Consider the following 72,089-nt stretch of genomic DNA (forward strand, 5'->3'; position numbering starts at 1 on the left):
AGAGCACCTTCACAGTGTTCCCTAAGGTAGGGCTGGACAGGTATGGGTTTATTGGATTATAACTAAGCACTGATGATCAGAGGCAGCTCAAAATTGCAGTGGGAAATGTCTAATTCAAGATGGAGATGTTGGCTAACCGATCAAAGTGGAGTCAGGCTCTGAACACTGATACAGCATGGACAGGAGGCAGGATGTCAATAATTCTCTAATCATTTGCGGTAGGTGGTGGAAGCCCATTGGGATATGTGGATCATGCAAACGATGCCCCTATTCTGCTATTTTGACTTCTGAGCCCTTTCTTTCTCTGTAAGATTACTGCAAGCCTGTCCATCATAATGCAATCATAACTGAAAGGTGTTCTCAATCAGTATTGTGGATTAAGAGATTATGCTCATGTTCTTGCTGCCCATTATGATAGGCAGCCCAGTGTAATTTGGTGATGGGGGACTGGTCCATTTCCATGGACTATTACCCAGGTCACCCTGAATAGGCTTCTGGCAGGTGTGACCTCTCTAATAACAAAAAGAGCATATTGATATAATTGCTTCCATTTTTGTGATTAATTTCATATTGTAATGCGGCAGGATTTAACAAAGCTTTCTCAACTCCTCACCAGCAGTGCAAAGCTTCTCATTACAGGAAGAATTCAGTCTTCAGGCCTTACTGTTATATGTGTGCAGTTAATACAGGTCATCCTGGTAAATGAGCATATGTTAGATTGCAGTACGCCAGTGTCCTTGGAGATGCCTGCCACCTGAATGACTCAGATTCAATAAAAAGCCTGATGAGTGAGAATAGAAAGTGAAGTCACCACTCATCACTGCATATAGTGTAGTACCACATACACACCATACCAGACATGCATTTGTAGACCTTGGACAGTTTAAACGGGTACTCTCTATCTTCTCTGGACAGACTACTCTTGCTCTGAGGTGCTCTGCAAACACAGACAGCCTTCCAGCCAGGTGCTAAAAGCCTGGTCTAAAGCCTTTGAATTTTACATGTGTGTAATGGTGTTTTAATTTGGAGATATTCAGTTCTGTTCATTTATTCATCAGCCTGTTTAGCGTTACAGATTGAGGCTCTGTTTTGTCAAGGCACTCTATGGAATAGTGGGAAACAGATGAGACTGTGCTGAAGTCTTGACCTCTTGTGAACGGAATAAAGCTAGTCCATTCCTATTTCTACACAGCATGTGAAAGCTTGGAAAATTGTAAACACTGAGAGGGCGTCAGCTGAAATACCCTTTGACAGAGCCATACGGTCATTGCTTGATGTAGATTGTACCTTGTCTGCTTTGCATGCTGTGTTTTGCCCCCTCACTGTTCACCCCTCCATTCAGGCTAGAGCCCTTTGCTCTGCCCAGTCTGTCCCCACCATCTTTTATCTCCTGCAGCCTTCACTGCTTGAGATGGCCCATTCTCCAAACTGGAATTGCACTGGGCCCTGGAGGTAGCGCACCGGCCTTGCAGGTGACCCCAGTTCTTGCTTGTTGCATTGGGCTTACTGTTACTTTCACATACTGTAATGGCCTGCTGCCACAGTGCTGACCTCAATGTGGCAGTCAGCAGTTGTGACCATTTGTCTTTCCAGTGGCATATGGCTTGTTTTTCAGGCAGATTAAACCTAGTCCTGAACAGAAAAAGGTTGTTAATGTGAAGTCCATCTTAGTTCAAGGCACCATTCTGTCACTTTCTTGAGAGCTAGACCTTAATGTTTCAAATATAGCATGCGTAGTGAGAAAATGTAACATGTCCATCCTGTAATTTCATTTGGGGTGCGGCAATCAAATCAAGGCATCTTCTAAATTGGAGTAATCATTGCAAATTGCTTCAACATGGACAATAATGTGCTAAAGTGACATCTGATAAAACAATGAAGCTGTCATACAAAAAGTTCCTTACATTGTTAGTAATGTGCCAATTGCAGCTCATCAAAAAGACTCGGTGAAGACATTACTCACTTATTTTTCTTAAGTGCCTCTTAAGTTTTAAGAGCTGTGCTGTCCATCAAGCTCCTATTATGTCTCTAGGTAGTGCCCTGTGTCTGTTAATCTTATCAGTTTTATAGCAATTTCATAACGGAGTACTTTAATATTCTGTGTGGTTTCAAGCCACTAACTTCTTGAACAGTATCAGTGAAGTATATACAAACATGCACATGTGCATTGAAGCAGGAGAACACTGTTTTCTATTGGAGACAGAAGACCTGTGAGGTCACTCCCTCATATCTCTCTCTCCTTCAATCTGTTAGTCTCTCTCTCTCTCTCTCTCTCTCTCTGATAGTGGAGAGTAGAGGATGAGCAGGTCTCTGTGGAGTGAATAAATGCGTAAATGCAGGCCGTTCTTCTAATCCACAGAGGTGCGAAAGCAGTGAGCCGTTAAATAAGCAGAGTGCTGAGCTGCTTTCCTTTCCTCCTGCATATTGACCAGAGACTTAAGATGATTAATGCAGCACTTTAGCACCGGAGAGAGAGAAGGGAGGGGGAATAAAGATGTTGAGGAGGTTAATTGTTTTGTTTTACTGATAACAGCTGTATAAAGTGAGAGATGTGAGATAGTAACATTGCAATGTGACTGAATGTGGCAACATAAAGCCTTTATGAAAATTCAGCGGTTGTCAGCATATATACAAATACTGAAACGGCCTCAATCTGAAAATTTCCGTTGATCACAAGATGAAAGACGAGGTTAGCAGTGACTAAATTGCACAAGCAAAGCTCTTACACTTCATGAATTCAGGGAACTGTCTTTGACTAGCCAATCTCAGGGGAAGGCCCATAGCATTGAGAGGATTGGTAATTGGGTGCTGACAGGTGAGGTGAAGGGTCAGATGCAATCAGGGCACAGGTAATCTACTGCTGGAAGTGATTTGACCGTTTTGTTTGTTTTTCATATTCACTGCTGCATGAGCAATTGCCTTGGAGAGGAGCACCGCACTGCTGGATGCTGATTGCAAGAAATGTTTGTGCACGCATGTACTATAACGTGGTGTGTCTCTGGCATGTGTGTCTCATTGCATGCATGGACACATTATTACATGTGTATATGTTCATGCACCAGCCTGAAGCTTTTTTTTTTTCCTCTCTGTCACAGGCCTTTGTACTAAAAGACCTTCGTATCATCTTTAACAAATGTTACTTCTCTCTCTAAACCATTGCAGAAAAAGAGAAGGTATTTGGGGACTGAGAACTCTGTCTGGAAAACTAACCTGTACATAACAGCTACACGAATGAAAGAATTTTTTTTTTTCTTTTTTACAAAAGGTTTTGAAAATCAAAAACATTCTGCCCTGGGGGCAAAAGGAGGCCACTGTTTGATGCAGAACTACAGCATTTCATTGCCAGCAATACAAAAATGCATATGGATAAAGATGCAATCAATTCAAAGCAGTTGTATGTCATAGGAGGGCAAAGGGTGAATGCCAGCTGCTTCACAGAGACCCGAATAGGTAAACCCTGCACAATGGAAGTAGGTATTTTGATTGTAATGGAAGGGTCATGTTTATGCCCTGTGGTTAAAGGGGCAGACTGTTGCAACGCCATTAAACGTGGTAAATGGAAAAGCTGTTTTGGCTATGGATCCAGAGCCAAGTGATTCTGGGAGAGAATGGGTGAGAATGTCAGCTGGAGATGGAACATGCGTTGCTGGTGTATTCTCCTGTGATCTTGAAGACAGCTAAGCATTAAACCTGACATCAGGTGAGCCCATTATGGTACAGTGTGACCTCAGTAGAGTTGTTGTTTTTTTCTTGGAGTTTCAGAAAACCTTTTTTTTTTTTTTTTTTTTTTTTTTTAATGTAATGTAGTGTAGCCTTTCTTTTCTTCACAGTTTACCCAACACACATAATGTCTTGCTATAAGCAGAACAAGCCTACAATCCATGATGATGGGGAATACCTTTAGAAAATACAAATCCAATTAAATATGGATTAACAAAAATAACTGACTCAGTAAAACAGAAAAATAAACAACTTCAATTGCCTATGGGTTTTAAGACATTTGAGCATACAGAATTATTAACTACACTCAAATCTACCTTCAGAAGGAGTTCATTGAACACTGATTAGTAAAACAGCATCTCGTTCAGATTCGGACATTAGGCACAGCAGACAGATCTGGATGAGGAAAATGTTTGGTGATGCTTTTAAAAGCCTCAGTCAGTCTTTAGCTATAGTTTGTGTGCCATTTGTCTTCAGTAATTAGGAATAAGGGCAGTAGAAGATTCACAATGTTGGGCCTGTCAGGTGCTAGTGGAGTGGGTCTACGGGGAATGGCAGTGGAGATAAAGCAGTCGAGAGTGAAGTGCTCGGGGCTTCCTGGGAGCCATTTGAGCACTCTCAAAATCATTTCTGCAGATAAAAGTTTTTTTTAAAGCTGTTTTCAGTTACACCCTAATGTTCTCTGTAAGTTCTTTTTAATGTCACATTACGGAAATGGGGTTTATCTTGGATTTATTTATTTATTTGTTTTATGTGTGCATACCACTATTCAGCTTTAGTTCACTATTATCTTCAGCATTGTTGCTGCTTTTCCACAATTGACCAACAAAATATATATTTTTTTAAATTTCCCATTTGTTCACACACCTTGTTTCTGACTGCAGTTTCTCAGTCTGTCAATCCCTATTCTGTTCTACATTCTAGTCTGTTCTTTGCTTACATGGATAAACATGAAGGGCAAAACATCATGGAACAGGTTGTGTATAATTGCCACAGATATGAATAAAAGAGCCAAGTAATGCATGCAGGACACACCGATAGAGTAGATCTAAGAGGTTTAAGTGGACTTTATAGCCTATCAGCTCTTTGTCATACAGACCAATGTGACTGTAAGTTGTTGATAAATTTTTTATTTATCTTGTAGTCTATAGTTTTTTATTGTCTTTAACAAAAGGTAGTGATTATTGCACAATACACCAAGCCAGCAAGTTGTTGGACACATCCTTTGAAGACATGAAGTAGATTATCATCATCAGACTGACAAGGAAACAAGCATTCTTGACTTGGGTGTAAGGTGGTTTTTCAAAAAATAAATAAGTAATAAAATAGGAATTAATGTAAGGGGAGAACAACTTTACTTCTTGTTAGAAAAAAAAATGTTCAGCTGTGAATTGGCTTTTAAGTATGACATTTTCATGAACAATTTTAACAAGAAACTAAATGATTGGTTCACTGAGTGTATAAGTTTTGTGGACATGTATAGCAGATAGAAGTTGTCAAAGGTAGAGAATAAAAAGAAAAGATGTTCTTTCCCAATTGTCCTGCACTGTTGTCAGATGGTAATTGGGGCCAGTAATTATGGTAAGTGGAGGGTTAACAGGCAATTAACCTGAAAGGAAAGAAAGAGAATGGAAGAGACAAATAGAATGGAAGAAGAGACAGGACATGATGAGTTTTACTACTCTAACATATCCCATTTTAATATGCTGAACTTTGCTCCCCTGTCAACAAAGGTCCAGACTTTGTCAAACAAATGGAGAGCTTTAGATCACAAAAGAAGTCAATGGTGCTCAGAATGCCAGGACAAGGTCAGATCAGAGAAGATCAAGAAAGTATTTTCTGTGCCGTTTGAAGAGGTTGGAACAGCTATAACAGTGTATGATTTGTTCAGTTCTTTTCCTTCCTTCTGGCAGCCAGAGAATGTGTACTGTGTGATTCAATAACGCACTCTAAAATGATTCCCCCATTTGACCTTTTAAGAAGATTAGCACTGTTATAAAATGAGTGGTCAAAGAGTGCTGTGCGTGACTCTAACCTGCAGGGCTGAAGAGCTCATTTCAGATTAGAGTCCATTTTGAATCATGAGGCGTGTGAGACAGCCCTGGCTGCCCAGCAGCTGACAGGCAGAGGAGGGCATATGATGGCAGTTAGCCCTAGAGTGGAGCCGTGGAGGGGTACATGCCTGTGGTTAGGTCCCAGAGCTCAAGGCCCCTACATACTCAAAAACACTGCTTTGAAAACTTTGACCTGAGCTGATGTGAATGATCCTCCTGGGTCCCTTGAGGGGACACGCGTGCGAGTGGGGGGGGGGTTAGCTTATCGAAGCTGAAATGATTTTACCCCACCACTGTTTGAGGATGTGCTTTGGCAAGCAGACTGGATGAAGTTTTAAAAGGCTTACCCTCCCCACCTCCAACACCTCTACATTTTTTTTCCTCCCAAACACAAAATTTACATTTTAGCATTACTTATATATATATATATTTTTTTTTTTTACAGCTGACCACCCACTCTTTTTTGTTGTCCTTGATTTGAATGTGTTGTGTGCAAGACAGTGTGTATTGCTCTGCCACAAGGTCATCTATAATCAGAATCACTACAGGCCTCTCAGACCTTTGTGAGTATCCCTGCAGTAGGCGGGGAGTGCTGTAATCACATATGTGCAGTAAAGTGGCCTTCACCTGTTTCCTCTCTCTGCTATCAGAGACTCATCCGCCAGTCACCTGTGCAGTGTTAGAGGGCCTTTAATGTATCTGCCGGAGGTTATTGTGCCTGCGGCTTTACCCCCGAGTCCAGTGGAGTGTGGAGCAATCATAGGCTTCTGTAGAGGAAGGATAGGGGCAGAGCATTGAAAAGCTGGGAGTTTTTCTCGAGAGTTACAGTAGCTTGTGCATGCACATTTCCAGAGTGGCAATCTTCCCTTCCTTTTTCCGCTCTGAATAAAGGTGATGAAATCCCTCTCGCTGCAGCTAATCTTGAGCTGACAGAGAGGGCTGCTATACAAGACAGTCTCTATCTGTTATGAGAGGCAGTGGACGTCCGCTTGTAAGCCGCTTATGATATTGACTGCTTGCCTCCTCTCCTTTTCAGCACAGCTCAGCTGCCCAGAGGTACACAAACCACACACACACACTCTACCCTAAAACCTCCCTCATGAGGCAATCTCTGTTGCCCCCCACCCACCTCCCCATGAGCAGAGTGGAGCACGAAGTGAAGAGGGCTGTCAACGCTTGCTCCCTTCTCCTATGTTGTTTAAGTGGACCACACTGGCTATTGGTTAATGCTATCAGCTGACAGACAGCAGAGTACTGAGGTAATTTGGCCTGTTAAAAAGAGAGAGAATGACTTGTTCTCTGTTTGATATGTTTATCCTTAACAGTTAAATCAAACACACATCTGTCACCTAGCATTTGTTCTAAATGTCTTCTCCAAAATGTTTTGTTCCACAAGGGCTGGTGTTTGCACTGATCTGCTGTAACTGTATTCAGAGGAAAAAATGGAAGGGCAAGAACGTTTGGCGTGGGGGGGGGGTGGCAAATTGGCAGTGGGGGTGGGATGAAGAGAAAAGCTGAGGATGGGCAAGGGTGGAGGGTGCTGAGAGGAAGAGAATAGGTTTATAAAACATAATCAATCCACTCTGGCCTAGGCTCAATTATCCCAATCAAGGTTAATTCTTTTGAACCCTGGCACAGTTAAAGGGCACAAATACAAAGGAAAGTGTACAATGTTGAAGGGATTCACAGAGGATACAGAGACACAAAGGTGGAGGTCTGTAAATCAGTCATTTATATTCAAAGGCACCAGGCAAAACTGTTAGTAAAGTACAGCACAATGGGGGGGGGGTAAAAAGCACAAAATCAAAGCTATTGAGTTATATTTTGCTTGTGACTGTACATTAGGCTCCAATCAATCCCCTGTACACAGACATGGAAAAAGATAGGATGTCAGCTCATTTAAGAGTTAAGATTTATCATAAACAGAAATATTAATCAGGCTGTTTTTAAGGTCAGTTTAGATCAGGACATTATTGGATTTTTAACAATTATACATTTTGTCAATTTATTTAAAATGTGAAAGTCTAACAATATATTGAAGCACCTTTGTGTGATGCATCTCAGATCAGACACATACTCCACCATCAAGGATCCCAGATACCTTCTGTGTCCACGAGGGTCAAAGACTAGGAAATTCCCACTTGGTGGAACGCAGGCCACTTCCTGCTCCTCGGAGGCCGTGCTGTTCCCATCTTTTTAGAGTAGTGCTACTGACGTGTGGGAATCTGCTACACTGACAAATTGATCTTAAATACACTGAAATAAAAAATGGGGAAAATGTGCATATATATAAAACCTAATTGTGATAAAGCAATTGGTGTTCATCCTTTTCCATTTTTGTGCTCTTGCAAGGATCTTCTCATTCAGAACCCCTGATCACTGATGTATACACTAGGATAAGGTGGCCAAGATGGAAAATTGCTGCAGTGCAAAGTTACATGAAGGACATGAGGTAGACAGGCCAAGCAAGCCGATGGCGGAGTGACAGCCCTGCGTGATGGCTCACACTGATAAACGCTAACCTGCAAATGAAAGGCTCTTCAGGCCCCGTCATCCGCTGTCACAATGCAATTACTCTACAGGACGATAGCAAGATAGAGGCTCCCAGGCTACCAGATAATAAAGCTATTGACTGATGTGACTTAATGATTAAATGTAAAAAAAAAAAAAAAAACAGAACAGAAGGGCAGATGAATGGGCAGACTGATTGAGATTTGGGTCTTTTTTGTTACTTTTCCATGCATGTCCAGTCAAACTGGGCAAGTAACTGGACAGTGTCACAATTTTTCGTCTGGTTCTGCATCTCACTTTATGGGGTTAAAGCACTGAATTTTATGATTATAGTTTGTGGAGTGACCCATACAGGAAAAAAAGTGTTTATACACAGCAAATTATTGAACATTTGGCTGTTTGGATGTTCGCTGGCGAGTTATTGTATCATCTGCTGTTGATTCTCAACATATGAACCACTGACTGAAGTGTCAGTACCAGCAAAGCAGATCATTAATATGCTGAAACATGAATTAGAGACATAGCAGCAACACTGGGTCTGTCGAAAGTAATTGTTTGATTAACTATTTGAATGCACTGCTTAGCTTAGCAAAAGCAAATGACTTGGAAGACCACAGAGGAATACACTGGAGGATAACAAAAGAATACTTTTAATCATAAAGAAAATTTGCTGAGCTAAAGCACTGTTATGTATGTACACGCAGTAATTCAGTCAAAGACTGCTTTAAAGCGAAGTGCACATAAGCATAACCTTAGACAATTTTCCCAATGATGTTAACCACTGGTAAGGCTTCAAAAAGGAAAGGCAGAGTTGGTAAAACATAAAGCTTGTCCTCTGACGTATAGTCCTACAGAGACGAGATGAAAAATTAACCCAAGTGGACAAAAACTCCAACTGCTCATGTTGATGGCCACGGAGGTGTACAGTATCATCAAGTTCAACCAAATGAATAAAATCTTGAAGCAAAGGAGAGTTTTTTTCAGGGCCAAAACACACAGATTAACTGCTTCTTTAAGTTGAGTCACCCAGCCCAAACCTCATATTTCATTTACTGAAAACAGAACAGAGCATTACTGTATTAAAGGTGCAATGGATCACCCCCAGCTAATACAGCCAGAAGCTGGATGATGTCTCTGTTGACTGCAATATAACCATGGCAATTTTTTTAATTTGTTAAGTTACTTATATTTCTTGAAATTAAGTTCTTGTGGGTGATAAACATATAACTTCAGACCTTAACTATACCAAAAGATGGACAGCCGATTCTAATTGTACACCTATAACACATGCCAATGATGAAGGTGTTTGTGACTAAGTGTATGTATAAAAGGGCTGTAATTCATACATGCTTCATCCAATATATATGTAAATCTGCTAGAGTACAGTGTCACAATAAGAAAAATTGTGGTGCTGTGCAATTCCTTGTAGATTGCAACGTATTGGTAAGAAGAGCAGGACTTGGACCACTTCAATATGTCCTGCTATACTGAAGTGAATTTATCTGTGAGTGGGCTGTCCAAGTTAGTTTTAGGAATACACTCAAGAATGCATGCATAAGTGTTGCATTGGTCGTCCTTTGGAGTGCTTTTGACTTTGGACTGTTGTACCCCTCGCTCTTCTTTCAGTGCTTCCTCGTCATGTATTTACACTCAGTGATGAGATTGAAGACATAAACGTGTAATTAGCCTTCATTGTTTTCTTTGCAGATTAGGAGCACCTTCTAAGCATGCAGTTTGAAGGGGCTGCGCTCTGGTGCATGATTGGCTAGAAGGGGGTCTGGATGGGGCACCCTGCCGCGGCCAGAAATAGTGTTTCCCCTGGGCGTAATTTTAGTGTAGTGAGTGTGAATAATGAGTGATTATTAATCAGAGCCTGCCAGTGTGAGCACAGCCTCCTCTCTCTGTGATCAGAGGTCCTGCAAAAACTCCCAGCACCCAGGGTGGCGTGCGGCTCCTTAATATACTGGCCATGGAACCTTTGTATGTTAATGTAAAAAAGAAAAAGTGAAAGAAAGCATGCAGACCATAATACTAGTGAACTATAGAGGAGAACTAGAAGTAGCCAGGCCATTTCTTTGGGAAGTGGAACATGTTTCACGGTTGTCACTTTGTTGCTGTGGCACTGTGGCACTGTGCCCATTTTGTTCAACACAGACAGTGAGCAGATGAAGGTAAAGGCCAGGTGAAGTGCCACTCTCCCACTCTGACCTCTGCCACAGGCCCTGGCTGCCAGTGCTCCCTCAGCAGAGACACATAGCAGATGCTCCCTGTCTCACGAATGTTGCATCACATCAGTCCCCCTCTGGCCTGATGCACTGCGTGCTGCTATTCCATTTCTTTTTAACCTCTTTTTATGCTGTTCAGAGGAAATGGAAAAAATGTACGGCAAAATAAGACAAATAATTGGACTCTAAGGAAAGAGGTAGATTAGGAAAGAGCGAGTGAAAAGAAAGTGAGGTAGTGTTGGGGTTATAGGTGGATGTAATAGAGGGTTCATTCTCTGCATACACTCATCTTTTGTGCTCTTCGTGTTTTCAAGGGTTGTGATAACCTGTAGAATGAGTGTCTTGTTTGCAGTAGCTGGCAAGCACTTGTCTGGCATGAAGGACATTTTCAGTCTTGGCTCAACAGAGATACAGTGATTTATTTTTATTTTTTTCCCAAAGGAAAAAAAAATTGCCAGTGACATTTAACTGGTCTGTGATTATTATGCAGATGGAATGCAGAATTTAATTACATTTTCTTTGAAAACTGATAGATTATTATTCTGCTTTCTTCATTCAGTGCATATTTGATATGATACTTCTCTTAAATGTGAGGAAGAGTTAACATGATCACTCTTGTTGAACTGTTAACTGTTAAAGGGATACAGAAAGTGGTAATTGGGTTTTCCATAAAACAAACTTGTCTGTCTGAACTTGTGTTGTGTGTGACCTAATCATTGATATTTTAAGAGTTGTGAGTTGATGATGATAATAATAATAATAATAATAATAATAAGAATAAATAGGATGTGAAACTTTATTGAATGCCTTTTGGTGACTAATAAATATGATGCCTTTCTATTTTGAATTGATGTTTTGTGGGGACATGTTAACATTTCTTTTAGATTACCTAACGCAAGTAATGGTTTTTAGTAAGTGCATATGAACGCTTGTCCTTGACCAAACAAAAATGTACTTTGATGTCTCCTGAAAAGTATAAATTTAAAAGTGTGAATTAAGACTGTCTGAGAGTAAAAATAAGAGATTAAATAAGTGAACGTCATTTGATCTTAACCGTTGTCCATTGTCTATTAAGCACCGTGTGCACTGCACAGTAAACACATCACAATGTAATGTTTAGAAAGTAGAAGTTAAATGATTGAAACAGATTCTGTATTATAGATGAACAAAGAAATAGGTACCCCCACTCCTGTCAACTCAATCAGTTCCACATGGCCAAGCATAAGGATAAACTTTTAATCGCCAATAACAAGTAATAGCATAACTGATTAGAATAAGTACCTCTAAGCAGCACCATATGATTTTAACTGAGTAATTTAGCAAATGTGCTGCTGTTCTATTGTTCCAGGGGATCGCTTGGGTTTCATTGTACAGATGAGGTGACTATGGGAGAGATTAGAGCAGATTATGGGGCGACATGTGGCCAGTGAGGCAGACAGATGACCTGGCAGCTCTGCTCAGTCCTCTCCCCGAGGACACCCAGTACTGCAGGCCTTGGGGCCCTGGACATAGACAGCCTATAGACAAGCCCAGGGCCCAGTGTCAGGACCACCAATCCAGCAATGTGTTCTTGTCATCCATTTCCACATTTTCATTAGGTTGGCTTCGGTGATTGCATACTGTGTGAATTCTCTCTCACATTATATCTGAGCAGAGTATTTTAAGAATATAGATAGAATATCCCATTTTAACTTGTTCTACAATCATAAGCAAGGTGTCTTGACCCTTGAATGGACCTTTGAACTGTCTTACTGAAGGGATTTAGTTGTTCGAGGCTGTTCTTTCTCATGGAAGGTGTCACTTTTCACCATAATTCTTAATCTCTTTTTCAACCACACACAGAGACACAGGACCTTGATGACTGGGATAATTAATGCAACAACCAGATTAATACATATGCTTAAAATATTATAAAATATGTTTTTATATGCAATTTGGATTTATTGTCCTTATCTGGCTGATGCCTTTAGCTAATCTAGGTGGAGACCCTTCGCTCACAGGCAGAGAGATAAGGCAGGGCTGTGCTTATTGTAGGGAAGGGGGAAAACATTACCCACTGAATGAGATTATTGTTTATCTGTGCAGGGTCGGACTATTCACTTTGATAAAGAGACACATTTGACTGAGAAAATAAGAAGCAAATTGAATACTCTTTGGGGGCTGAGTCTCATTTGTAACCTCTTTTGAGTGGCGCTCATCTGCAAGCAGACACATGCACACACTCATAGACAAAAAAGAGGAGGAGTTAGTGCCCTCGTTTACCTAGTCATTTTTTTCCACATGGAAATTAAGTTCACAGATTGAATCTGTGTGTGAATCTGTTCAGGGGAAAAGGCTATGTCCTTCACATTTTTGAACATTCAGTATGTGCATGTTTACATGTAAATCTGTGTAGACTGTATTAAATGGAAATCCAGGCTCCAGTCAAAAGGATATGATTGGTATAACAAAGCCCTATTCTGATGGCCTGGCTTTTGGGGTGAAATGGCTGTGCTGAAACAGTTATGGGCAGCACATTAGCTAGGTGCATATTGTTCTCCTTAGATATTTGTTTGTACCCTGTGCATTATTAGCCTCTAATTAAAAACAATATAAATATTATTATTAAAACATGATCGCAAATTCAAAGTCATTTTTAATCAAACTCTTTTGAGACCAATCTTCTCAGTAGCAGAAATCTGTGTAACTGATTGACTCAGATGTACAATTTTGTTTGTTTGTTTTTAGTCTGTTTAGTCTAATAACATTGAAAACACTGTTTCAGTCTGCTAAACAGAAACGAGAATGCCTGTTAAACACAGTGATTTAAATCTTTTTTGTGTAAAAATCACAAATAGACTTAAACAACATTTCTTATGTCTAACACATTAAATTGTTTAATTAATATATTACATTCAATTTGAATGATCATTACATTTACAAAATAACTGCTGTGTTAAACTAACTGAAGGAGATGCCATGAGCATTGTATTGTGTACCTACACATTTTTACAAAAGAGAACATTTTTCAGAAATTATTCATCTGGAAAATGTGTGTGTGTGTGTGTATATGTATATATGTATGTATATATGTATGTGTGTGTATATAATTGTTGTTGAAACCATAGATGGAGTAATATGGTATAGAATGTAATGTTTTGCTCTAACATCATGTCTTGTTGTTTTTTTTTATTTAGGTCTATAGCTTGTCTCATGTTGACAGCAGGCTCTGAAAGCACTCAAACAGCTCGTATGTTGAACCTCCCCTTACCATGAACCAGTGGGATCAAACACACACACACACACATCCATTATGATTATCTAATCAAACATAAAACAATAGAGGGCTAGAAAAGATTCAAAGCAGAGCAACTTTTCTTGAAATTGAACTAGCCAAGACAACTAAAATACATTACTGTGCCTTACTTTCTCTGTTTAAATCCTGCCTGAATATACATAGCTCACATGCATTCATACTGACTTTAGATGCATGAAATGATGCTTGAATTCTTCTGCTTTCTGTCTGCTGTTTTACATAATATTTCAATGTCATTTTTATGTGTTTATGGAGTCTTCTTTGGGGTTTCTATTCCATTCTGACATAAAAACATGCCTTTGCAGTCTGAGTCAGTTCTCACTGGCTACCTCTCATTCCTGCCCATTCGTCTCTTTTCAAAGTAAGTGGCAGTGCAAGATTTGGTAATACAATGAGTGGGGGGGGGAGTAAAAGCCAGGACATGTAAGAGTGTGAGAGAGTCTGTGGTAAAATCACTGCATCTGAATAGGGTGACACTGAATACCTGCAACCGTGGTGCTGATGGATATTTTTATGACACTTGGCACAGTTTGTGGCACTTAAGTTACATCAGAACTCTAGATTATTTGTCCAGCTAGGGTTACCCTCCAATTAGAATACAGGATCAGTAAGTCAGGTGGAGTTACCCTCCAATTAGCACCCACAACCAAGTATGCAGGTAGAGTTTCACCCCAAATTAAAGTGCAGGATTAAGTGCACAGGTAAGGTTACGTTCTTTCCTCTTCAGATTTGTGGAGCTGTGAAGAGGTCATGCATGGGTCAGCTAGTGGTCATAAACATGCTGCCACACCTCTATCCCTCTTTCACCCACCCGTGCACATATGCATCCATTCATTTATAGAAAGGTGGAAACTAGACCTCTACAAGCAGAGGCTGTGGAGCAGGTCGGTGGTTTGGTATGCAGATGAGTACGGGACCTTCGGGTTGGGCAGGTGAGGATTAGTCCCTGATTGAATCGTTCCTCTTATCTTCCCTGAGACAGTGCAGAATGCAATGCTGAGCCTGTTAAGATGGAGCTGATTCTGTTTGCCCTGGGAATACATGCAGACAGAATGGAGCTGCACTTCTCAGCAGCCTGAGGAGAATTCACCATGAGATACATACTACAATGATGTCTAATATTAGAGGCAAAGAAAACTGCTTATAAGTGTATTCTATTAATGTATATAATAATATCATGTAATATTAATAATAAAATTATGCTAAAATTATTGGTTTATATTGCAGCTGCTGAATACAATGTAAATGCAATTAGTCCTAAGAACTTAATGGTTATATTAATATTAATGTGTATTTATCATAAGTTGACTATAAAGCAGTCTCCAAAAAACACTGACAAAAGTGCACATATTTCATGTCTTTACATATGCACAGGGCAACCCGGCTCCTATACCAGGTCATATGATTTGCTGAGTTTGAATACTACTTACTTAGAGACTGTAAAGCCTTGAGTGGGTATTTCATTAGGTCTAAGCTGGGAGGCCGTGATCGATGGGTCCTCTCCCAGACACGGAGGAACGGCTGAGGGGGGATTGGATATGAGTGGCAGAGCAGCTGGGGCAACCTGGGCTGCACAAGCCTCCTCCATTCAGCTCAGCCAGGGCCTGGTTATCCTCTTATCCCTCCAGACTCAGTGGAGAGAGCAGGCAGCAGAAGTAAGGCTGATAATGCTGCCTCTTGCAACCCCCCACCCCACCCACCATTCCTTCCCAGCCCATCTTAATCTTTTTCTTATACAAATGCTTTCAAAGAGAGTCATGAATTTTAATATTGCCCCCCTCAACCCGCCTCTTTCGCCCTCCCAGCAGAGTTACACACCACTTTCCTCTCAGCTGGGGCGTCGCTCCTGTACACATGGCTCCCACAGCTGTGCTCTTCAACTGCTACACCAGACATTTTGATTTATTTATTTTTATTAGCCTGTTTATACATCCTCAGGTGTCCTTTCACTTTTCCTATGCTAACTGACGACTGGAGTCCCCCGTCCCCCCCCTCGATAATACCATCGTATCATTTCGCTCCCTTGCCTTGATAATTACCAGAAACAGTTGCACAACACAGCTGTCTGTTATCATCTAGGGTCTGTGCAACTCGCCAGGGGTTCCCGTGGCGACGGGTCTGAAGGAGCAGTAGCTCTGCTCGTGCCCCATGGGGCCTGAGAGAGCGCCAAGGCCTCATTAATCACCGCCTCCAACGAGACTGCTAATTGAGCACACTGTGCTCCTTTTTTCATTTTGAAAACAACATTCAGCTCTGCTGTTGGGAGTCACTGGCAATTCAACACAAGTGCTTGCTAAGAGACTGAACCACCAGCAGCCATGCCAGCTTGCTTGCTCCAAGTTTGTCATGCTGGAACCTTCTTTGTGTGGTATGTGTATATATACGGGTCTAACTCTGTGAAAGTGCAAGTTTATTGTAAATTCTGCATTTTATTTTTGCATTATATTTTTGTTGCATGATATATCTGATAGCCATTGTGGGTGCAGTTCATGGATGTGTGCGTGTGTGAGAGAGAGAGAGAGAGAGAGAGAGCGCGCGCAAGGCTGGCATGTCTTTTCTGCTCGCCTCCATCTTGACACAGCACACTCAGCCTAATCACACATAATTGGATGGGAGGAGTAGAGAGCTGCTGAAGCCTTTGTGTGCAAAGGGCAAGTGGTCAAGTTAATGGGGCCCTCACTCTGAGTAGATGGGGATCTCGCTCGCTCGCCTACTCTCTCTTACACTGTCTTAATCTTGCCCCGTTGCATATTTTTCTTCAGTTTTATCTTTTTGTGTATAGTTATGCGATGAGCTTGTCCTCTCCCCAAGTCGGTTCTTTCCTCTTTTTTTTTTTTTTTCTCCAGATCCCTCCTTCCCTCTCACAGGTTCCTTGCTTATGTCTGTGTCAGTATGCCCTGTTGGTACAGAAGCAACCTCATGTTCTCTGGCTCCATAGACTCAGTTCTTGCCTTCTGTGAATTCACCCTCACATTGTTCTGTGTGTCTTAGGGTCACTTCAGCATCAGCGTAAGGCAGACCTGCACAGCCTAACTCTGCCGCTGTGTATTGTAGCTCCTCCCAGCATGCAGTAACTGGAAGAGGATAAACAGAATGATAATGCTGTCAGACATTGTTATTTTCTCTGGCTAATTTCCCCCCGCCTTGGCTTTAATTCAGATGTCAAAATGGAGCCTGTCACATTGTGTCCTCCCGCTCCCTCCGCTTCCACATTCTCTCGTTTTGCTCCCTCTTCCTTTATTTCATCTCTCCATTCATCAGAGGGAGGAAGGGAAAATGTCACTCTCTCAGTGCTGTCCTCCAGAACTTGTCATCTTAACAGCATCGGAGTGACATCTGCCCCCGCCAGGAGAGTTCCCCTGGTGACAAGCACCCGTCACGATGCCACCGTCTGATTGGATAATGAACTGTAAAATTCCCCATCAGTCAATCAGTCCAGCTTTATTGTTGTACCCGTGACACCCACCACAATCGAATTGTCACTGATTGTGTTATGGTTTATACAAAGGCACTTCCCTTTAAATGCCTTAAACAGAGAGGAGAAAAAGGAGACTTAAGGTCTGGCCATGAATAAAGACACAAGGATTTAGATTTGACTGTGTTCAGTATATGTATAAGGTGTGTGTGTGTGTGTGTGTGTGTGTGTGTGTGTGCGCGCGCGCAAGTGTGTTTATTAATTTGCTACCTCTCCACCAAGAAATGTATATAACAGATCATATACTGGACTCGTAGGGTTCTGACTCATGCTGGCTTTCACAATCAGTACCACCTTAAAGGAGATCATGTTGTACAATGTCCCACTCTCCTCCTGCTCATTTCTTCAACAATACCCTGACTGAGCTTTTCACCATGGTCAGGCTTGGCACAAAAGCACAACGGAAATTGGGGTAACTTTTGGGGGGCTGAGTGGGTCACTCTTTACAGACTGGGGCCTCTTGGGTCAGGATGGTGGTTAAATTAAAAGTAGGAAGTCATTGTCCTAAGAGGAAAAAGAGCTGCGTAGGAGGTTTCTTCATTTCTGAAAAGGATGGCTTCTCTTTGACATTGTTTGTATTCTCTGCATCTCTGTCTTTCTCTTTGGATTTCTTCTTTTTTGTTTTGTTTTTAAAAATGTGAGGTATGTTTAGTCCTCCACTGTTTGATTAACTGCAACACACTGACCTGTCAAAGCAGATTCAGTTCAGGGTTTCCACATCATACTTTTATTAATGGTTTTGCTCTGCACATTTCCTCCTCAGTTCTTTAACTCTGAGCAAAACAGTACCTCCTGCTTTAGGACTCTCCTTATTGTTACCTTTCAGTGTTCTACTTCTCTTTTGCTTGTGTATGTCTAGTCCACTCTCTCTTTTGATATCCAAAAGATGTATTATGACATTTTTGTGGTAATCTCATACCAGCATTTCTTTGTGTTTTCGGTTTTAGCTTATGCTACTTGTCACCTTTTGTTTGAATGGCACAAATATTTAGGGGCACCTCAGTGTGTCTGAATTGGGGCTGAATTGTTGCAGATGGGCTCAGAGCAGAGCTGCGAGATTGGGACTGTAAACAGAGAGTGGTTGGGGCCACCATGTTTGCCTGGCAGGTGAGAGAGGTGCTCTTGTGTTAAGTGGTTCATTGCAATGAGGGGCCCGCACACTGCTGGAGAATGCCTTTAAATTCTGCTCTCAAGCCTCTTGCTTTGTCAAGCCTGCCTTTCTCAGGGCCCCAGAATCAGGACTCCCCTTTTTCCCTGAAATACGTGCCCGCCGCCCTCCAACACCCGCGCCCACACCACCACCCCTCACCCCGCGCACTTGCAAGCGCACATGTGGAGTGGTTCATTACCGATGGCCTCCTATCTCCAGATTCTGGCCCCATTGGATTCCCAGCACTCTAGATCTGTAACGGGAGGTCTGCCAGAGAAAGAAAAGAGGGAGCACTGAAAGGAAAACGTGGCACAGAAAGGTCCTGTCGGCACTTCCTCCAGCAAATTAGCAGCTCTCCGAGGAGACAAGTACAACTTCATTGACCCAGGCGATTCTGGAAAATGTCCCACGCTCCCCCCACCTGCAGCTTCTCTCCACCAGCACACTCATCACTGCTCTTCGGATGACATACCCAAGTTACTTCCCCAATTACAGAGCGAGACAGAGCTGTTGTGAGAGCCTGCAGCCTTGTGCTACCCGTTGTTTTAATACAGCCACTGCCACATGCAGGTACTGGGTTTTGGTAGAAGACTGTATTCTACTTTGTGTGAAATTGTTGTTTGCTTGTGATCCTGTAATTGAGGTTCCTGTTCTTGTTTTGATAGCCTCCCCATAATGCCCTCATTCTCCTATTGAAATCATCATTTGAGCTCAGTAAGTACCCATGAATCAGGAGCATGTCCATTTCTGGCCTTAGAAACTGCTCTAGTATAATGAGAACCAAGTTACACTCCTCATACCAGTATGTTATAGTTGGTCTGATAAAGTTGTTTCTGATTTCAGAAATCACACTATTAAGCCCTTACTTTTATAGAATAGCTCAATTCTCTATAATTCATTATACATTTATTACACCACATACCAGGGGTGGGTTTTTTTGTGAGTTTTTTTTAATCCTCCATTTGACCTTGTCAAACTTACTCTGAGAAGCTTCTTTTAAAAAAAGAAAAGAAAAAATGTGAATTATACTTGGCTCTCCAGTATTCAGTTTGAAGTAGCTCTTCCTGTTGTGAGTGATAATGGAGTAATCTCTTGTCTTTTACTTATGCAGAATGCTTCCATCCTCAGTGTAGAGCTTTGGTCTGGAGGAGAGGAGGGTAGCTTTCACCTTAGCAGTGACACCAGAACATGCTGAATGAAAGCGTACTGCATGTAAGTCACTGCTTATCCTGAGGGGGGGCTTGGAAGGATTTGCATGTACCAGAAAATGGGATTTTACACCACATCAAGATACAATTGTTGACAAGCTTCCTGTGGGTGTGCACGCTTGCGCGTGCATGAGAGAGAGAGACAGAGGGAAAAGGTTAGAGAAAAAGGGATTATGGCCTATTTAGCGCCTATGGACTGTCAATTATGCTTACACAGTCACCCTCAGAATCACATGCTAATTTCTGTGCTAATGTCAACTGGAGAGACAGAGATATTATTGGGATAATTTGTCTGGCTGCATTTACGCTGGGAGTCTCCTCATAAGTGTGTGACAACACCTGATAGATCCCACCACCAGGCTGATCCACATTACCAGCAAACTGCCAGAGTATTTATCTTTTAATGCCTTTGCCTGATCTTCCAATTAGCCATGCAACCTAATAACCTAGTTTTGGAAGTGTGTATGTGTGTGTGCGTATGTTTGGGTGGTGGGATGGAGGGTTAAATGGCCCCAGTGGATGCTAAGCCTTAGGTTGTGGGATGGAGAGCATACAGGGATGTAGGCTGATGGGGGGGGGGGGGGCATTTTTGGGGGGTCAGGCTGTAGTGATAGTTCTGCTTGAGAGGATGGCTAAGGATTTTTTGTGCATCAGGCAGGGGATATGCTGTTGCCAGGTTGTCCTGTCTCAGGGTTTGCCGATAACACAGCCTCAGCCCTTGAGCCTCCATTCTGCTGTGTATATTAACACTGCTTATCTGCACTTGGATAGAGCCGTGTGCCATTTGCCTTTCAGAGGAATTAGCTTGTCTTCCCTGGCTAACCAGGCAGTGGTGATTAACCTTTCCACTGGCCAATATCTGCTACGCTGCTTCTGCGCTAAGATTAGGCTAGACATCATTACTATAGGTATGACTGCAGAAATGAGCAGCTTGCTCTCTCTTTCCCCATCTCCCTCACTGTCTCATTCTCTTCCTCTCTTCCTCTCTCTGCTTCTCACTGACACTCTGTAGGTAGAAATGTGTGCACATTTGAACACACACACACATCTGCGATATTTTTAAGAGTATGAATAGCCACGATTTCTGTGTATTTCTGTATGTATTGAAGCTTTATTCCACATCAGCAGAACAAGCAATCAAACTCACCCAATTTAAGAACTGTCAATCACTGGCAGTTGTATTCTGTTGAGACATCTCTCTCTAATAGCCATTTAATCCATTAAGGAGCCCCCCTCCCAACAGCAAGCCATTATTCAACAAATATCATAATACGTTTCTCCACACACCCTGAGGCACATACACAAATCAATTATTTCTTCACAAAGACATGAAAGTGCTTAGCAAGATGCCTGAAGGAAAAGCTGTGGGTTATATCAAATTGAACCTCTCATTTGTTTCTTGCACACACACACACACACACACACACACACACACACACACACACACACACACACACACACATTCTCTGAGCACAATTAGCCAGCGCTCAGTGTGCTTGTTTGTCCCGCTTTAATTCCGCCTGGCGTATCTGTGTTATTACAGAATAAACCGTCATGCAAATACCATTGTTGAGGGTTTTAGGGGCGTCAATAGGACAGAGGCAGTGAGTAGAGTGGGTGGGCTGGCTCACTCTGCTGTGGGCACGAGATAAAGACCTGGGTTCAAATATAACACACGCACCCGCTTCCATCATTAGCAACACGCAAATAAAGGAAAAGAACACAGAGCTCACATTTGATGTGTGTAGCTAATCGTTAATATTATTATTGTCACATTGTTCTTTAGCTCTCATTAGAAAGTATTTCACACTACTTGTGCTGTCTGGCTGTTTGGCTGGTCCTGACATGCAGAAATCTTCCTCAGCAAGCAAATGGAAGGAAAGAATGATATGACCAGTGCTTTTGCTATCTCAGCCACATCTTTGCCTGTGTCCTTTACAGTTCTCTGACTAAATTAAAATTTCATAGATGCTATGTCAAAGACCCCTGGATAACTATCTATTTAAAACCACATCCCTGTAGTTGAAGCTGGGTATATGCAACGTGAGAGGACAGTTGGGGAATCTGATGTATGTGGAGAATGTTATATTAGAAAACTTTTACAAAAAAAAAATTTGTTCAAGCTGGAATGATTGGAAAATTCTAGCGTGTTTTTAAATGAGTTTTTTTTTTTCTTCTTCATCATTTGTGTGGCAGAATTTGTCCAGCCATCTCAATGACACTGCGCCTGTGGCATTCATGGCAACTGAACTCATTCCCACGAACACTCCTTCATTCTCTCTCACAACAAGAGTCTGCCTGAACTTGCCTGCTCCTCCCATATGATCGTCTGATTGAAGGTACGCAGAAGCTCCATTAGACTGTAGGGCACTGAGCCTATCAGATGCATCACGTGCTGTTAATGCAGCTAGATTAATATTGCACTCCATTTCTGTATATTACAGGGATGAGATTAGTGTGAGCTGCAGTACAGTACTGTACAATGGCGAAACAACTGTACCTATGAGACAGATTTTGCAGAAATATGTATATATATATTCCCCTCAGATCCTCAAATGTTTCCATGTAAAAGACCAAGAGTGAGGGATGTCACTAAATATAAAGATTGACCTGGGCCATATACTGAAGGGGACCCATAAGATATGTCCTTATAATTTATTATATTCTTACCCAGAAATGCTAATCATTGCACGTCGTCTTGAAATGTTGTGCTTAGTTCTGTAATTCCTTTGGTAGGACAGTGAGAAAAATGTATAAATATCCAGTTGTCATGATACTTTATCACAAGGTTAACAGGATTAAGTTCACATCCATACTTTAGGACATTTCGAGATTGGTGAAAGTGTGAGAGTCAAAACCAGGCTTTGAGCAGTTATGTGGTTTGCTGTGGTATCCTGTGCAGGTGAACAGTAAGTGCTGATGGATTTGCAGTCTCCTGCATTTATTTTTGCTCCTTGTGTCAGGATAAAACCTGTATCTCAAGTGCCTGTGACAAAAGCACTTTCGATTGTCCATCACAAAGCAAATCACCCACCATAAAGCCCAGCAGGCTTGGCCAGCAGGGCATGATGGGCTGGTGTCTGGGAACTCGGTCTTACTCCGTTTGGGAAGGATTTCCTGAAGAGCACTCAGAGAGTGCTCAGCCACATCGAGGAGGAAAACAAACATGCACTCATCCACAGAAGCTCAGCCTGCCTCTCAGGCTGTCCACCCCGGCTGCTAGGCATGTCACACAGTGGCCTTAAAAATGCCCGTGTGCGTGGTATGGACAGTGTGTCCTTGTGTTTTCTCAACTCCACGGGCACCTGCTGGCTGCAGTCTCAGCTCTGCCCTCCAGCAGGACAGATAACACTATGGTTAGTGAGCACGACATTAGCATTAGTAAAGGGGCCTCATTCAAGACTAATTGATTCAGGGGCTTATTTGCTTCAGCTGCAAGGCATTAAGTGCTGATATGTTTACGCTGGATGGATAAGAACTCGCTTCACACAGACATGGATTACAGCTTGGCCCAAAAGAAAGGAGCAGCGATAAATACTTATTGTGTCCTTGCGCGCGTGCATCAGTATGTGTGTGTGCGCGTACTGTGTGTTTTGTGTGTTGTATTTTTTGTTTGCATGCGTGTTTTGATTTTTTTTTTTGGCTGTTTTTTTAATTGTTTTTATTTCTTAAGGAAGTGTTTCCACATACTCACACACTGGATTTCAAGTCAGGGTTCAGTTCTCTCTGACGTATTCAATAAATAATATTTAGCATTTTGTATAGGTGAATAATTCCTGGCTATGTGTAATGCCTGGCAGGTCGACATATCAATAGAGTAGTCTCAGTGGTATAGCGCTCACACCTCCTCACACCTCCAAGTGAACTCAGCAGTCAGCCTACAGGGCAGGGCTGAGCAGTTCAGCCCTAGACGGGTGTTGTAGGAACGCAGCCGCTGTCCATACCCCAGTGACCTCAACTTAAGCTGAGAAGATAACCTTCAGCTCTCTTCTTTGATGTCCAAAACAAATTTTGCATATGCTCACCAACACACCATCACTTCCACCTAGTCAGTTTCCATGTGAACTCCTCTCGGAGAGCAACCCCCTGCTAACACTTTGAGAGGTTTGTGGGAGTACTCTGATTCACTGACTCTCTACTCTCCCCCTTTCTGACCAGCTGGGGGATACAGAGGCGGCAGTGGACTGTGAATAGCGAGAGAAGACAGCTCCCCAGTGAATCACCTGTTATCGTCTCTTTGTCCTGGAATAGTCAGACATGATTCAATCCCTGACACTTCTTACTCAATTTTGTTATGCTGCCCCATGCATAACGAAAAGTTTTACCGACTCTGTTGGATGTTCAGCCAGCCTGATTTGGCCCAGTGAGCCTGTATGGTGATCAGAAATAACATAGGTTTTCAAATTACAGAAATAGTTGGTGAATTATTTGCTGTACAGAAATTTTACTGAATATTTTTACTATACTACTGCAAATTTACTGTCTGGATATTTTACTGTAGACTGATACTGTATACTATATTTACTGTATAGATATTTTACTGTAGACTGATACTGTATACTATATTTACTGTATAGAATGCACACATTAGACACACATTAGAAGTGTCCTATGTGGAAGATAAAGTACACACACAGAGATGCTAATGAGATGTCTCTTTCCCTGGACTTTACTACATATGTTAATTTTTGATCAGTCTGTGCTACCCTGACAAATGTGACTGTTCTGTACCATTTCTCCTATGCATATGTCCACTTGTACATAAGTGCACAGATGTGGCCGGGTGGCAGTGCAACTCTGTGTAGCATGTGCCTGTGAAGGTCATGAAACACAACTCCCTGTATTTTATAGTTATCCTGGCCAACACTGTGTTATGGTCACAGTACAACAGCAAGGTCACTCTTTGACTTTTATATCTTGTTGTAGTTAAGTTTTAAATTTAGAACACCGCTGATATCAAATGAAAATATAAATATGGAATCAACTAAGCAACATTCAAGTTCATTTTACACTTCTTGGTTGACATTTACAATTACACTTCAATTCTAAACCCCTCCTTGGTCTTCCTGTTGGCTCATAAATAACTTAATCAAGCCACTCTGCTTGGCTTTCACACCAGGAGCCTGCAAGGGGGTGAAATTGTCATCAGGTAAAAAGAAGAAGAAGAAGGAAAAAAAGGTTATGCAAAATCCCACTGTTAAAGATGTGAAGGGTCTTTCGCTTCATGCGGTAATGATTTTCAAATGTGTTCCTCACTTCAGGAGCGAGAGGCTGGAGTGATGGCCTTACAGCTGTTTTCTGGAGATAATTGATTTTGGAATAGGCCAGAGATGAGAGCTGGCGGGCGGGGGTGACGGCGCACTGCAACGGGGTCCGAGCCAATTTCCGCGGCCCTCATCCTGTTAATTACTGCAGTGCTGGAGCGCGGGACGCGCCCTCTCGCCTGCCCAGCCAAATTAAAACCCCTTACTTGCTCCCCCCCGCCAAGCCATGCGCAGGCCTGATGAATTTTTCATGGGCCAGCCCCTCTCCCTCACGGCTCTTCCGCTGCTGGTGCCATTTCCTGTGCCCTCTCACAGCCGCTCAGTCGATGGCGCATGAGAGAAAGCTGCACAAACACAGATAAGTCAGCGGAGAGGTTTTGCTCCTCGTTCAGCCTGCGCATCCGCAGTCACGAGTCTCGGTGAGAACTCACCATGTTTGGATTCTCAGCACCGGCCTACACATCTCACAGAAAGGAGAACATCCATATGCAGGAACCGAAACGGACACTGAACTTCCCTAACCAGAAAGCACTTTTTGTTGAGGGAGGTTTCATATTTAAATTTACTGGAGCGCAGACTTTGTTTTGGAGTTTTGGGACCCCCTCCTCTATTAGGAGTGCACCTCTCACCTCTTCAACTCAGCACACAATAGGAGCGGAGCGGTGTCTCTCTTGGGAAGTGAGCAGCGGCATTATGTTCTACTTGATGAATCCCACTGCGTGGGGAAGATGACAGGATCTCTGTGGCTTTGAGAATGTGTCGCACTGCCACAAGTCATATTTCAGCTCAGCTTCTCACAGACGTTGTGCTATAAGGGGTCCTGGCAGCAAAGCAGCCTTTAGGCTCCTATTATGATAGGCTACCAGTGGCGGTACATCACTAGCTGTATCTTAAGCATCGGTAGTTTCGCAAGAATTTCTTTGCCCTGACATCTATATTGTTTGCACTGATTTGACCTTCAGGAGTTATGATGAGTCCATTCTTCAGCTTTAATGGACAATAGAGCTGACGATTCTGACAAAGGTTTTGAAAGAGAAAGATAAGAGCAGAAATGCATAGAGATGTCGATTGATGGGCGTGTGTATAAATCATTGTGTTGCTTTTCGTCATAGTTTTGTTAGCCTGCCATGTTCCATACCTATTCCTCCAACCTGCGTGGACCTGAAGATGAAGGGCTCACCTGCAGATCTCCACCCCAGGCCATGTGCATCACAGGCCCCTTTTGTCCTTCTCTGTGCTCCAGTGTTCACTCTTCCTTGCCTCTGTGAGTTCTCCCAGAGGGAACCAGCCAGATTAGCAATATACCACCACTGCGACAACACCTAATAAAGACACTATCAAGTTCAATGCTAAAACTTTTCATAGGTCATAAAGGCAGTTATTTTGATATTCACTTATCATGTTCAGTCACCTTTAAATATGGTTTTTGCATTGTGGCTTCCGACACGAGATGTTCCTGTAATTCATATTATGTGTGGTCACTTCTGTCTGTGCTCCCAATCATAGAGACAGACTGACACAGAGGTCATTGCCGTTTCATGAGGCCTGGTTGTGGATTCAGGTTGTACATGTCCTCAGCTCTCCAACAGCAGTTTGACTGATTGAGTGCATTTCCATGTAGATCCAGTCTGTGGAGTCTGACCCACATCATTCACAGTATCTCCAGTCCTAAGCCATCATAAATGTTCCAAAAACTCAGACAATGTTATAATACTAAGAGGTGAATGAGCTGTCCAGGTGGATATTTTACATACATGACTTAATGAAGAAACACAATGGAGTTAAGAATAAAATCCAAATAACATGGTAGCCTTTCATCTTCTAGCCTGAATCCCAACTGGAGCTTGACTACAAACATGAGACAGAAAGGAGAATCAAACATCTGGCAATGCATTCATCTATGATGGTGATTTATAGAATAATAAAGTGCTATTTTTGTTAAAAACTGAACAAACCAAGCATGTTTCATTACATTGCAAGGGAAGGTCCAGTGCCATGCTGAAGCGGCGACCAGAACGCTCCAAGAAATCACCCAGGCCGTAGGGCCAGTGCAGCTGCCTGTTGAGCAGGAATTGAATGTTTTTAACATTTAGTGACTGTTTAGCATTTAATTTCGTAGGCCTCACTTAATGAGCTCAGCCATGCTTGGAGCGCTCTGTGTTTTGCTGAATTGAGACTTAATTACATTCCTCCGTCGTCTTCTGTGACCTGACGCCCCCCCCCCCCCCCCCCCCCTTCTGTCAGGACTGGAATGAGGGGAGAACAGAACAGCACAGACTGCACAGTTAGCGAAAGAGGAAGGTGGCCTTCAGCCAAGACACACTTGTTCTTGAAACCTGCAGTCTAGTCTAGTCACCCTACCTGTCAGAGAAATCTTCCTGAATTAAACACTTCCAATGCATGTTGAAGGCCATAGCATTGTTTTACCTGATGTCTAATCACATACACCCAGCACTACATCCATTTTCTGAGAAAATCTGAGCTCACTTCATTAATAAGCAAGCACATTTTGGTTGCATTTAATGGATTTGAATGAAAATATAATCACACAGTGTTCAAGCTCAGATAAATGTTAAAGCACTGGATACAGTGCTAAACAATCTAAAACTGAAAACATTCAACATGATTGCTTTCTTAAGTTTTAAGTGACAGTTCATGGGTCTTTTTCCGCCTGCTTTGTAGCAGAGAAATGGTACTCTCAGACTGCACCAGAACATCACATCTTTAATCACCTTATTTGTGGATTTATTACTTTTCATAACATAACATCTGCCCCAGCACCTAATTGGCATTGAGCATTTAATCTCAGCTTGGCTCTACTGCCCAGGAGGTCTTCCAGCCATTTTATTCTTACAACCATGTTACTTATTTTTTCCCCATTGTGGGCTATGGTGGTTTGGGGTGTTATGTGTGTTTTTTGTGTTTAATGACTTGCAGCTTCTCTCTCGCTGCAAAGCTGTTTTAATTTGTCACCTCGATCTCCTGCTCTGTGTTGTAGGCCTGTGGCTGAGGTCATTCAAAACGCTCAATTAGCCCCTGAGCTAGCATTCCACGCGCACAGCACAATTGTTCTGCAGTGCTGTATTGAATGGATGTGCCAATTCACTCCTCTCTCCGTTTCTTTCTGTGGCTGAGGCCGGTGTGTTTTCTGCCTTTTCTCTTTTTAGAAATGCTTGGTCCCATCTGCATTATAAAAGGAGAGAAGGTTGACAATCACAGTTCATCACTCCCAGAAATCCAAGGAATGACTGACAATTTCCGTAGCGAGGCAAATTACATTGGATATTTGTGTTTAGAAATAGACCTTGGATATTGCTTTAGATGACCTTGAGGAAACATATACTGCTTGGAAAAAAGGTGTTTGATTTTCAGCCCCTGCATAGGAGTAAAGTTCCAGGCAGTGCTAGAGGCAAACAATCCACAGCGTTCTCAGTCAGGAAGCCACATTTTAACAACGGTGAGGTGAGGAAAGATTGAAAATAGCAAGGAAGATGATGCCTTAAAATCGAAGCGGCCCAACTGTGTGCTTTAGAGCATTTGGACAAATAGAGGTGACATTGTTTCATTACATTTTATCCTTTACATAATGCCAAGTTATGAATGTGGAGCTCATACAGCAGCAGGCGACATATGATGTAGTCTGTTAGCTGAGGAAGAGGAAATGAGTGAAGCTCCCCAGTTAAGAAAGTCACAGTTGCCTTTACTTCATTCAAAGAAAATAATATAACACCACCTACAGTCACCTGGCCATTAAAGTTATTAAAGAAACCGTTTACATCCAGGCACATGCCTACTATGCAGATGTCTTAAGCAGCTTGACCCAATATCACTAATGTTATATACAGTCTGGAAACCACTGTGTTGGAAAACCTCACCTCAGAGAAATTCATCTTGTGTTTTTAAATGGGCAGGACCATGACCTTTCTTTCACAGCACCCTGGTTGGGCAGGGTTAGTCTTAGATGTGTGACAAAATGATATTATTGTCAAGATTATCATATAAATGGACTTTACTTATATTTTTATGCTACTCTTACAAAAAGTGCTTTAATGATTGTGTCACGCATGATGTGGACTTGTTTTATGTACGGTTCAGTTCAAGTTTAGAAAGTTTAATCTTTTACTCACACGATCATGTCTAAAGTGAGGTTGCTAAGAAAAAGGTTTGCTTATAGTACATATAATTAAATAAATAACATTTATAAGATGTGTTATAAGCCATGTGAAATGTTTTGAATTATTCATGTTTTTATGGTATGGTAATATGATTTAAACTTCGAATATTTCAGTGATATGATTGCCATTAACATCATTAAAACAGACAAAGGATTACAGTAATACGAAAACATTGCTTTGCCTTTTATAAATCAATTTGCTCAGTTGTCTGCCTTAGACATCAAATTAAATTTTAACCAATGAGAGAAGTGACTCATTGGGTGCATAGCTGATGAGGGAATTTTAAATACATGCAATAAATATTTTAGAACTGGAACGATAAGTGAGGGTTGGTGGCTTTAGGTAGCAATCACCTATAAATATTTAATTCAGTGGCCAGGTAATATCTCTACATGGTGCTTAACTAGTCACTAATAAATATCATTCAGACATTCCAAACAATATCAAAACCCTCCACTGCCAAGTTGCCACTTTTTGGCCACTGAACAAGGCCCTTAACCCTTAATTGCTCAAGTTGTATTCAGTTGTAATTATAAGTCCCTTTGGATAAAAAGCATCAGCTAAATGCTGTAAATGTATATATAAGACATCTCCATATCTGCTACGGTGACTATTAATATTCTGTATAACATTTTAAAAGTGGAATATAGTTCACAATTTGTTTTTAAATAAATTCCAATCTAACACTTCTCTTTCAATGTTTTTAAATAATAATAATAAATTATTATGCAACGTTTTAATAATATCTGGAATATCTGCTCTACCAAAAAAGAATAGGCCTATATATTTTAGAATGTATTGAATAAAGTGCTAAATATATAAATCACAATATTTATCTATCTGAATGGCTCTATAGTGTAGATTATCTCGTACTTGTTTGTATAACAATTATATAGCATAAACACTTTTTAACAATGTTAGACATGCTTTAGGTTGGCGTTATGTTCTCAGGTTTGTTATCCTGAGTGCGTGCACGTATCTCTCTCAAACGCAGAGAGCTGGTAAACTTGGTGCAGAGCGTGAGGAGAGCAACCTGTTGAATGCAGAGATTTTGCAGAGCCTTTGTCCTCCAGCAGGTCACGGGGCGACACATGGGTCTGTATCTGTCACAACGATGAGGCTCGCCGGATTGACCCTTTCCAGACATCCTTTATTGATCTAGAAAGGCAAAACCGCGCTACGAATGAAAATCGTTTTCGACAGTTGCACCTCATTCATGCCTTACATTCTCCGTTCGCACGAAAACTTTAGAGTTTTATTGCCCAGCGATGAGTTAAGAAATAGCGATTTTCTTTTGTGTGGCGAAGATTACGATGACTTTCGTGTGTTAACTCCCGACAAAAAGATAACAACACTACAGAATAATTAATATATATTATGTCCTAACGATGTGTGTTCTTTTAACCATTAGATTTTCTCTCAGTGATTGTTTGTTATATTATAATTCTAGTGATATGTTACATTCAAATTAATCGATTAACCATTTTTGTTCTTCATGATGGTGTCTTGCAAAATCATTGATTTCAGAATGAATATTGCTCATAAACGTTAATTGTGCTATTTAATAGTGGTAACCTAATCTTACTAATCGCTGGTTATAATTTAATAATTTGAAATACTAGTCCCTAATTTATAATAACACTGACTGAAAAGGGCCTTTTTGCGCTTTTTAAGCCCGAGTTTTATGATCAAACTTTCCATGCATTACCCGATCTGAAGACATGGTCCTAACATTATAGTCTACGGCCTAAAATATGTGGAACAATTGTCTCCATGCAGTACAATTTAATTGCTATAAAAGAATATATCATATAATTTTCTAGTACCTGCCCTATAAAGCCAAAATAATTAGTATAAGTACGTCAAAAGCACTGATGTGGCACCAAGAAAATTACATAATGTGTGTGCATACGTACAGCTAATACTCTGAGTGCAACCTCGTAGACATGCATCTTAAATAACAGAATGTCATATTAAGCACACAGATAAAACTTCACTGTTTATAAATACTTATCATACAGGAAAAGAAGAGAACCACGTGGAGAATTTGTGTCAGCTGAGGTTCTGGGTCAAATATTTGATCACTTTCAAAATGCATTCTCCCTACCTAAACAGAGGTTCATATCTGCAATAAACACGACATTCATCCAGTTAACTAATGCTGATAAAAGAAGGCCCGTTACTTATCTACGGGGTGCAAGACTGCTGCTTTTGTTTATAGCAAAGTCATCATCTGTGCATATTAAAACGCTTTAAACCTTGCATTGGAAGCCCGATGTTGATTTAAACAACTCTTTTACTCATTTGATTTATTTAACTTGAAAAAATGAATAAATTAAGTAAAAACAAACATTACCACCGTGCAAATGTGTTCATTTTTATCATGACAGCAAGTGTTATTCTTTAATCTCCTATAGCAAGACTGACCTAGGAACAGTGCTGGCTTTCTGGTCGTAAAGGCGTCTCCCATTGGAGAGAAGCCCATTAAGCCCTAAGCCTCAGGATAAACAGACCATTAGGCCAAGTGAATTAACTTGTTTGTGGCATTAATTACATGCTTTGTGCAAACAGAAAGGCATGTAAAAGAATGTTATTTGTCGCAGAATTGACAAACATCATGCTTCCTTGTCACTGACATATTAATGTTTTTTGTTTAAACGGATATTAGAAAGTTAAATTTAAGGTAAAGCATTAGACTACGTTAAGGGTAAAATTCACACAATTAAAGTGTCATCGACAATTTAAAAAATAGCCATTTGATGTTTTAATTTCGTTCTAGTCTCTTAAACAAATACAGCATATGTTTGGTGAAAGGTACATTTCTGGAAACGTGAAAATAATAAACTTTTTAAAAGTCGATATGGTAATACGCAAGGTCGTGGTTTTCTGAACATGATGACAGATCTGGTAATATTTATATAATTTGTTAATAGCCTATTCTAAAGGTATACATGTGTTCTTTATGAAGCAATATATTCTGCCTAAGCTATAGATCTAGTTTGTTTCGAACAAAGTTTCACTTGTACAGACGCAATGGAGAACACCCGTTCGCATTTTTCAGCAGTTCCGAACTCCCAGTAATACTAAAATAATATTCAACCTACTAATCCTCCTACCGTTGAACGAACTGGGGTACCATACGCCTGCTTGAAACATCCCGCAGAGAGAGGCTAGTTCTGATTGGAGTGACGATAAAACCCGAAGCGCAAGGCAAATGTGGGGAAGGCTTTTGCGCACTGGCTAATGACTGGCATGCTTGACAGTGATTGGCAGGGCTGCCATGACAACTACAGTACGACACCAGGAAGACCAATAGAAAAGCGAAACAAAATGTTTCAACGTTACAGTCGAAGCTGATTAAGGGTAGATATTACCCGGCCTTGTGGCATTACAGCTATAGCTGCAGAAACATCAAGCTGTTACCTTTACTGTGTTTTTTTTCCTTTCTTATTCGTCGACCTACGGCAAATCCATGGTTTTCAGATCTCCTTTAGAACTATATCCCTCTCATCTCTTCCTGCCGAACTTTGCGGATCGCCCTCTTCTTTTGGCGGGCAGCCTTCCCAGGGCGAGATCCCCGGAGGACTTACCCATGTTTCAGCTACCCACGCTCAACTTCACGGCAGAACAGGTAGCCAGCGTGTGCGAGACGCTGGAGGAGACAGGGGACATCGAGAGACTAGGTCGTTTCCTCTGGTCTCTGCCTGTAGCACCCGGAGCCTGCGATGCCATCAACAAACACGAATCAATACAGCGAGCCCGAGCAGTGGTCGCCTATCACACTGGAAGTTTCCGAGAATTATACCACATTCTGGAGAACCACAAGTTTACCAAGGACTCCCACGGAAAGCTCCAGGCGATGTGGTTAGAAGCACACTATCAAGAAGCAGAGAAGCTGCGAGGTCGTCCCCTCGGACCCGTTGATAAGTACAGAGTGCGTAAGAAGTTTCCTTTGCCACGGACCATCTGGGACGGTGAACAGAAGACCCACTGTTTCAAAGAACGAACTCGCGGCTTGCTCAGGGAGTGGTACCTTCAGGACCCCTACCCAAACCCCAGCAAGAAAAGGGAACTGGCGCAAGCCACTGGACTGACCCCCACGCAAGTGGGAAATTGGTTTAAAAACCGAAGGCAAAGAGACAGAGCAGCTGCGGCAAAAAACAGGTATTTTGCACGCTATTAAAAATATGTATTTAATGTGTATTTAAATGTGACTTATATTTAACCGATGGGTCTATTTGACAGTTTGTTGTATATTAGGACAAATGATTTCAAATATGTAAACATTTTGGAAGCTTACCAAAATTTGAAATGTGCATTTGAAATGTGCAACAAACAATACCGTGTTTATCATCAACTGGATAGTGTTTGTGATTACATTTATTCATTTACAATAACAGGTCCTTTATATGAAGATTGGTAACATTGCGATGTCCTTATGTAACCCAACATCAAATAATAGTAAAAAATAGAAGGTTTATTTTCACGGTTTTTCAATAAATTATTTTCAACAATAATAATTCAGTGAAGATGCTCAGGCTTCCTGACAAGTATAAAGAAAATGGGTAGCAGTAGGTTAAAAAAGGTTTGATTATTACCATGCCATATATTATAATTATTTCTTGTTCTTCTTCTATTAATAATTGTATCATTATCATTATTTGTATGCAACATCCGTAGTTGCATAGGTTATATTTGAACAATATTCAAATATTACTTCTCGATAAACCTATTTATATTTATATAGCCTCTCAGTATAAAGATGAAAAAAAATTCCCATTAACCATTTGAAATAACTGAATAACATCACCCATATTCATAACCGCAAAACAGTTATACCCGAGTTGAGTTTCCTTATGTGTATTTCCAGTATAGGAAATTGATTGTTTTACTATTTAATTGTCCGTATCTTGATTCGTGTACTTGTCAATGATTTTTTGTTTGTTTGAAGATAGAAATAACTGATTTTCATTTTGGGTAAAATGTGAATCCTGTATTTATTCTTTTACCGTGCAGAGCAGAATACGGATTTGTTAGTAACGAAATAATTTAATATAGTGTTTAACATACATAAATAACAAGTAACTGTATTGTCAACATTTCATTTCCTTCTAGGCTCCAGCATCACGGTCTCGGGCAAAGCGGCCTCCGTTCTATTTCAGATTCGGGCTGTACCCCTCACAGCTCCGCTGAGCCTCCTTCCGCGGCCGCAAGCCCCACCACCAGCGTGTCTAGCATGATTGAGCGGGTTGACGCTGGCACCATTCTCTCCGTTACGGACAGTGATTCAGACTTCGACGTATGATGTAGCATCGTTTAAATACGGGAAATCTGGACCTGAAAATTAAACTGAAAATGGACAACATGGGTAGCGACCATTTTGGCTTTCACTGTTGTTCATCAAATGGAGAAAAGCATGCTATTTTCCAAGCGCTTCAATGGACCGACGCTTTCTCATCTCTCTCATTTTGCATGGTCATTTGTGAATATTTTGGACGGTTTTGAAGCGGCACTATGAGGAGGAAGACTTGGGCTTTTCGCCATTTTACGTCTTTTCTGCTTCTGCTCCCCCCAAGCGATCAAGCCGCCAAGCGGACAATTTTATTTTCTGTGTTTATCAGACAATCGTGGAAAGTCAAAAGCACCTTTACCCGTCTTCTTTGACTTGACAGCAATGTTCAAAGTTTGCATTTATCTCGAGATTTTATATTGAATTATCAGTGTCTGATGCGTTTTCCCTTCTTAGATCTAGAACGTACTGAATATGCTTGTATAATATTGCAATTACGCCATCCTGCAGCAACTTTCGTTATTTTGTGTCCATAAGATGTCCAAGTGTCTGTAAAGTGCTTTGAGATTTTTAATGTATGTTCATTCGTTCGTTTTTATACTGTAAATGGGTTTATGGCGCTGAACACAGTGTTATGGGTCACTTTTATGCAAATAAATATAATTTAATATTATGAAGCTATTCATGTCTTTTTTGGGTATATTGAATGGTAAGCTTTTCTGAAAGCAGAAAGTGCTGGAGTGTTCCTCGAGCGTTCGCTTAGAACGCTTTAAAGAAATAAGCCTGGTGTCATATGGTGCGTGAAAAATTAAAAATAGGCTACTGTTTATTTGTAATGGGTTATTCTGTCCCTAATTGTCACTTTCATAGCTGTCTTTATTATTGACAAATTTGAATGTATATAAATTCTTAAGTTGCTTGCTTTATATTATATAAAAATAATATCTGCGGTTAGTTAAGAAGCATGCATCGTTTTAAATGAAGTTTAAATGTTTGTTATTATTATTATTATTATTATTATTATTATTATTATTATTATTGAAACGAGAAGAACGGGGATATGCTTTTATTACAAGCCTTGATAAATGACAAGGAGTAACGAGGAATCTCTTTTGGAATTGGCCTAGAAATTATAGAACATCAAGGAAAATAAAAATACGACCATAATATATTCTCTCAATACGTAATATTTATGCAGTAGGAGAGCGCGTTGGCGCTCGTTGTAGTGCTTTTTATTACGCGCAGGGTTTTTCTGGCCTGTTTTCGATTTGGCTTTCATCGCTTAACTGAGCAGTTTTGTATTCGTGTTTATTCACGCGGCAGTCCCCCTGACCTGGATTCACGAGACTGCGTGGAGTCCTGCTATAGAACATAAAACGTTACTCACCTTTTAGCAAATTCAAGTAGATTTTTTTTTACTTACAGATAACTTTTCAAACACAGTAACTTGCACTAAATAAGCAGCACCCTATACCTTATTGCTCAGCATTGAAATGCTTCCGAACATGTTCAGTTTATCTTTTATAATAATTTGTATATATGTTGCACAACACTTAGGTTTTTTTTCCATTTCAAACCATAAAAATGTAGTATCATCCGAATATTGTAATATTCAAACAGACTTCTTAAAGTCACATGAATGATGACAGGATAAATAGCTGTATGGGACGGATGTTTTAACTTTAACTCATAACCGCAAGCGCGTGTTCTCATGGCCTCCGCGCACTGTACCAGCTGGTAAACGCAAGCGCACTTTGACTTCGATGCAAACTTACTCGGCTTACTTCAAGCAAATGGTAATTGCTTTAACCTATTCACCTTCACGCGCAACTGCTGAGAAGGGTCGAGACCCATCACCTGCGATTTCACCATGTGAGTTTTATCCGAGAATTATACGTGGAGTAGCCTACACTGTGGCGTGTTCTTTGAAACAGCTAACTGACCCCCACAAATGCGCACATGTACTAGATGTGCACATGTACTAGATTAGACGATACCAGCAAGTCACTCTTAATAAACAACAATGAAGTAATGTCTTACATCTGAATGAATTTATTTCCATTTGTTCCTGTCCACGTGACACAGCGCTCATCTTTCCTCCTGGTGTTCAATTCAACTTAAATCGAAATCAGATGATGAAGATTAAGCAGTGCTTTTGAAGATGGTGATTAGTTTAATCGGGGTTAGAATGCTGATGTTCAAGAGAACAAAGGTATCAATGCAAAATTTAACATGAAACGAAGCTTCAGCGATGGATAAAACCTCAATGGACAGCTTATATGGTCTCTGAATTCTGTGCTTTTCACGCCATCATGTGGTTGATTTTACACCCTACAGATCGTGTTAGTACTGTTTGGTCCGACTTTTACGTTGGTTCCGCTAATACAGCCCACGAAGGCTATATATTTTTGAACAAAACAGCAATGCTTGTGAAATACATTATAAGCTCAATTCTAAGGCATAGGTAATATCCTTACTAAACACTTCAGTAATTTAAACAACCAAGGGATATACCTATATTATGGGTCTAGTATATATGTCTGTTTTAAATATTACAGAAATCCTGCTCAGGTATAACTCTAATTGTTCCCACCTAATGAGTTACCAGTTTTGTATTAGGCAGATACGTTTCTGTTTTTGATTTTTGTTGTGAGAGATGAGTTTGAGGGTATAAACATGTGTAATTCAACAACAGCCATAAATGTAGTTCGTATTTGTACATTTGTAAGCGCAGCTCCTGAGACAGTGGTCAATTTATCGTCGCTAAGGACTAAAAAAGATTTTTAGAAAAATGAAAAAGAATAAGAATTCTTCTTACCGACAACAAGACCGTCCTGTTAATAATAAGCTAATTATTACGATCGTAATTGTTTTATTAAACTATGTTAAACAATATTATTCAAACACAATGCCGGGAAAAACAGCAGAGTCGATGCTATCACTGTTACTTTTCGTGGTTGATGCAGCGCTAAACAGAAAGGTCAGGTAAACAGTTACAGCCTTTCGTAGTCGCTTTTTAAAGGAGCAACATATATGTTAATCAGTATGAAGGTATGGGTAAAAACCACGGCCTTGGTACTGAGAGTACCTTGCTTTTCCTGCTGTACCAGGTAAGCTACAGCGTCAGGCAGACGTAGAGCCCGTGTAATTTTGAAGGGTCACAATGAAGCATTTTCTGCACTAGGCGGCAGTATGATCCCAATTTTGATTTTGACCAATATAATCCTTCCAATAGAGCTAATCATGGGAATTAGATAATGGGTGGAAAAGACTTCACGGTGTAGTTTCCCCTGTTCTACATCTGATTCAATCTAGGCTATCAGTTTTCTTTTAGATAATACTTTCAGTTTCTAGACACAACCACGTCTGAAACGCTTTATTCCCACCGTGAGACAAACATTGCCTATTTATACCTTAAATTTATTTACACTTGCAAACAAGCTGTGCAAATATAGGCTGATTGCTTGCGTTCAGAATTCGGCAATTTTAGAGTAGAACATGCAACTTTTCTTCCAACGAAGAAAACCCAGTGCCGAAGCCTATATTTCACAGTTTGGAAATCACTGGCTTTGGCTACTAAATAAAACTTGTATAGCCAAAATAGTTATCTGTTGTGAGACCTGTTTATCCTTGCAGTCTTTGTTAACCTCTATAATATTGATTTGGTATGATTGTAGAGCGAATCCTAGTATGAACCCTAACTTGACTTATTACAACCGTCCTTAACGGCTACGTAGGCCTAAGGATTAGAGTTAGTTTCCCAATATGGACACATTTTAAATATTTACAAAACACTTCATAGTGGATGTGAGGAAAATAATTTACAAGTTAATTTTGTGAGTGTAATTGCTGAAATTTAGCGCGATTTTAAAATTCTGTTAAAACCCTGTTACTCCATTCTCCATTCACGAATAGCCCACGAATAGGCTATGGCCTATCATTAATAAAAAATTGAGTAATAAATCTGCATCCTACGAATTTCGGTCAATCAGGAGCCTGGTTTGTTATCAGACACTCGTGATAACAATGATGAAGATATCAGTTCCATTTTAATTCATTTAATTGAATTTTATAATGAGAACAGTAAAAAGACCCTTTATAAATTTAAACCTATCAGACACCAAGTCTAAAAATGATTGTGTTTACACTTACTTAAGTGGAATCTGTACTACAGTTCATAGGTTCTGATGGATTGTTCTTCATATAGACTGTGTTAAATACAAATTACCTACAAACGGCACATTCTTGAATGTATTGTTTCGTGCATCTATTAGCTTTTTCTTGAGAAGACAATCATAACCATTGAGGTAACCAAACTGCCTACAGACTAGACCAATTCACGGTCATAACAAACCAGACATCTTTCTTTCACGAAGTGTAGATCTCCATGATTAAAGACTGTATGTACTAGATCGTAAAATAACTGAATAGATGAAATAATATTATATGTACAAAGGTTTTTATGAGCTTTATAATCGTACTACAGAGTTTTCGATACACATAGAACTATGATGCTTTCGAGAAATTTTTCTAATGTCACATTTACCGCTAATCTTGAATAAATTCCAGCTCAAAAAGCGTCCATCCAACAGAGACGAACGAGGCTGAAATAATCTCAACAATATAAAAACTCGACAATATGTCAAGCTCTAAAATTACTTAACCTAACTCCCAATAAAGATATCTAATTAACCTACAGTGGAGAAGGGGAAACTGAATTTAACTGCCCGCTCAGTTCGCTTACCTGTTGTAGATTTGTACATTGACCTAATGTAGGCTACATACTGCACTTGGGTATTGCACACCTTTGCCAACTGCCCCATTATTTTTAAATTGTTTAGTCTTATACTGACATTCTCAGTGGGAAATGTCTTTATTTATGAGTGCCATATTAGCTGTAATTATATTAATCTCAATTGCCTATCTGATGAATACAATCGAAATTGTGACAGGTTCTTTTTCATTTTATTAATGCTAATAATTGTCACTGAACGATAATGCAAGAATAATAAGACAAAAAAACAGTTGTGTGTCTCTACTTGAGAAACTAACAAGAAATTGTTATTGTAATTATGACAGATTGATTTTTGTTTCTTTTTACGAATGTGGCCTTAACTTTATATAGTAATATTTATCTTTATCTTTGATATTAACTCTTATAAGGGGGCAAATAAGCCAAAGTCGATTATCCTCAAAAAAGAGGAAAAAAACGACTATAGTCAATATTGTCTTGTCAATATATATTTTATTAGTTTATGTATAGCAAGATATATCAAAAAACTATCAGCTGATTTATAATGATTCATTATACAATGGAAAGTTCCTTATCTTTCGCGTATAGTGCATAACGTGGATGATACCTTCCTTTTGTTGGTCTTTGTTTGAAATCGGCTATTGGTTTATAAGACTACAAGTCGTCCAAATACATACATTTCGTCAAAGCTGGTTATGCAACAAATGTTATTTGATGTATAACAATTGGGAAATTAATACATGTTTGTCTTCATCATCTTTGGTTTAATAGCAAGTGGTCTTTAAGCGCAGTACGTATGCCCTCGTTGCGCACGGGTTTTAAACCTCCGAGTTCTTACGAGCCTAGATCCACCAGGCTGGCCGCCATGGGGTTGAGAAGGCTGTCGTGCATGGAAAGGTGGTGGTGGTGATTGCGCTGCTGATGGAGGTGGTGGGTGTCCGTGCCACTGACAGGTATTGCACTGGGGCCCGGCGGAGGGGCAAAGCTGTGGAGGGGTGGCAGGCCCGAGCTGGAGGGCATGAGCATAGCAGGGCTCATGGACGTGTGATCCGGGGTCCCGACTGGAGATTTGTCGTCGTCCGAACTTTCACACTGAGATTTGTTTTCGTTCATTTGAGACGTCAGTAGGTTGTGCCCGTTTTGATTTGTGCCTTCATTTTCCCTGAGGAGGAGATAAGTGACAGACATTAGCCTAGCAATTCAGCAAAAGCACACAACCCAGGCCTTCGCTTATGTTCCATACAGTCGCCTCTACCTTGTTTTAGGAGATGCCGTTTAACAGAAACGTGTTCTAACTGGCCAAATGTTATCAAGTTATTTAAATTAAAATATAAGCACAACTCAACAACAACAGTAAAACAAAATATATTGCATCATTAAATTTTAGATTTACCCCTTTTAGAACTTAAAAACGAAAATGATAATCGATAATAACAATAACAATGATAATAATAATTATAACTTTTCGAGGAAAATCCTTTCTATTCATTATCGTGTTCAACTGTTGATAATTTAATTAGTAATATTTAGCCAATTTCATCGATGAAGAATATCCTAAAAGTGGATAAGGAATGTGACTATATAATTTGTGGGGATTTTGCACCTGAGAATCTCTGGCCCAGAATGCGGGTTAAAAGGTGATTTAGCAGATTGCGCACTATAAACAAGGTGGTTCGAGGAGATCACTGAACCTCTTGAAGGCCTACAGCAAATTAAATGACAGGTCTACATTTCTGCAGTAGCCTTTACAGGTGGATATCTCTTAAATGCTAGAGTGCCATTTGTGAAATAACTAGTAATATAATATTTGTTCAAATCTAAGGTTTTCACCTTTGGTGTCTCATTTGTCACTTTATTCCCTGATTCAGAGCCCATAATGTTGCTTTATACACTGTAGCACTGGTCGTGTACCAAGAAAACAATAATCGTATTGTGTAATTTACATACTACTTTAGCGAAGTTTCAGTGAAACAAAAAGAACAACCCGAGCAAGATAAACATTATATATCTCGAATAAAACGTTTGAACAGCTTTACCTTTCCTTTGCCTCTGCAGCGCGGTCTCTCTGTCTTCGGTTCTTGAACCAGTTGCTAACCTGCGTGGTTGTAAGACCTGTAGCCTCGGCCAATTCTCTTTTTTCCCTTGGGGAAGGGTACGGGTTGTGAGAGTACCACTCTTTGAGTACGCAGCGGCTCTTCTCTTTAAAGCAGTAACTTGTCTCCTCTCCATCCCATATGGTACGAGGCAGAGGAAACTTTCTGCGGACGCGATACTTTCCAACCGCGCCGAGAGGGCGACCGCGGAGCTTTTCTGCCTCGATGTAGTGCGCTTTCAGCCAGAGCTGTTGCAGCTTGGGATGGTTGTGCGGAGAAAACTGGTGACTTTCTAGTACTTTATAAAGCTCCCTGAAGTTGCCTCGATGAAAAGCGACCACTGCTTTTGCTTTGAGCACACTCTCGTTCTTGTGAAGGTGTTCGCAAGCAGGCAAGGACCACAGAAAACGTCCCAGGCGTTCAATACTCCCTCCTTGTTGCAGGACTTCACAGACACAGGCAACTTGCTCTTGCGTGAAACCAAAGGTTGGTGGCATAGACATTACTGCAAGAAAAACTATTCCAGCGTTCCCGGTGTTTTCTTAACTCCACTTGCTTCCTATTGCTTTCCCCAAATTCACACAGGTGACTCAAGGGGTTTGAGGTGTTCCCACGGACGAAACTCAATTCTTGCTAAGCATATCAAAAATGCATGATATAAAAACAACCCAACAGCAACAGTGAAACGTTATTCTTTACATATATAGATATGAATCGTAGTTAATTTTCTTCATCTGATAATTAGATTACCTAGCCTATTAAGAAACGGAAATGATCTTATTCTTGACTCTCGCGTTCAAGTTATGCGCAATACATTATTTCCTCGATTGTCTTCAGCTATTAGCCCGCCCTCCGGTAAGCGTATCTCTTTACAGGTTTGCCTCTGTGCCTGGCGCGAGCGCATCCTCTTGGGGAGCCATTCAGGGAAGTGTGCAGAAAAGTTGTGTAGCCGAAACTGACCCCACTACATGGCGATAGAATGGCACTGTCATGCAGCACAGGGGAAGAAGAGCAACCCTCTCCGGTGCGGCGCAAACAGCGGAGACAGACATGAAAACTCACAACATGCAATTCTGTAGCACATACAGTAAATAACGACGAATTCCATGAAATTAGAGATAAATAATACAACTCATACTCGTATTTGGCCTAATCTTTACTGCAGTCAAGACTTGTCTAGTTGACATATCGATGTCTGCGTATTCTAGAACCACTAAATTTTACTTATGCCTGCTTACAATATTAAACGATTTCACTCCATAATCGGTCTAGCTACTTTACTATCCAATATTCGAAATAAAGGAATGTCACATGAATGTTACGAGTGATTAGGTAATCATCGGTACGTTTGGTAATATCGAAAGGAGAAAAATAGTAACATAGGAGCCACTGGGTTCGTCGCTTTGGACAAGACAGCCACCAGAAGTGTGTTAGATTGATAGTTGTGACGAGAAGTCGCTGGTATCATGTATCTGTTGAGTTATTTTGGAATGTAACATGAGGCCATCTTACTTTTTCATATGGACATTGTAACTGCAGCATTTGGTTCCAAGTGGACACTGAGATGTTTACTAATTTGGCCTTATTGATTTTTAAGGCTGTGTTTATTAGATTATTAACTATATGTTGTAGATACATCATAACATATGGATATATTGAAATATTTTGCTTGTTATTAAGGTGGAGCTTTATTTTTGATCCATTGTTTTAAAGAGTACACTCAAATTAAAAGCAACTCAAAAGAAATTGGTAGTTTTATATTTCTCTTGATTAATCTATGTTCTAACCTTATTTGAATGAGAGTGAGTTTGTAGTTGCACCTAACAAATAGAGGATAAATAACACAGGGAAGTTTCTTTCATATCTGTCATATCCGTCATACACAGAGTGGTAGTCATGGATTAGTTAAAAAAAAATTTATAGCAATGCATATGGTGCTAAAAGTTCCCAGAGTTCATCATTCATTCAAATATTCACAAGAGTTCGACATTCCATCCAGTAAAGTATTCAATCCCAATAGCGTCCAATGCACATGCACTATCCAGCACAGGGCTGAGTTTGCAGTAAAAGGGCCTGATTGATTGTACATGGCCAGTATCAGTTTCCCTGCAGAAGGGGAGGAGGTGTGTAGGCAGTGGCTGGCCTGTCTGCAAGCACTTCCAGCCGGCAGCAGTCGTGGTCCAGCTCCAGGGGCATGATGGCAGAGCAGGGGTGGTGCAGGAGCTGCTGGAAGTTTATAGAGTGCACAAGAAGTCGGAGAGAGCTGGTATACTCTAAGCACTGAGGGCTGGGCTGGCACTAAGTATGCTGTGTCATTCTAAAGCCAGCTGGAGAATCAGAGAGCCAGGCCTGGCTACTGTGTGGTGCTCCTGCATCTGAGCTTGCTGATGGAGCAGAGAAGTCTGAGAAATGCTGACATAAATCTTCTTAATCTTCCTAATCAAGTATAAAACCTACGTTGTGTAGTGAGATGCAAAAGCCTAAGCCCTCTACTAAAATCTATTACAAAATTTTACTCAATTGTTACTTTATTGAAACCAAGACCTTGAATAAATATATTGCAATATCCACACCAATTGCTTCATTTTAATTTAAATTATAAATCTTTAAATCAATCGGTAAAACGCACAGTATATACTCCTAACACAGTGTTAAAAATGTTGTCTCTTAAGGTTTAAACCTTGATTTTGATTCCGTTAGTATTGCTCTTATCCTTGCTTTTGATAGTTAACCAAGACATTTGACATGTATTGAATGCTATCTACATTCTTCATCCCTTTTTCCTCTGAAAAGTTCCCTGCCTTTTAGTTCTTAATATGCAAATCTGTGTATTCTACAGCAAACTTCATCTACTGTTTAACTGTCCACACCAGACTTCTTCCTAATCAAGCAGCAAGACACTATTTTTTGTCTCTCTAATGTAGGCTTTGGCAGAGTGAGCTGTGAGGTTGGGAGGTTGGGAGGTTGGGAGGTTGGGAGGTTGGGAGGTTGCGAGGTTGTGTGTATGACTGGGCAGTCCATCCTGGGCTCTGCCACCATCTGCACCTGTCTCCTGTTTCACCGAGTCGGGTGTGAGGGGGAGCGGTGCTCACCCAGACGGCTGGGCTGTGCTCTGCCTCACTACAGGCCCTGGTGCTGACCATGCCATGGCCTAACCCTTCCACTTTTTTTTCTTCTATTCAAATCAAGGCAGTTGTGTGGGGGCCATGGACAGAGACACCCTACACTGAGCAGTCACACTGACCTCCACTCACAGCGCACACTCTAAATGATTCATGAAGCGGGCTCACCTTCCCTCTCGGGAGGGACGCGATACCCGATAGCACTGGGAGAGGCTGCCGCTAAACTGTGTGTGTGTCTGTGTGTGTGTGTGTTGAATGGTGGGGGATGATGGTGGCCCACAGGTTCCTAAGTTCCTCCTACCTAGTTATATCTAAAAGTCAGAAACAATTTGTTCACTAAAAATATAATAATAGCAATCACAGATGCTTAATTGTTATAAGACCATTCAGTTTTCCCAACTACTTTTACTATTTCTGTGTTGCATGCAATGGTGATAACAGCAAAAATATCACTGTGCCATTAGCTAACTTATGAATCTTGTTAGTGCTTGTTGTCTCTCTCTCTATGGCTCTCTCTCTCTCTTTCTCTGGCTCTGTCTTATTCTCCTTCTCTTGTCCTCCTGTCTGCTGGCCCCCTGGGGGATCAGGTTTCCCCTCTCCATCCTCCTGGCAGGCAGAGGGATTAAATGTGCATGCACAGGGAAGTGACACCACCAGCGTCTGGGCAGGAACATGCTTCTCAGACTGTAATCAAAGCAGTATCTTTCATCCCCCCCCCCCCATCTCTCTCTCTCTCTCTCTCTCTCTCTCTCTCTCTCTCTCTCTCACACACACACACACACACACACACACACACACACACACACACACATATATATACGCACACTGGCTTTGCTGCTCAATCTCTGAAAGTCCCATACTCCATCTCTTAATCACTCCAATTTCTATATCATTTTACAATAATTTTTTTTTTTCCTGTGGAAACAAAGTTTTTTCCCCTTCAAAGAAAATTTAACATAATATTGCAGTCCTTTTTTGTCACTTCATATGTTGTGATAAATGGCACCTGTTGTGTATTAATCAAACATTTCCACAGTTGTTAAGAGCAGCTGATCTTCTGCATTCCTCTGAGTTTTTACTGAGAAGGGAAAGCTGTTTTCCAGCAGATGGGCACCCTGGTCTCCCTTGTCTGTACATTATGCATGTAAAGAATGTACTCATCTGTTCTCAGTACTGGGCAGATATTACTACTGATATTGAATCTTACAGGAGACCTAATAAACTTACGTCTCATTTAAAATGTAAAAATTATCAGGTTAAAAGTTTAGAAGCATTAGAATGTTAAATGTTTTTAAAAAAAATAATTTAATGAAGTAAATAACCTTTAATGGCATTAATTAATTTGTTTGTCTATTCATTCTCCATTTGAAGTAAAATGAAACCCCCTGCCCTGTGCCTAATGTGGGTCAACATGTTTAACATTATGTGAGCAGTTTGAGGAACAAGGATAACGTGGTTTTGGGGGGACTCAGAGAAGCCTGCACATGACACACTAAGCTGCCTGACCTTTCCACTGCCACACATTTACTGCCAATTCAGATTCCAGTTGTGTTCACAAACCCAATCAACATCTACTCTAACCAATTTGCCAATTCCACCAGACGTCATCACACAGGTTTAGAAATTAATAGAAGGCAGGCACGTTTGATGACCCTCTGTGAGTTTGGCTTATCTATAAGGAAGAGGAGGCCCGTGTGTATGGAAGTGTCCCCATGCTTAATGGAGGTTGTCAGACTAGTGCTGACAGAAGTAAAAGCATGCTAATGAGGAGCTGTTAATGGAGGCTTGGGTTACCATGACACTCATACCTTGTGCAGGTCATAGAGGACCAAGAACAGACTTTGACACTCTATTTAAGCTCATGTGTGAGCATACACATGCTTGTTTGTGGTTGGGTGTCCCAGGATGTCACCATACCCATTCCATAGTCATGCTTTCATAACTGTGGGAGATAACACTGTTTTCTACTCAGACAAGTGCTCACATAACTTTGATCATTTAAAATATCAACACACACTTCCCTTATGAAAATTGAGTTATGGAATGTAGTATTATAAGTAATAAGAGCATCATTCACCCTGGTACAACTGAGTGCTTTTTCCCCTAGTCAGGGCTGCACATCCTGGGCCTTTCCTGATTTGATCCTTATGTTCCGGTTTCTAATTTGACAAATCATGATAATGATACAGTATATTATCTTTCAAAAGAAATAGAGTACTGTACACAGACTAAAGTACTCAGTTACTAAAGAGGTATTCATGTACTTTAGGAGTAAACATATTTCTAAGAAACTACTAGAAAAAAGATAAATTTACAAACTATGGAGTTAAAATTACTATCATTGTTGTTGTTTTGATGGATGGTTTTTCATCACTACAGGATACTGACAAAATCCAGAGTTAATTTTGAAGCAGGCTTTGGTGTGTTTAATATGAGCTGAGCTGGCTGCACATAATTCACACTATGCTCTGTGAATGTCCAGTAAAACATAACTGTAACAGGACACAATTTAAAGAAATGTGGTACAGTAAAATATATAAAATGCTAATATTTAATTGAAATAATGATTAGATAAAATGCTACCAATAAAATCTAAACTAAAAAGTATAGATTGTCAAGTTTGTTTGTTTGTTTGTTTGTTTTTTGTATTACACTTTTTTACAATGAATACAAAGCAGCTTTACACAAACCTGGGTCCAGGTCCTTGATTAGTTAGGTCAGACAGATTCCTCAAGAGGGCAAATAATTTCTGAGGGGATCCAAGGTTCCAAACGACAGCCCACCCATCTCAGAGTGGCACCAAACAGAGGGACAATAATTGCAGATGATTTTGGATCATACAAAAAGAAAGATTTGTGAAAAACCATCAGAGATCATTATGACAAACTTATCAAAAATTTGGGATCACTACTGACTGTACTGGATATAGGATATTAAAGATAGAGTTGCAGTCAAAATTATTCAAAATCCATTGCAAATTAGCTTTATTAGCAACATTTACAAATTTTTAGCTGTTTGCAATAAACCAGTCAAACGAGAACAATTTGAATAGCACAACACAAAACAAGTGGTTTCTCCAAATTCAACACAAAATACGTTTAATGACTACTGCAGTGTCAGATTTATTCAGCCCCCTGAATAGAATCCCGCATAAGAGCACACACTTGCAGATCAGGTGTTTTGTCAAGCACACCTAATGCAACGAATGAAGCCCTTGATTAACTGCATTAGGTGTGCTTGAGATAAAACACATCAAATATCTTGATTGATTAGGGTTTTGATGAATGTGACATTTGGTTACATGTTAGAAATATCAAGAGAGTCAAGAGAGTTGTCCAAAAATTTAAGAGAAGAGATCATTGCCTTGCACAAATAAGGAATAGTATACAAAAAGATAGCAAAGGCACTGAATGTTCCTAGAGGAATAGTTGGAAGCATAGTTTGCAAGTTCAAAGTTAAAGGAACACTGACTTCAATATCTGGATGTGGCAGGAAGAGGAAGCTATCATGAGCTGCCACTAGATTCCTGAGGAGGCAGGTTGTCAAAAAACCCCGAGTGCAGCAAGCATTGAGGTTACAGTTTGCACAGTAATGTGCATACTAAATGCTGGAGGTCTCCATGCCCAAATTCCAAGATGTACACCACTACTGACCCAAAAGCACAAGAAAAGACAGCTCCAATATGCTCAAAACCATATAAATAAGGTACAGACATTTTGGGATTCTGTTATGTGGAGCAATGAAACAAATTTGGAACTTTATGGGCCTATAGATCAGCAGCATGTCTGGTGAAGCATGTGTGGTTCAGTGATGCTCTGGGGATGCTTTGGTTTTAGAAGACGTCCTGGAAGATCCTGGATTGGCCATCACTGTCACCTGATTTGAACCCCAAAGAAAATCTTTGGTGGGATTTGAAGAAGGTTGATACAGCATGCAAATCCAAAAATATTAGTGAACTGGAGGCCATTGCGCATGAGCAATGCCAGAATGCTTAAAAACTGCCAGACGTTGGTGTCTGGCTATGCATCACCTTTGCAGCAGGTCATAGCAGCAAAAAGGCACTCTACAAAGTACTAAAGACACTTGTTATGGAGGGGTTGAATAATTCTGAGACTGCAGTACTCGTAGTGTTTTTGTGTTGAATTTGTTATATTAGTTGTGTTGAGCTATTTAAATTGTTCTTGTTTGATTGGTTTATTGCAAACAGCTAAAAGTTTGTAAATTTTGCTAATGACCCTGGTTCACAATGGGGGTTGGATAGTTTTGACTGAAGTTCTATGGGAAAATATCTCTAACATCAGCATGAACACACATGGCAGGGTTATAACTTTACAATATAGTGATTAGTCACTTTGTACATTGTTCATAGATCATTTGTACCTGCTGCTGTATGTTCTGTTTATTCCCTGGTCTCTGACACATACTGCCCCGTTGTGGTTATACCGTTTCCACCAGTATTGAAACCCAATGCCCCAGACCCAGGCAAACTTTGTGGAGGCTACATATGAATCATAAAAACACAGGTAGGGTTCTGGAGATGTGTCTGTGTGTCATACAAAAACATAAAGAGTTAAAACACACAGAACCAATAACAGACATACAAAAGGTTGATTCTAAAGTTTGCATATGTGTAATAAAAGTAGGCTTCATGCTGGCAGGAGAGTATTTATCAGTTCTGTCTTCATTTTGCCCTCTTTCAGGGTTAGCAGTATTCACAGTGATGCGTGCACATGCACACACAGACAGAGGGGTATTTTTGGGCCCAGTCAGTTGGGTTGAAATCAGTCTGCTATGATTCATTCTTTGGGAGTTTTAGGTGGATATGTTTACAGTTTATGCCGCAGGCACATCCTCTCGCTAATGTTACAATGCAATGTTATACCTCCATTGTTCGCATCCAGAAGATGACACTTCCCCTAAGGACATGCACATCAACTTACATCCCCACCACTCCCTCCTTGACCAACTTAGAGTAAGCTGAAAAATACATCATTCAGAAACCAATTCACATTCAAAGAAAACCAGAGATGAGTAGCAACATGTTAAATATACAGTCACAAATACACGCTGGTATAATTTCCTAAGAAGACTTTTTTATTGTTACGAATTTCTTAATAAATATATTTACTAAATTATTGTCATATTTTATTACTATTTCTTTTTCATGCTGAATTTCATCTGGTTTTGTTGCTGAGAGTACCACCATGCTTGGTTATGGGTCATAATGTTCATCACTTTCAAGCATAGTAACTTTTTCTGTGAACAAACTGGGGTGCAGAATGAAGTCCTTCTTCTGAACGCTTCTCCTCAAATCACTGTTTTAGTAAAGTAACAACAATCTTGTTTGATATGTTTTACTACACCCGTGTTTAGATAAAATACCTCTTCTACTTCAACATGCCAGAGTAAAACCTCTTGCTAGATCAGTTATTCCAATATAGACTTATACGTTAAACCAATTATCCAAATAGGACCTGTCACCCATCAACTCTTTCCTGTTTTAGTATTCTCACTCCAACTGCCATAGACTTTAAACCCCGATCATTCTCTCTTTTTACAACATATTTAACTAATTTCAGCACTGGTATTCCTGTTTCACTGCAAATGGTCCTTCTTTTATTTTGAATGAGATCATCGTTTCTATCTATTCATTATAGAGTAACTTGCCCTTAGTAACTTGCCTAGTGCACACCTGTGTGAGCTCACCTAGGGAATGGCAGGTGAGTGCACTCTGCCCTGATGGCTGAAAAAAACCCAAAAAAACACACATTTTGCAAAGCTACACCTAAGAGCTCAACCTCATCCTGCTATGACTGGTGTCCACTTGAAGAAATCAAGTCAATAAACCTTTGTGCTTCTCAAGCAGAGAGGAACTAATTCGAGCCAGGACTGAGAACCTAGACTTTATTTGAAAACTTCACAGAGCAGTCTCTCTCACCTTTTAATAAACCACTCTACATTCTGACTACATGAAAACCAGAAGCTTGATTTCTGGTAGTCTTTTAGTTCCAGTGCTGTGCTAATCAGAACACACATTCTGTTACATTACTGAACAACTTTTCATTTGTTTGTTTCTTCTTCTTCTTCTTCTTCTTCTTCTTCTTCTTCTTCTTCTTCTTCTTTTTTCTTCTCTCTCTCTCTCTCTCTCTCTCTCTCTTTCTCTGTCTCTCTCTTGTGTGTGCATGTTTGTTTAAGTGAGCACACCGTAAGGCTGTGCAATATAGGAAAAATACTGAAGTATAGTCGTTTTGCTGCATTATATAGTTGAGATATGCTTTGTAATATATTATATTAAGCACGGGTGATGAATCTTTTATGTGTCATGGTTAAAGACTGGCCTGCATTATTTTGACCAAGATTATTTACATTTGTTATGTCAAGTGATTACTGTGATTTGCATATTGCAGCATTTCACAATATCAAGACTACAAACGCCAATATTACTATAACAGTTACAAACTGTACACTGGGTATCCCATATGTGTGAGTGTGAGATGTGTGATGTTTGTGTGGGTAGGCAAAAATGAAAGACATCTGTTTTGTTGTTTCAATCAGAGCTCAATTCACAAAAAATATTTGTTTTTCATTTGGCCAGATACTGCATAAAGAGTGTATGTGACCCCTTTTAAGGGCAAGAAGAAGAGTAACAGAGAAAGCACATAACACACACACACACACACACACACACACACACACACACACACACACATCCCTACTGGTCATCTTCTTGGTAAGCATGATTAGAATTACGATGGATGTATGATTCCATAGGCCTTGGTCCTCTCTGTCCCTCTTTGTATTTCAGGACAGTGTTGCTCCAGCTGCACAATGTTCCTCCCACATCTCAGTCCAGAAGACAAAGTCTTGTTGGGATATTTCCAGAAATGCATCTTCATATATTTTCTTATATATGTATCCATGATCACACAATTGTTTCATATTTAAATAAATGGACAAATAATGAATAAATAAATAATCAATCAATTAGTATAGAATAACTTACTTATAACAGTTCATGCTTTACCTGGCTTTGACCTTTTGGATTTCCTAGTTAAATACAACAGTATGAAGAAGCTTGGGCACGAGCTCTGTTTTAGGCAAAGTGCAGATCAGTTTCCCAGCAAGTCTGGATTTGTGTGGAGGGCAACAGACAAGCAAGCACTGTTGTATACGTGGGATTGATTTCATTGTGGAAGAACTGAAATACATATATGAACACACACACACAGTTGTTTTCTCTTTATAGGCAAATCAAATGGTAAATTCAGTTTCATAACCACTAAAATGCAGCTGTCTTTAATTCCTTTCCACAGTCTATTTATATTTTGCTGAGTGACAGAAGAGAGTACTCATCAAAACTGATTTCACCTCCATGTTGCCCCTCAAATTATACCCAACACTTCCCCCTTCAGGACAAGAATGGTACTGTTGAAACAAAAAGACCTTGTACATTTCTGCACATTCTTCCTCATGTTTCATGGTGGACATCTGTTAAGTCTAACTAGACCAGTCAATCATCTCATTGGGTATGTGGACCTGTTATTAATGCAGTGTCAATAATAAGAAAGAAAGACATTTCGACGCAGAAGTTTACTGTGGTAAGCATAGAAGCTCTCTTCTTTCACCCACTGTTAACCACTGAGCTCCGTGTATTACATCTTTCCATTTAAATAGTACGGTTGTCAGTGCCACCCACTGGAATAATGCAACCACTACATTAATAATATTAACTACTTGCTTTATTGAAATTATTTTTATACTATTATATGATTTTATAATATTTTCGGCTAGTATAACAAAACCTGAATGCTCTCTTATTAATTCCCAATCGCTCCACCCCAACCGCATCCCTTCTTCTGTCCCACACCTCAGCATACCCCACCTTACTCATTCCCCTGTCCCACCAACTCCGTCAATTTTCTTTTTTATCCTAGCGGTATAAAGATCGTTTTAGCCACTAGAGACCAGTAATGTACCAAAGAAAAACATAATAGCTGTCATAATAGCTGTATGTGAGCGTTTCTGGATTCATAACGCTAATGCTACCTGCTATTGCATCACTTCACTCCTACTCATTCTCTACCGCTGAGTGCGGCTGCTGTACAGCCAAACCCGTGAGCCATATCGCACAGCAGCGGGGAAGTGAAGAATTCCCCTCCCAAAGAGAGCAGCCCTTTTGGCGTCCTCTGGGACCTCCTGCCTCCAACGATGCTTGGCTCCGCCGAAAACTGAGCCAGTATCCCAGCTCTTAACTGTTAAGATGAGCTTTTAGCGGGCGCCAAGTTGGGCTCCACTCGTTCCATAGACTCCTGCAGTGCAAATTTCAAGACTATTCTATTTGAATCATTTCAAATCACAATCACATACGTTAACTGATGCTTTAATAAAAAATGGATTCACAGCAATTGTAAATATTACGTACAATATGGAACCAATGAAAATGTGTTCATTGTCACGTCAGAAATCTTTCTAGTGCTCAAACGGGCGTCGAATGAGCATAATGGGGGAATACTTATCTTGGTCTTTCAGTCTGTGCGTTGTTAACATGAATATCATCACTGAAACAGCAGTACTGACACCGAACGTAATGCTTGTCAAAGGGCCTAAAACATGTGACACTTTGGAAATGCCTGTGCGTTCTGACACACGCATGCGCATCTCTGCTCCGTGCCCTCGGGTGCATTTCTGTATCCCCCATCCTCTGAACTGCTCTTCGCCTGTCTGTGTACACACGCTCCCCCATCCGGCACAGAGTGGACGCGGCGCGGCTTAAGTCAACTGACGTGTTTTGCGCATTTCCTGCACTGGCGATCAGGCGCAGAGAGGGAGAGGGAAAAGGGAGGAAGACTGCAGGAAACGAGTTGAGCTCTAGCCACTTAACGGACGAGCAGCTCAAATGCTGCGGAGGATTCCTCAAGTCAGTAAAAGACAATCTAGACAAGTGGATGGCAGTTGTCCTCTAGCAGCGAGGGATAGAGGAAGATTCCCAAATGCCCAGACGCCGTGGCTCGGTTCGCTCTCTCTCTCACCGCCCATTGGAAGACAAATAGTTGGAAGACAACGCTACTCAGGACCTTCACGTTTTGGGGTATTTCCTCAGCACTGAAAGCTTGGCGAACGGGGAGAGATCGCCTTTACGTTGGCATCGTTTCCCTTCTTAACTGCCAAACTGTTTTCCAGTTACTGTCCATTGTCGAATAAATCTCCACCTGAATGTTATTCCAGACAGAGGGGATTTGTTTGTTTACGTGTGTTCACAGTCGTAGAACGGACCATCAACAAAACCAGGAGAATCGAACTCCTTGCTTTTGCTGAGTGTTGTTTTGCACTCTGAGAGCGCATATTCATTTTCATTAAAGTAGATTGAGGTGTTATTTTTCGTTTCATGAAGAGACCTGTAGCCTAGGTTATTGGACGTCGTAAAAGCAAACTGGAATTTTATCAGAGCAGCATCCACCTAAATGCGTTGATGCATATTGATGACGTGATGGTAACTGCATGCAAAACGCATCCCCTGGAATAAATCCCGTAACTGCAACCTATTTGATACTGTAAGGTAAGCAGTTCCATACACTAGCACAATCATGGTCGTCTTCAACGGGCTACTGAAGATAAAGGTTTGCGAGGCTTTGGACCTGAAGCCCACCCCATGGTCGCTACGACACGCCGTCGGACCAAAGACTCAAACCTTTTTGTTGGACACATACATCGCACTCAATGTTGATGACTCGCGCGTGGGGCAGACCTCTACAAAACAGAAGACTAATAGCCCGGCATGGAATGATGAGTTCGTTACAGAGGTTTATGATGGGAAGAAAATTGAACTGTCAGTCTTTCACGACGCACCCATTGGCTATGATGATTTTGTGGCCAACTGCACCATTCAGTTTGAAGACCTGCTGCAGAATGGCAGTAGACACTTCGAAGACTGGGTATGTTTCTAAGCCATAAACCCAACACTGAACGCCATGGAATTGGCGTAGGCCTTTGATGGAGAGATTAGTCCGACTATCCTATCGCAACCAAGCCTGCATTTCTCAGCCCGCGCTTTAGGGGTTTTCCCCACTTGTCAACAGGCGCGTTATAGTCATTGCATCCAACAACATAATTCACAATTTTAGCTGTTTTCAAACTCAAGTAATGAAAGGTGGCATGCTTTTCAGTGTTTATATAAATAATTTACTTTTTTTGCAGGATTTTAATGGGCAAAACTAGTTTTAGTTTTCATTCGTAGAATTGTAATCTTTTAGATTGCGTATCCAGTGAATATTTAGATCCAAGCAGTCGGAGGCTAGAGCAGATTATTATATGAATGATGGGGTGAGAGATTACGCATACATTTGATAGAAAATAAATCGGAACATTTAATCTCTCACATCTTGCATCAGCATTTCACCGAATCATCGACGCATTGTTGATACAACTGCAAAAATCGCATCTCGCCAGTTAGTCACTCAACAGTGAGCGTTCATGCAGAAATACGGGTTAGGACTTGAGCATACAATGAACACGGGAAAAGAGATTCGATCATACAATTTACAAGACGATATAAAGCTTTATATTATGAACCCAATTTGAGGCCTACAACTAGTTTTAAACCAAGTTTCCAAGTTTCAGTTACCTGTCTCTTAGGAATAAAGGTTGATAGTTTAAAGGTAAAACGTCGCATTTACTTGTTATAGCATGGTATGTTTTTACAACACCCTGTGTGGTTATGAAGAAACTTTTTGCACAGTGACAAGACTGCACTAAATTGTGATCTGTTATTGAGTCTCATAGAAAAGTGCAGTTGGCGTGCTTGTTAAAGTGCCTCGGGTTACGAGGCATTTGTAGGCATGTTGACCACATTTGCATTATCCTCATGCTGTGTTGTGAATGATGAGATGTTCTAGAATCCTAGTCCAGCAGAGGGGTGGCAGTGATGAGAGCTGGCCTGTTTTCACATTAGGCATCCACAGAAAAGGTCAACTTGTATCAGTCATGCTCCGGTATTAGTAAGGCTTCCCCCTTCTCATTGGTAGTTTGCTTTGCCTATGTGTCAAGTGAGAGTGCGAGGGGAGGGAATCAGTTTTATCTCTGCACTCTCCAACCGTGTGTCTGCTGATCTGTTGCTCTGCGATGCACCTTTGAGATGCAGCTAACCCAGAGTCTGTCCCGCTCCCTGCTGGTTTTGCTATATGTGCTTGAGGCGGGTTCTCTAAAAGTCCGCTGGAGTTGAGTGGTTTCATATGTCTGCATGCATACACCAGCAGCTGTCTATTCAAAGACACTTGGCACACCTGGAATCATGCGAGTATGAATTCTCCAGTGCAGAGTAGAGAACGATCCCTTGCTTCCAGAAAAATTAATTAGTTGGATAACTTTGCAGTATGCTTGTGTAGACATACTGAAGAGAGTGACAGTGAAGCCCACTAAGGTAAGGAGACAAGCTTTATCAGCATTAGTCAACTAACATAGCTCAGGGCATGTTTCTCTAGAGCCAGAATAAACAGTGTAGGTGCTTTTGGGCCTGGACACCCATACATTTGGCCATCCGAATGCATGCCAAGATGTCTAGAGGTAGAACCCACAGTGTCCAACAAATGGAGAGCCAGCCGGTGAGTTTCTCTTAGGAGTGTGTGTAGATACATACATGCATGCACACATAGGAAAAGCTTAGTTCTTTTTGAACCATAGAAGTGTGATTTGTTTTTCCTATATATGCCCACCTCTGCCTCACGAATGCATCAGCATGCTGACCATGCTGTATGCAGGGGCCTATCAATGAAGATGTTATCTGCGATAAAGTTACATGCTCAAAAACAAACGCAGTAAAGGTAGATGCATGGATAATTTGTATCATGCTGAGGTTTCAGAGGGGAGGCTACTAAGAAATGAGAAGTAGTCTGTTATGTCATATCTGTTGCATTCCTAACTTCTCTGTTGTTTTCTAAATCCATCAGTTAAGCATGGCTGCACTTGACAGCGAACGATGCCAAACCGCAGTGTTTCCATCACACATTTCCTTCCATCACTCGTACACTAGTGCATGATGGATTCCTTTTAGGATGTGCATTCCTCCCTGGACGCATGTGAGAAGGTACTATGCTTTATGTCACTCAGGTCTAATGCCCAGTGTATTATGAGTAGCAAGTGTGTGTCTGTGTGTGTGTCTGTGTGTGTGTGTGTGTGTGTGTGTGTGGGACCAGGAGGCCGGGTGTGCAGGTGGCGTAGAGTGTGGTGTGGTAATTGGAGCCGGGTGCCATGTCTTTGTGGATGTGTCTTGGCTGCCAATGACACTTGGCCTCCTGTCTTTGTCGTGTGAGGCAGGAAGGACTTAAATAATTCACAGGCCTTCTATCAGGCTCTGTGTGGAGCACGGACTCTCAGTCCACAGGGATATCGCTTAGCTTCTGCTGGGCTCCCATCCTCTTGTTTTATCAGCCCAGAGATGTCTCATCCTATTCACTCTCTCTTTACTGGGGGGTTTAAAGAGGGGGGAATGCTCGCACCAGAAGAGGGTGAGTGCTAGCCAGGGATCACCTGTCTTTCAGCACTGCCACCCACTCCCTTCATTTCTTTGAGTGGTTCACTAGGCTCCTGCCTACTATTGTCCTCAATTTGTTGTCAAATCCCTCTCTCCTGAGCTTCCATCCCATGGCTTTCCATTTTTTTCGAATAACTACTATTACCTTTTTTTAATTCTCAAGATTGTCATCCTTATATTGCCCTTTGTAATCAGCCCCAGGAATTTTCAACAGTCATGCACATCTGAGCAGCCAGTATACTGAGCTCTAAGTCTCCACTGGAATCCTTACGGAGCATTTCACACTAGATGTTGCTTTAGTTACAGGTAATAGCCTTCGATATAATGACCTGCTGTTTGTCTAATGTCTTTCCATTACCTAACAAGGCTTACATTACACTGATCGATTGCACTTGGCACTGTAACATGTTTCTGTCAAGTGGTGGTGTCTGTGCCTCCTGGTTACTTCACCATGACCTCATGTGCAATCGGGGCACTCTGAGCCTCAGTCTTCACTGCCCCGCCCCCCTTCCCTTGGCACACGGTTGCCATGGAAACTCATGTCACCCTCTTGCCAAGCCAGATCTTGTCAGAGCTGGGTGTTAATAAGAGTCTTCACCTGCTAGTGAAGGGGAGGAATCTGTCACATCAGTGTACACACACGTCCCACCTCCAGCTTCGCCTTTTTAGCCTGCATAAGTCTGTTTGAAAGTGCATGGTGTTCCCAGCACAGAGTGGGGAACGCTTGTCCAGGCACCACGCCGACGATTGCAGCTTCGGCCCAGCTCACCCGGAGCGGGTGGGGTGGAGAATGCAGTTGTTTCCTGTCACCCTGGGCTCCCAGGCATGCTGTCTGGCAGCAGCAGTCGGCCACATCACCTCAGCTGTTGGGTCGCTTCAGTGCGCTAGTTCCTCTGCTTATTTCCATGCTGTGTTTTTAAAAAAATATCCCTTCTCTGGCAATATCCCCATCTGTATGGCTCTACTGTGGCTGAGAATATTCACAGATACTGAAGGCCATCAGACTCCATTATATTGGCCTCATCAGTGGTGCGCTGCTGGATGGGGCTGCAGCTGTAATGGGGGCCTCACAGGTATGCTTGCAGTGAAAGGGAACAATAGCAAATGAGTGCTTGCACGAGCTGTTAAAAACACTTGAATCATGCAGCTGTTTACATCACCCTGCTACATTCACGTATACAACTGCAAACATACACAGTCAGAGCTGAGACAAATGTAATATTTGCAATTCAAGCCAGCTCTCTAACATGGACCTATACATTCAACCTCCTGATTGAACATACACTACAAATAAGATGAACATTTTTCCCTCTATGTGCAATGGGAACACTGGTACACGTTGTAGGGCTGAGGGGGCCCCCGGTACACGAAAGCACTCGTGTGGAGTTGCATTCTGACCAGGCAAATGAGCCAGGCCCTCCCACCATCTTTATCACTGCCATCATCATCTCTGTAGGAGTCTTAAACGTGCCCAATGCCTCTCAGCACCCCATTCTCACACACACTCTCATACACACACACACAGACAGAGCACATTCACACGTCCTCCATGCCACAACCACCAGAGTGTGTGTGTGGTTGTATGAAGAGACTAAATGGCAGTTATTGACACACCTCCATGATATTTTACAGGCCTGTTTCTTCTTGTCTTGGTAGATTTGCACCCCAGCATTGTGTCTATCTCTCAACCACTGTTTTTATGTTATTTTGTTAATTATTTATTTATTAAAAGTATTTATTCAAACACAATTCCAATCAGAACTTCAAAGGATCCCATTATTGCACTGTGTCATGAATTATGTAAAATTATCCCTGTTGTGTTTGAAGATTAAGAATTCATAGAGCTCAGTCTCACTCAGTGTGTTTGAGCCCTGTGTACATGTGAGTGTACAGAAGTGTTCTGAATGCCTATCTCTCTTTCATGTGTGCACACACACAAATATGTGTATTTGTGTGCATGTGTATGAGAGAGAGAGAGAGAGAGAGAGAGCGAGGGAGGGAGAGTGTGTGTGTGTGAATGGGTTCCAGGCATGCTGCCTGTCTTCTTACTGAGAGTGTGCTGTTGACAGATGGACGTGGGAGGGCTGTTACTGAGCTCACACTGTCCTAGAGACGGAGAGAAAGCGAGATGGAGAGAGAGTTGTAATGAGAGGGAGAGAGAAAGAGAGAGATAGATGGGCAGAGAGAGAGAAGGACTGAGAGAGATGGACAAAGGGATGGAGAAAAGAGTTGCAAAGGAGGGGAGCTATGAGGAGGAGGAGAGAGAGGAAGGATCCGTACATTCGGAAGGAGAGTGTTCCTTAGTCTCCTACACTATGGCATAGTGGAGGAGGCATGTTTTATGAGGAACTGAGCAGTACATGTGTTTAAAGCTGCCTGCTTCGCCGGGAGCTATTTTTGATTTCCCACATGCACAGGGGAAGGGAGTGCGTTTGCAATCACATCACTGTAATTCTCCGGAGCCCTCTCCCACTCATCAATGCACAGTTCTAATTCTGCTAACAGTTTAATGAAGTGAATGTGTTTATTAATATCGTCCTCATTGCTCACGTATTCCACTTGTATGCCATGTAAACCACGGTGTTCTCATATCACTTATATATCCTGTTTATACTCGTGCGATTTATAGGTGTGATTTTATGTAGGGTGGGACAGAGGGTGCGATGCATTGGATGAATTGCTGCTGTGTGTTACCTTTGTATAAGAGCTATATTTTGTGTGTTATTAGCCTGACAGTTTTAGATTAGTCTTATGTGGTCTGAGTAGTGTTTTTAAGTTTGGTGCTCAGAAGATTTTAATTTGTGTCTGAAACTTGGGGACCGGCAGGGGTCGTATATGCTTAGTTGGCTGTCTGTCATGAGCTGCCTCTGCAAGGGACCAGTTACTCCAGAATAATTAAGTCATAATATAAGACTATAACAGTAGTGCAATAAATGTCATTAAACATGCCAGCAATGGGATTCATCTCCTGGATTTACCATGATAAGTTAAAGTATTATAATTGAATTTATAATCAGTGCTTTTAAAGATGACTAAGCAGTTGTTCTCTCTCACAAAACACCCACAAAAGACATTATTAGAATGAATTTTTTAATCAGGTTGTAGTGTCACTAAGGAAATTCACTGAATGCAATTTTGTGTGTGTGTGTCTGTGTGTGTCCTTTTTCCCCTTGGTTTTGTAGATGTGTGTTTGCACAGTAGTGATTACAGCTAATAATCAAGGAGGAGCTCTCTAGTTGAACCCCGTACAAACTTTTACACACACACACGCACACACACACAATCACCACTGTAAGCAGGCACGCAGCGGTTAATTTAAAACGACGGCATCAAGACGTTTGAGAGAGGCAGTGGTGTGTAAGTGTACAGGCGTGCGTGAGTGTGTGTGTTTTTCCTCTATGAGAGAGGGACAGGTTTGGGGCTGGAGCCTGTGCTGGTGAGCAGATTGGGGGTGTTGCATAAGGGGATCTGCTGCGGTCCCTGTCAGTCTCCACTTTTTCTTGCACACCCTCCCCCTCTCTCCCTCTGTCTTTCCCTCACGCTCTCTCACCCTCTGTCTCGCTCTGCTCATCCCATTAGTTCTCTCTCCCTCTCTCATCCACTCTTTCTGTTACTCTCTTGCTCACAGGCAGTCTCTAATTCTGCTCTCTCTGTTTTGTGTATGGACATACTTCTTGCTCTCATTCTCTCACACACATACATGCAAAAACATACACTTTTAATCTCTCTCTCACACACACACACACACACACACACACACACACACACATGCACATAAATAAACTCTTAATATGCATATCCACTCACACACGTACACACAGATACACGCTTACACTCAAACATGCACATACATACACTCTCACTCTCTTAGACACACATGCAGATACACTCTCATACATACTCTCTCGCACATGCAGACACTTACACTCTCACACATGCATACATACATACACTTTCTCACTTTCTGACACATGTACATTGTCTCACTTCCTCTAACACACATGCACATACATATAATCTCAGTCTAACAAATACATTACATGCAGGCATGCATACGTACACTTTGTCCTTCTCCCCCCTCCCCTCTCTTATCCCTTATTTGTTCTTTTCTATCGTGTGTGTGTGTCTGTCACTGTGCTCTGTTCCATCACTCCTTTAGCTCACTCCGGCTATGCTTCTTCAGCATCTGTCTGCTCCTAGCCTTGTGCAGGCTGTGTCTCAACCTCAGAGCTGAATGGAGCCACACCACTCTGACTGGCCCTACTACTGAAACAGAGAAACTTTTCTTGGCCTCGGTTCTCAAAAGCTTCTTAGTGCTAAGAGCAAGAGCAAGTACTCACTCTACCATTTTAACGATGGTCTTCGTGTTACAATGCTTTTGGGACACCCAGCCCTGAATGTTAACCTCTCAGAGTATTAAGTCAATCTGATATCAAGGGTATTATTATTTTAATCTCTCTGCTGTCTACTGACTTCATACAAAGTGCTTGTGTAAGGATGCTGATTTGTGTGGATCGGCTTTTAGTTTATGATGTGTAGTTAGTGGCTTTAGCATGCCAGCTGGTGGAACTCATTGTGAGGGGGTGAATGTATTGCATCTGAAGCCATCTGAGAGAGCCTGGTGATCTTCCATAAGCTTTGTTCCTATCAGTAATGGAAGACAGTTTTGCTGGCTCTGCTGATTGTGTGTGTGTGTGTGTGTGTGTGTGCGTGTGTGTGTGCGCTCTTCAGGGTGAGTGGTTGAAGTGTTATTCGGCATGGGTTTGAGCGCACTCTGTATAAATGTCTGTGTGAACTGTAGTGAGGCCATCATTGGGGTATGACACTACTGCCTGTGTGTGTGTGTGTGTTTATAGGTATGTGTTTGAACGACTGAATGTTTATCTTTGTGTCTGTACATTCATGCATATGAGTGAATATATGTGTGAGTGTGTTTGTGTGAGTGCATGAGCTGTACATTTTCTGCAATCTGCCAAAGCTATCTTGAGAGAGTGAGAGAGAAACAATACTTCCCCTAGTGTCTGGATGTTTACTGCAGTGGTCAAAGAGGGCACACTCTTACAATATGCACTGAAAGACAGAAATGCATGCGCGTGCACACCACACACATACAGTCAGAGAATGTCAACTCTCTTTTGCCAACATTGTTTAGCTGCAAAGTGTTTACATCTTTTATACAGACAGTATCATCAGGGAAAATTGCAGCCGGGTTAGCACATATATAATACACACACACACACACACAAACACAAACACTGAGGCTTTTCCTTCCTCAGCTATATTTAGTAGCACCTCCGAGACAACTGTGCTTGAAGAGGCAGCAGTTGAATGGAATCTGATGACATCACAGGAAGGGAATGGGAGGAGGGTCTGTGTGGAAGGATAATAGACATGTCATCATTTGCTCGCATTCTAGATGACATCATCAGCTGCTCATGTGCAGCTTTCATTTCATCTATGATTTTGCTCTAAGGTAAATTTGTCTCAGAAGAGGAGTAAGAAGAGGCTTGTACATTTACACGGTTCTATGACTTCAAAGAGTGGTACAGTTTGCACTTGCCCAATGTCCTCATTTGAAATAATTTCTTGTCTTTTGTCAGCGAACACAAGTGTAAAGTAAGGTGTGTTTGTGTGTGTGTGTGTGTGTGTGTGTGTGTGCGTGTGCGCGCGTGCATGCCTGCTTGAGAGTTTGCCACTAGAGAGGGCAGGCGAGCTTCTTGGTAATGCAGCTGAAATGCTGGGCGCAGGGCTGTGGGTGTGGGTGAGCAGCATGGCCAGAAGCACATCCAGCTAATTTCAGGCCTCGTCTCCTCCTCCCGCACCCTGTGCACAGTGCATGTGCTCCTTTGAATCCAAGCTTTTATATGTCCTAAATCACATGGCTGGCTGATTCCCCCATGCTCTTTCAGCAATGGGACACATTGCCGCATTCACTCTCTCCACCCCCCTCTTTCTCCCTCTCCTTCCCTTTCTCTATCATTCCGTCTATTTCTCTCCCTTGTGCTCTCTCTCTCTTTCTCTCTCTATCTCTCTCTATCTCTTTCTCTTTCTCTCTCTCTCTCTCTCTCTCTCTCTCTCTCTCTCTCTCTCTCTCTCTGACTCCCACTCTCCCTCTTTTCTCTGGATAATGAAATGAAGTGGTGTGTTCCTGACAGTGTGAAGCTTTGCTCCCCCTTGCTGGGTTAGGCTGGTGGGTGTCGAGGTCCAGCCAGGCACAGGCCCCCGTGTGGGTTGCTCACACGCCACTAACTATTTGAGGTGGAAATGGAGACGAGGCGAATTCCAACATCCCAACAGGACAGCTTGTCCACAGAGGCTCAGAAAAAGGGCTGCGTGGAGCATGAAGATCATGATGAGGAAGTGGAGCAGGAGAATGAGGATAGTGGTGGTGGTGGTGATGATGAGGATGATGATTATAATGTGTGCTTATGCGATGGTGTGGGCAGATTGAGGTCTGCAACCTCAAAGCAGCAAGTGAAATTCAAAGTTGGGTTCCAGTTCACACAAAAGTTTGTTATACTTGAAATGATGATGAATTTGTTCAGAATGAATGAGTGAATTTATAGCCTACACAGCCCTGAGGCTGATGAGCTGTAGAGTATTAGAAAGTAGAGAATGATCATGGTGATGGTATAATCTCTGAGGCCATCAGTGGGATTGTGCTGGTCCTCTAATCTCACATCCTGTGCATGTGTTCTCTCCTCAGATTGATCTGGAGCCAGAGGGCAAAGTCTATGTCATCATCGACCTGTCAGGATCCTCCAGTGAAGGTAATACGTTGGGGACACGCATGCCGTGCTTTAATTGTTTCAGTAGGTTCCCACTTCTAGAGGGAGAACAATCATTCTCCTGAATGTGAGTGAGAAGTTCTGATGTTGGTTCTGATTTGTTCTGTGATGGATGTGTCTCATATTTTCCTGCACTTTCTCATGGAAACTGAGTGCATGGGTCTGAAAGCATATGTGTGTGTTTGTGTGTGTGCGCGTGTGCATGCTTGCATGCATGTGAGTTGGTGTGCGTATGTGTGTTTGTTGCGCATGCTTGCACATGTGTTGGAGATGGCGTTAGCTATCCGCAGGGAAATCCCACTCTTTTAAACTGGGAGTGTGTGTGGGAGCCAGCGCAGTGAAGATGACAGCATCGAAGCTCCAGAGTTCCCAGCCGCTGCAGCAATTCTGCCTCTGCTGCTGCTCACCGCAGCCAGGCTGAACACAGTGTACCACGCATCACTTTCAGGATCTCTCTCTCTCTCTCTCAAACACACACACAAACACGCACACATATCTATGCACACATACGTGCTTGGCTTAGCTCAGTACCGTTCACACAAGCACAACATGGCCTTTCCCCAGCTTAGAGAAAGCCATCAGTGGACACAGTTGGATCAAACTTTGAGAAGCAGATTTTGTTTTGTTTAAGCATTTTTCCCCTCGAGAGTCTGTTCTTTAGACAAATAAGTTAAACACACTAGGCCAGTTTTTCCAACCTTACGCGATAATAGTCCCTTGAATTCCAGAGGACACTGACGAATTTAGCAGACACACAGAAAACACAAACACACAGATGGTCAATTAGTGTGTAAATGATAGTGGTGACAGTGTGTGGTTGACACTATAACATGTCCCCCTGCTGGGAGGTGTTGGTAACTAATTTCAGTTTAACCCCAGCATGTCTACGCTTAGTGCAAACAGCCAATCAGGACTAATGTCTGGGCGTGGCCCTGTGTGCTCACTGCTGACTCGCTTTGCATGTAGCCCTAATGAAAGTGCAGCATCTTTCATGCCTCATTTGAATGGGCTTGTTCCCTTAGGGCTGCACTAAGCCCAGGCTGTAAGCCTGCCCCTCTGTTCCAGGAATCCCATTTCAAGGTGGCCATGTCCACTGTGCTCATAAACCCATAGATTCTTGGTTGATTTGCTCCATTGAACCACAGCATTCAGTCTGCTGGACCTGGTGCCGCTGATCTCATGTGACTCCCAGTGTGGCAAGGACCTCTCTGCTGTGGATTCTCTTCCATAAACACACACACACACACACACACACACAAGATTTTCAGAACCTAAGAATACCATAGAAAAACAGCAGTACCCCTCCTTATCAAACCTTTCGCATGATTCTAAAAAAATAGCCTTTAACAAAAGCTATAATTTTTTTTCATTGATAATAAAAATGTCAAAATATTTCTAGCAGCAAGAGTTCTACATGTCTGGCCCAGATACAGCAGCAGTGTCCACAGCTTATATGTCTCGTCTTATATTACCATATGTCCTGTGTACTTCATATAGACCAAGAGAACTGTATTCACTATGGGATCTGCCTTCTCGCAATTGACCTGCTAATTAATCAACGTCTTGGCATACCAGTTAAGACCTGTGATCAGAGGTTTAGGTGAAGTTTGTGAAGTTGAGTATTTTTGGAAGCCACAGTATATAAAAACATACCCAATATATTTTGTTTATTAATGCTAATCACAACTCTGTCATGACAGTTGTCCTCTGCCATAGCAGCAGAAGCAAGCAGAGTTCTCTGTGCTAAGACAGTAGAGGAAAGAGAACCTTTCCTTTTCTTTTTCCACAGACAGACCCAATCAATCAATCACACACACACACACACACACACACACACACACACACACACACACACACACACACACACAGGAGAAACACTGTGTGGAGGAGTTGAGCTATTGAGCTATTTTCAGTGATGCCTCCAGCTATGCAGTCCTGAATAGCATAGAAACTGCAGCTCCCCACAATGCCTGCACAATTACCCACAATCCCACTGGTCTAGCCCTCTCCTGCTGTACAGAAGTGAGGGTTAAGAGTCGTAAATTGAATCTCGATTCATGTCTGCTGACTCCTCTGTTTCCTGCCACTTCCACAGACAGACTCTGTATCATGCTTTGCTGTGGAGTGACACCCAGAGTGAGCTCCATTTAGCAAAAGCAGATCTTCCACTCTACTGTAAAACAAACAAACAAAACCTTTAACTGAAAAATGATGGGCAACATTCAAGAAGGGCTAAACTCAAGGGTGTTGGCACATGCATGTCAGCATCACCTCCCACGAGTATGAACTTGAGTTAATGACATGCTTCGATTCACCACATTCCCACGCCTTTCTTAATCATTCTACCCCTGAGCGCTGTGTGCTGATGACAGCACAGGGGTATTTATGGTTTCTTTCCTCCTGTAACGTCCAGCACTGAGAAACTGCCAGAACATATTTCTAAACCAATCTAAAGTGTGTGTGTGTGTGTGTGTGTGTGTGTGTGTGTGTGTGTGTGTGTGTGTGGTAGTCACGACATGAGAAGTGCACACACACATGCTGGAGGACAAGACCCAGTAGTCCTGTGTGAGTGTGACCTTTGTCCTGTTTTTGGCATACACCACTGATCAGAGGAGTCAAACTCATAGCTCCTTCTTTATTCTCCTCTATTTGAAGACCTCCACATTTCACCCAAATGACTCACCTGCTTCTGAAAAGCTCACCGAGCTGGATTACAGTCATTAACTAACACTGACTGAGCTGAGTGTGTGGAATGGTTGAGTACCAAGAGAGGGCTCGGAGTGTGCGTTGGTGTTTCTGTCTGCCTGTGTGTCTGTCTGAGTGTCCGTGTGTGTCTGGAAATGTTTCTACTGGGTCCAACATATTGGCAGGCTGAGGCCTAGTGTCTGAAAATAGCCAGTAAGACTGAGCCATGTGCATGCACACACACACACACACACACACACACACACACACACACACACACACACACACACACACACTACCTATATGGAGTTACAGACCACTTTTACTAGAAACAGAGGTGAGACATGTTATGCACAGGTGTGAGTGAGTCTGTCTGCATGTGGTGGGGAGCTTCCACAGAATTATTTTTTCCCATGGATTTTTAAATACACATATTTATTTCAGGTAGTATAAAGTGCATCGGTGTCCAATTGCATTTCAGAATTTCCTGCAGTGTCAGATCTGAAACACACTGGGTTTTCTTCCACACTGGTGTCATCAGCATCTACTCTCGACTAAACAAGTGTATAGCTTAAACATTTCATTGACAGCTGTGCTAAAGAATTTTAAATGTCCCAAACTCCAGACAACACCTCATCAACACCATCAAGCTTTCTGTCGAGGAAAATAAACCAAACACCCCTTTCGTGGTTGATGGCAGTTCAGAAACAATTGAAGTGAGTCATGATATTCTTTTGGCTATTCATGGAATACTAAACTTGAGTTACAAGACACTTTAAAAAGTGATACTGAAGAGCTGAAAATAAGTGTCAAATTTAACCATAAACTGATTTGAGGAGGTTTGGAAAGAGAATGAAAAGATGAAAACAAGGCCCTCAAATAAACAATGTAAGAGCTGCAATGCCATACTTTATGGGATAATATCATTTTCACTGGAGTCATTGAAGAGAATCCCACAAGACAGTCTTGAAATTGCACTGTATACATTTTTTGTCATCTGAAATTACAACCGCAAGAGGCTAAATTGATTAAACTTCATCGAGCACAAAGAATTGGGAAACACTCAGCAAATCCAAATGTCCAAATAGAAAGGGATGAAAGGCACCCTATTTGCTATGAATGACAAATTCGCCCCCAAAACCCAAATTTCCCAGTAATGAAATGAAATGAAAATAAGTATGTTGCCTGGGTGATATTCAGACTGTATATTGGTGGCCATTTTTTATCAGGACACTGTTTGTACTCAGAGGCTGTTTTGAGTAGATTTAGTATGGACTTTGTGCTCTGTGGTTCTCCTTATAGGATTTGCTTAATGAAAATGATGGGCCTAATGTTTTTTCATTTATAAAATTTGTTGATAAAAAGTTTGATATGGAAGCAAAGTCCTAGACCTGAATGCATTAATGTTTTAATGACTTTGGCAACAGAATTATGAATATGGGCAGAAAAGTAGTAAACCAATTTCTGCAAAGTTGAAAAATAATGAGATAAGAGGTGGTATTTCTGACTCCTTAGGCAATGTTATGCGTGTACCACAAAATTCTAAACAATGTTTTTAAGTGTTGTTATAAAGAGTTCTAATCTCCTGGTAAGCAAATCTTTCTCTGTTTCTCTATAAATCTATTTTCTTTACTAAGGGAACACTTCCCAATTTGGATAACTGACAGTCTGCTGCTTTAACTTTAGAGGAGTTTATGATATTGGTAAGATGAAACCTGCATTTGTAGTACATTAGGAATGCATTTATAATGTATTATATGGCATATGCTTTATAATGCTTGCCATAAACTACTATAACTTACAAGTCGTTATGGCTACCTTTTAATAAGCAAGAGTATATGACTTCATAAAGTCAGGTTTAAATAACATTACAACATTTGTTCATAAGAACATTATACATACTAAGTATGTTTCTGGATGGCTTTTAAATGTGAAGGCCACTCCATATCAGTATATAATTGTTATGGAGTTATGCTAAGTGCTCTTTACAAGCTTTAAGTGATGTGATGTAATCACAGCTAACTTAATTCACAGATAGGACTTACAACTTAGTGTTTTATGTATTCAATAATGAAAGCTTAATAGCAAGCTTTATAATGAGGCTGTAGGTATTTATGGTTATCTTTTTTAAGAGCATTTGGCCCTTTTGAGGTTAATGAAACATCACTCATGTATTTCTACCTCATTTTAGTTTTGCTCTTACATCACTCTTTTTGAAGCTGCATAAAGAGTCCTCTGATCTTGCTCTAGTTATAGACGTAATTAATTATGATCTTAAAATAATTAGTAAAACACTGGCTACCATGTTAGAATCAGTAATCAGTTGTTTGATCCATCCACACATTTGGTGTACGCTCTTATTCATAGAAATTGACAATTTCAGACAAGGTTTATTTAAAAAAGGCAGGGTGCTAATAATACTAGGTGACTTGATAAAGTAGGTCCTTTTTCTTTTCAGCCTTAGCTTAGGACATTTTGGACATGGTGATGGTTTTATTTAATGGATACATTTTTTTTCTTGTTTTTTTCCCCCAAAGAACATCAGTAAATACAAATGTTTTATATCTCATTCCTATCCATTGGGCAGAGGCACTAGACAGGGGTATCTCATGTCACTGTTATTGTTTTCTATCTTTATTGAATCCTTGCAGCATGAATTCACCATAAAATTAATTTATATGCAGACATCCTTTTTTTTTTTCTTCTAAAAATCCTAGTAAGTGTTTTGGAAGTATTTATAATTTTGTTATAAATTTAAATTTAAAATTTGTAATTTAAGTAATTTTACAATATATCTTATTATGCAGTAAACTTGGAAAAAACTTCCCCTCAAGAATTTGAATAAAGAGTGCTGATCTGTTACTATATCTACTAAGTAACTACAATTAGATATTTAGGAATATGTATCTGCCAATTTTAAGGATCTTTTTTGGCTAAATTGCATACTTAAAAAAATATTGACATTTCTACCTCTGTCAATAATGATCTGGAATACAACTGTTAAAATGAGCATTATGAAAAAACTTTATTCATAAAGGCCTTAGCATTTCATCATCAGAATGGTTTACTTTATTACAAAGTTATACAGGAAAAGTAATACCCCAAGAATAACATTATCAACCCTTTATTCACCAAATCGGTGGTTTTAATGCCCCAAACTTAATTTTTTGGCAGTGGAGATGCAATATACTGTTCAATGGCTTAATTTATGACCCAATTAATGTTCTTGGATAGATACTGAAAATAATAATTGCAAAGACCTTTCAGCGTGTGACTTCCCATATATGACAGAAGCCTTAATGAAGCATGAACATTATTGGAATTATTTAACCTCACTTAATTTAAGGGTGTGGTGGAGGAAGAACAAGCTTTCTAATTATATACATGTGCTTATAGGTACTCACCTATATGGTCAAATAATAAGACAGTCTCCTTTAGTTCATTAGGGTCCAAGGGTATAACACACAACATAGCTCATCATGCTTATTTTAGAGTTCCATTAAGTAAGGCAGGGCTGAAGAATTCTTTCCCCACTGGGGCCAAATTAATATTAACATATCTGGCTACAGGTCAAAGACTGCAGCAAAGTTACATATAGTCAACTAATATGGGCATAATAAAGACATGGTGATAGTATAGCAATGTGGTCCAACATGTTCTGACAAGAAAAGCTAATGTTCTAGAATTTCAGATTTTCTGGAGCTAGCATGTGCACAACAGCAAGCATACAGTACACTCCTTCACAAACTTGTCTTCAAAATACGTTCTGTGATCAATTCACTCACCACATAACTCGCCTCTGTCACACTGTCTAGCTCCTTATTGGGGTGCTAGAAAGAAGCTTGCTGTGCAATCAGATTATTCTTGAGTGCCACAAATGATTCTCTTCTTATGGAATGATTTGTGTGTTTGGTAGTGTGATGTCTTTGAAAGGATATGGAGCAGATGTTTTTAGTCATTTATTGTACAATACATGTCTACGTTGAACGTACTGATGAGGAAATGGCTTCTCCACAAATTAAAGAATTTTGGCTTTCCTTTCAGTTCAAGAAAAAAAATCTGTTTTCTGTTTTTCTAGAAAGGCACAACACTCTTCATTAACTTTCCTTTGCTTAGCCATTTTTACAAACTGGACCTAGGGGAGCTCTGTTAAGTAAAAGCTACATTACTAACTTTAGGCTGTACTAAGTGTCTAACTTAATAACTAGTACCACACTAATTGAATATAACCACTGATATCAGAAACACAGTTATGGAATGAAATTTCTCTTTGGATAATTGGATAATTTGAATAGAGCTTATTTTATTTGCATAACAACTAATGCCTATTGTATAAAGTGGAGAAATATTGCCATAACATATTCTAAACTGTATTTAAAACTGTAAATTGCAAAATTAAACTTATTCAGCATAAAGTGGTTCACAGAGCTTATATAACTCAGCATAAACGTTATAGATTTGGGTCAATCAGTCATTCTTCAGATGCAGTAACTTGATGCCATTTGAGATTGAAAGTGATTGTAAATAAATTGAGCTCATGCTTACATTGTTCTCGCCCAGTTTGTTCATTATGGTGCATTAAGTGCTACCAAAGGCATTCATTAAAACCTTTTCCACGTCTCTCTTCTTATCTATGTAGCTTCTGTTCTTTTGTGTGGGTCTAAGGTCTTGTGCTAAATAAAAATGTTTCTATATATAACACCTCATATACCTTGAAATACCCTTTAGGTATAGTCCATCAGCCCTTCTGCTGCATTGCATGACCAGGTTCTGACCACAGGGCCACTGCTGGCTAGAGATCTTTGGGTGGTGCATCGCCCTCAGCCCGACAGTAACACTGATGTTAAACCTCCGGCAGCACTCCTGTGTTTGTGCGACATCAACAGCCACAACCATCCTAATATGTGTTTTTATTTGACTAAACCTTGCTTTAGCCAGGGCAGGCACATGGAGATTAAATCACTTTTACAAGTGAGTGCTGGCTTAGTAGGCAGTACACTATAGCACAATAATTAAAATAATATTACAACAAAGGATGTAAAGGATAACCTCTTAATTAATAATAAAAGTAACCATAGTTATACAAAACTAACATTTATATTCAAATCAGCGAAAAACAAATTCTCTAGTTTCAAATTTGAAATTCATTCCAAGTTGATGGAGCTGTGTAAGTAAAAGTGTGTTACCAACATTAGGCTGTACTAAGTGACTAACTTACAAATTAGTACCACACTAATTGAATATAACCATTACACCGAATATTATTAGAACTATTTAAACACAAATTGAGTCTTATTTGCTAATGAAAATGAAATATAAATGGCATATACCATGCCCATGTCACTGCTGTATTGAGAATGATGTGCCCTCTAATAAACAGTAGTCATCATTGGTCCTGTGGTCAGAAGCTGAGCTAGAGGGTAACTGATGAATTGCACACTTACAAAATGCCTCTTCACAAAAACCTTATATATTCTGTGCCCACACACATGCCCTTTCAGCCTCACCTGAACTTTCTGCCAGGGTTCATGTGTTCTCACTGTGCTGAGCCCCTCGCCACTTACTATGCAAATGTATGCGTGGTCAGTGCCTATGTGCTAGGGGGAAAGGGGGTGGCGTTGGAGGGAGAGGACTATTTTTAGTCATTCTCTCTCCTTCTCTGAAGGTTGGAAGCTGTAATCTGCTTCAAACTTGATAGTTTCCTCTTCTATCTTCTCTGTCTCTCCTCTCACTTGTTCGTTTCTCTTTTTTCCAT

At 41.0% G+C, this 72,089-nt stretch overlaps 3 protein-coding genes and 1 long non-coding RNA gene across 6 annotated transcripts in view; 2 read left to right on the forward strand and 2 right to left on the reverse strand.

Annotated features, from left to right (window-relative positions):
* Positions 1-23,951: 23,951 nt before the first annotated feature.
* LOC113572824 (uncharacterized) lies at positions 23,952-32,299 on the reverse strand. 2 transcript variants are annotated; one of them, XR_014117333.1, is made up of 3 exons: positions 32,194-32,299; positions 26,083-30,235; positions 23,952-24,007 (listed from the first exon to the last, which is right to left on the reverse strand). It is a non-coding gene; the product is annotated as an uncharacterized LOC113572824 (long non-coding RNA). The 2 variants fall into 2 exon arrangements; XR_014117332.1 differs by lacking the exon at positions 23,952-24,007 and having other exon boundaries at positions 24,132-26,750; positions 26,875-30,235.
* A 246-nt stretch (positions 32,300-32,545) lies between these two features.
* On the forward strand, positions 32,546-35,040 carry six3b (SIX homeobox 3b). Its single transcript, XM_027002685.2, has 2 exons — positions 32,546-33,241; positions 34,193-35,040. The coding sequence occupies exons 1-2, from the start codon at positions 32,550-32,552 to the stop codon at positions 34,380-34,382; spliced, it is 882 nt and encodes a 293-aa protein (XP_026858486.1). The 5' UTR covers positions 32,546-32,549; the 3' UTR covers positions 34,383-35,040.
* Positions 35,041-39,611: 4,571 nt separating this feature from the next.
* On the reverse strand, positions 39,612-42,155 carry six2b (SIX homeobox 2b). The gene is made up of 2 exons (XM_027002619.3): positions 41,157-42,155; positions 39,612-40,282 (listed from the first exon to the last, which is right to left on the reverse strand). The coding sequence occupies exons 1-2, from the start codon at positions 41,714-41,716 to the stop codon at positions 39,955-39,957; spliced, it is 888 nt and encodes a 295-aa protein (XP_026858420.2). The 5' UTR covers positions 41,717-42,155; the 3' UTR covers positions 39,612-39,954.
* Positions 42,156-53,035: 10,880 nt separating this feature from the next.
* The window catches only part of prkcea (protein kinase C, epsilon a), a 44,694-nt gene continuing 25,640 nt past the window's right edge, over positions 53,036-72,089 (forward strand). The window contains exons 1-2 of one of the 2 annotated variants that reach the window (XM_081697352.1): positions 53,036-54,267; positions 63,568-63,631. In XM_081697352.1, the coding sequence (XP_081553478.1) occupies positions 53,920-54,267; positions 63,568-63,631 (412 nt within the window). In that variant the 5' untranslated portion in view covers positions 53,036-53,919. The remainder of the gene's footprint in view (positions 54,268-63,567; positions 63,632-72,089) is intronic. The other variant, XM_027002636.3, reaches the window with a different exon arrangement.

This window comes from Electrophorus electricus, chromosome 15 (assembly GCF_041902795.1).
Source record: "Electrophorus electricus isolate QZ-2024a chromosome 15, ASM4190279v1, whole genome shotgun sequence".
Classification (NCBI taxonomy): Eukaryota; Metazoa; Chordata; class Actinopteri; order Gymnotiformes; family Gymnotidae; genus Electrophorus; species Electrophorus electricus.

What these genes read in the sequence shown, in the direction of transcription:
- six3b (XM_027002685.2), top strand. Translation starts at nt 32,550, where the DNA reads ATGGTTTTCAGATCTCCTTTAGAACTATATCCCTCTCATCTCTTCCTG. An exon ending in GCAGCTGCGGCAAAAAACAG is followed by an intron (nt 33,242 to 34,192) that starts GTATTTTGCACG and finishes ATTTCCTTCTAG; the next exon opens with GCTCCAGCATCACGGTCTCG.
- six2b (XM_027002619.3), bottom strand. Translation starts at nt 41,716, where the DNA reads ATGTCTATGCCACCAACCTTTGGTTTCACGCAAGAGCAAGTTGCCTGT. An exon ending in GCTGCAGAGGCAAAGGAAAG is followed by an intron (nt 40,283 to 41,156) that starts GTAAAGCTGTTC and finishes TCTCCTCCTCAG; the next exon opens with GGAAAATGAAGGCACAAATC.